Raw genomic sequence first — 72,089 nt, 5'->3', positions numbered from 1 at the left:
AGCGGTGCGTGAGGAGGGGGACGGGGACGAGGCGACGTAGGGGAGGCAGGCCAGCGGGGAGGAGGAAGCAAGCCGGCGGAGGAGCTCCGGGCGCCGGCGTCGACGTACAGGGGCGAGGGGATCGGGAATCCTCCCGATCCAGATCCAATCGAGGGGGAGAGTGGGGGAGCGAATGGGGCGACATGGGGAAACGGCTAGGGTTTCGGGGGTTATGGGGAGTGCGGGGGTGGCCAGCTGGGCTCTTGCCCAGTTGGGCTGGTGGCCTGCTTGGCCGAAGCCCGGGGGTTGTTTGCTTTCTCTTTTTTGTGTTTTGTTTTTTTTGCAAGTTTCTTTTCTTTTATTTATTTTCCTTTTCTGTTTTATTTCACTTAAATGTATTTAGGCATTTTCTAAAAAGGTGTTTGCTGCACTATAATTACCTATGCCAATTTTGGCACTGCCCGAACATTTTTGTTTCCATGTTTGAAGACATTTGTTTGGTTGTCATATTTTTAATGGATTTTTTGAATCGGTTTGAACTAACGAAAGATTAGCAACAGTAATCACAGATGACATGGCATCATTAGCATAGGTTCACTGTAGCATAATTATCCGGGCGTTACAGATGATGATGCCCATGACAAGGAGGATCGTCTCTCACAACTTGCTCTTGTCGTGGAGGATTTCCAATGTCTTCTTGCTCTTGTTGAACTTGAGGTTCTTGGCGAGGTTGTGGAGGAACTTGTCGAGCTTGACGATGCATGCGAATTTGATATATTCGTTCGTGAACTTCATCACGGAGCGCTTCTTGATGCTCACGAGCTTGTCGGCCTCGGTTGGCTATGGCTCGACTTGAATCTCGGAGGGCTCGTTGCGCCTCAAGTGCTTGAGGTTCTCGCAATTGTTGCTCTTGACGTTGTGCTTCGGCATCTTGTGCATCTTGGTGTAGGCGCGCTCGCTCTTCCTCTTCGTGTTGGCATTGGTGTTGCCGTTCTCGTGCTTGCGCAAAGGTAGCTTGGTTTTGATGATGTCATTGTTCTTGAGAGTTGTTGTCATGTAGAGGATTGCGGTTTGCTTGATGATCTTGGCATGCGACACGTCGAAGGAATATTCGATGTCGGTGTACTTGAGCCGGAGATGGTGTAGTCGGAGTGTTGAATTGAGCGACTCCGTCTTGATGAGGACGAAGTGGAAGAAGAGCGATTGAGCAACAAAGCACGAATCTCGTCCACCAAATGAGGACGTAGTCTTGGAACTCAAGGGATGCCATCGCGATCTTCTTCTCTTCTTCATAGTTGTGCAAGCGGAAGATTTTGTCGACCTTCAATGCCCATGAAAGGTACTCCTCGGGATAATTGCTTCCATTGAACTTGGGCATGGTGAACTTTAGCTTGCCGTAGCATTGCTCTTCATTGTGCTGGGGTCGGGGATGATGTGACGCCCCCTATTCAATCGTACACTAATCATACACGCAAATGTGTACGATCAAGATCAGGCTGGGCTCTTGCCCAGTTGGGCTGGCAGCCTGCTGGGCCGAAGTCCGGGGGGGTTGTTTCCTTTCTCTTTTCTGTGTTTTGTTTTCTTTGCAAGTTTCTTTTCTTTTATTTATTTTCCTTTTTTTCACTTAAATGTATTTAGGCATTTTCTAAAAAGGTGTTTGCTGCACTATAATTACCTATGCCAATTTTGGCACTGCCCGAACATTTTTGTTTCCATGTTTGAAGACATTTGTTTGGTTGTCATATTTTTAATGGATGTTTTTAATCGGTTTGAACTAACGAAAGATTAGCAACAGTAATCGCACATGACATGGCATCATTAGCATAGGTTCACTATAGCAAAACTATCCGGGCGTTACAAATCTCCTCCACTACAAGAAATCTCGTCCCGAGATTTAAGAGGTAGTGAAAGGGGGAAGGTTTAGTTACGAAATTCCAACGGATCTTCTCGGCCTTGGTTACTCTTCTCGAAGAGGTCGATCCATTAAGTTGATGCCTTCATTCCTCTTCTCCAGGTCATCATGCTGAAGTTGTCGTCCTTCCTTCAGGATCTTCACCGTACTTACGAAAGGTTAAGAGGGGAAAACTCTATAAGGATGGATTCTAACAGGATTGAGCATCAGACGGTTAACTCGGGGGAAGAAGCATAAGTATCTCTCGAATTGAAACTTAAGAAGATATCGAGAGCAAAGTAAGAAGGTACCATGAGAAGTTTCAAATGGATAGGCAATGGTTCGATGTCTGAAACCAAGTGCGAAAGGGGTCCAGAGCAACGAGATTAAGTATTGCGTCTGTTACGAAAATAGATCACTAGGAAGGTGGCCCGTGAATTACATACGAGGCCACGCGCGAGGAAAAACCTTGGGAACAAGGAGTGTACAGGAGAGTCGGGTTTCGATCCTGTGGAACTGTGGGTTATGGGCCCACCATGTGGTTAAAAGTAGGAAGGTCGGTGATATCTTGCATGGTCATGATAGCAAGGCATGTCAGAGGATAGCTTGTCGATTATGTCGGCAACAACGTCGATACCAAGGGCGAGGGACGAAGAGAACCATTTTCCTGCGCGTTGAACGAGGCAGACCAGTAGGCAAAGTTCTCGTCCATCGGTGGTTACCGGAATGTCATCAACAAAAGTAACAGGGTCTTTCTGACAGAATGGTACAACGAGGTGTTTACATAAGCAGGGACTATATTACTGCCTGTAGGAATATATTACTGCTTATATAACAGAGATCACAAGAAGGTTTAAGAAAACCATTGGAAAGGAAAAGTGATTATCAGGTTTAAACAGAACAACGGAAAGGAAAATGTGTTTAAACACATATCTCAAAGGTATATCCTTCCCAAGGACAAGCAGAGCATGATATCCATGAAAGGATATAATGTAGAAAACTCTTTAGGTAAGGTGAGAGAAATTTCATGACATTACCCATACAATGGTGTTTGGATAATTGAGTGAGAAACATTTAGCATTGGGTTTCAAATGTTCTTTGTCGAAAATTTGGTGTACCACAGACATGCTTCGAGATAGCGTTGGCGTGGTATTCAAGCAAAGGTCAGACTTTGGATACACAAAGGATCCATCGGGAACAATTTGTAGAATAAGTCTTACAATTTCCTCATGGAAGAATGGATAACCTTGCAGAAAAGGAAACTGACAACAATAGGTCCTCCGGCCAGGTGTGCTAGGCATGACATCACCTTACCGGGTCATATAAAGACAAATGGTATAACTCTTGGAAATATGTTCCAACCATCATATCTGACCGAGATTCAGATCTGATCAGTGTTAGGATACCTAAGACTCAGGATGCCTGAGAAGAAAGGGTGCAACAAAAATTGATGAGATGTCATTGTAAACTTCTCGGGAAATGAACTATGGAAGCGAGTTCCGAACAAGGGTTCATCACTAAATCAAGGAGAGGTGAGGAGGTGACTGATTGACTCAGCGACAATTCATTGAGATTTTCAAAAGCTGGATTTCCACACTTATGTGAACAAGGGGATAATGTAGAAAACTCTTTAGGTAAGGTGAGAGAAATTTCATGACATTACCCATACAATGGTGTTTGGATAACTGAGTGAGAAACATTTAGCATTGGGCTTCAAATGTTCTTTGTTGAAAATTTGGTGTACCACAGACATGCTTCGAGATAGCGTTGGCGTGGTATTCAAGCAAACGTCAGACTTTGGATACACAAAGGATCCATCGGGAACAATTTGTAGAATAAGTCTTAAAATTTCCTCATGGAAGAATGGATAACCTTGCAGAAAAGGAAACTGACAACAATAGGTCCTCCGCCCAGGTGTGCTAGGCATGACATCACCTTACCGGGTCATATAAAGACAAATGGTATAACTCTTGGAAATATGTTCCAACCATCATATCTGACCGAGATTCAGATCTGATCAGTGTTAGGATACCTAAGACTCGGGATGCCTGAGAAGAAAGGGTGCAACAAAAATTGACGAGATGTCATTGTAAACTTCTCGGGAAATGAACTATGGAAGCGAGTTCCGAACAAGGGTTCATCACTAAATCAAGGAGAGGTGAGGAGGTGACTGATTGACTCAGCGACAATTCATTGAGATTTTCAAAAGCTGGATTTCCACACTTATGTGAACAAGGGGATAACATTTGTCGGATCAAATGATATAATGATGTATGCTCGAAGAAAACATACACAATTAAACATTGGCTGAAAAGTGCACCCGAAAATATGGACTAGGTAGCACGATCAATGTTTGAATGATGATTCAATAAGCAATAGACTTAGAATGAGGCTATCGACCATTAAGGTCAAAGCAATAGGATTGCTAGAATTTTTGAATTTTACACATCACAGACCATTTGGGGGTATTCTGGTTAGAAACAACACGAGAAAGAATGGCGATGGTGGGAAGTATCACTGTACCAAGAATTCTTAGGAGGTGGGGCAATCCTCACAACATTCTTGGCATAAAAGATAGTAATACCCCAAGGTAAAGAAGAACAAATGCTGGTTAGCAAGGGACTCAAGATTCAATCCAAAACATGAACACATTTGTGTTGAGGGAAGACAAGGATGTTGTCGATGATAACACAAATCATCAAGGGGCAAGGATGGTATTTCTCACCATGAATTAGATTGATATCCTGGAAAAGCTCAGAATGTTGATGAGGATCACGACACATTTGTCGAGAGAGTTCGTGAAGATGTAATCGATCGGTGATGACATCAAGTCAAAGGAATGATGAAGCAAAAGGTAATTGGAACCAAGGGTACGATAAAAACTCGAAATCAAGTTTGTTGTTCAAGAAGAAATGATAAGATGAGGAAGGTCGACGTAAGATTAGCTCACCGTTGAAATTTGTGCTCCGGGAAGGACCAGGTAGCACAGTTAAAATCGGCATGACAAGGATATAGCCAAGCAGGCTAGGAATGACGTGATCGAGTTCAAACTCGTAAGTAATGCAGGTTACCAAGAGCTGATTAATCACGGTGAGGACTTGAGTCAGTTATTGGTGTCTTTGAGTGTTTAAAAAAACTCAGAGCCCATGAAAAATTGGAATCAATGAGAATGTGGTTCCATGATACCATGATAATCTCGAGATACCATGGGGTAATACTCGACAACAGATCAAAGCAGAGGTTGGACTAGGGAAATGCTCTGTAGAAGACAAGTGCTCAAACTTGCATGAGAAATGGAATCAAGGAGAAACATGGTCAGAACCACGTCCACAGATACAAGATGAACTTATAACAAGGGGATAATTATTTTAAGAGAAGCTTCCATGATAAGGTATACATTGGGTCCATGGGCATGAACACAGGGTTCAAGGTCGACTCCCACTTGTTCAACGTATAAACTTTCATTTTACTTCTCGCTTTTGATGAGGTTGTAGTGTAGAAATTTTATCTGGTGAAACAACAGAAGAGTATGACTCACGAAAACTTTCGGGTTCGTACGGTTTGGGGAAGGCATAGGTTCAACCCATCGAGGCATCTTAGGAGCATATACCACAATTTCAGGAATAAATAACACAAGCTCGATAGTAGAGCATGCTAGAGAAAATAGAGGATAGATTTACCAAAGGCATTAAGTATCCGAGGAAAGGCTCACAAGCTTATAGAATATGGAGGACGTTGTTAGATAAAATCCAACAAAGGATCTGGTGGTCCACAGGGGATCTGATGTGAGCATCGGTACTCAACCAGAGGAAGAAGGAATGCAAGGAGATCAGTTTATGGAAACAACTGACTAACGCAAAGTTCAAATGCAAAGGAATTATCAATTTGAATACAAGGGATCAGAAGCAATGCTCTGATTAGGGATCGATAAGTTGAATATCCTTAGGGGTACAATCGATGGCAGAATTTAATTGGTCGGGATCCAGCTCATGTTTAAAATGACGTCTGAGCCAGAAGGATGAATTCTAGGATCTGATTGAGGATTGCGTGCATTCGCAACACATTGTATCAATGGAACCAAATGATAAAGACAGGAATGCCAATAAGATTACGAGACATATGGGATTAACCATAATGCAAGCAAGCAAGAATTTCAAGAGCAATAGGCTACTCAGGATATTCGGAAGACCGAATGGTATTTCGAAGACTTTTGCGAAACACATGAACAACTGGGAATGTGCAGATGCTCGATAAGTGCAAGGAATTATCCGTCGGGGTATTTCTGCGGCAAGGAACTACAAGGTAGAGGCACAAAGTATTCTCGGGGTATCTTGTAATAACAAGATCGACTAGGAATAAAGGCAAGAACGATAGGTGTAAGTATTTATTCATAGGGATATTTCGGTGGTAAGGAATTGCAAAAGCAACAGGCACAAGGTTCGGGGAAACATCGAAGAGTATCTTCAAAATTTTCTGGTGCAGCAGGCGGACATCTGGACTGAAGGGGCTCTCCGGGAGAAGTATTTTCGAGAACCTAAAGTTAGAGTTAGTAAAATCGTTTATCCCGAGTAGAAGAGAGTTCAGAGTCCTAGAGTAAGACCGAGGAGTAAAATATCCTAATACCACCCAAATGGCGACATGGGCCCGTAAGCCACACAGCTATGTTAGTAAAAAGTTTTGTAATGTCTAGACTCGACTTTGGCCAAGGAGTGTGGAAGGGGGATTCCTACAGGCAGTCGGCTCTGATACCAACTTGTGACGCCCCCGATTCAATCGTACACTAATCATACACGCAAATGTGTACGATCAAGATCAGGGACTCACGGGAAGATATCACAACACAACTCTACAAATAAAATAAGTCATACAAGCATCATATTACAAGCCAGGGGCCTCGAGGGCTCGAATACAAGAGCTCGATCATAGACAAGTCAGCGGAAGCAACAACATCTGAGTATACACATAAGTTAAACAAGTTTGCCTTAAGAAAGCTAGCACAAACTGGGATACAGATCGAAAGAGGCGCAGGCCTCTGCCTGGGATCCTCCTAAACTACTCCCGGTCATCGTCAGCGAGTTGCACGTAGTAGTAGGCACCTCCAGTGTAGTAGGAGTCGTCGTCGACGGTGGCGTCTGGCTCCTGGGCTCCATCGTCTGGTCGCAGCAATCGGGTATAGAAAGGGGGGAAAGAGGGAGCAAAGCAACCGGGAGTACTCATCCAAAGTACTCGCAAGCAAGGAGCTACACTACATATGTATGCATTGGTATCAAATGGAATGAGGGTATCATATGTGGACTGAACTGCAGAATGCCGGAATAAGAGGGGGATAGCTAGTCCTTATCGAAGACTACGCTTCTGGCCACCTCCATCTTGCAGCATGTAGAAGAGAACAGAAGGTAAGTCCACCAAGTACCAACGTGTAGCATAATCCTACCCGGCAATCCTCTCCTCGTCGCCCTGTTAGAGAGCGATCACCGGGTTGTATCTGGCACTTGAAAGGGTGTGTTTAATTAAGAAACCGGTTCTAGTTGTCATAAGGTCAAGGTACAACTCCAAGTCGTCCTATTACCGAAGATCACGGCTATTCGAATAGATTAACTTCCCTGCAGGAGTGCACCACATTCCCAACACGCTCGATCCCCTCTGTCCGGACACACTTTCCTGGGTCATGTCCGGCCTTGGAAGATCAACACGTCGCAGCCCTACCTAGGCACAACAGAGAGGTCAGCACGCCGGTCTAAATCCTATGGCGCAGGGGTCTGGGCCCCTCGCCCATTGCACACCTGCACGTTGCGAGGGCGGCTGGTGAGCAGACCTAGCCTCCCTTATACAAGAGCAGGCGTTCCAGTCCAACCCGCGCACGCCGCTCAGTCGCTGACGTCACGAAGGCTTCGGCTGATACCACGACGTCGAGTGCCCATAACTGTCCCCGCGTAGTTGGTTAGTGCGTATAGGCCAGTGGCCAGACTCAGATAAAATACCAAGATCTCGTTAAACGTGTTATCTTGAAGTAACCGCGAACGCCGACCAAGGCCAGGCCCACCTCTCTCCTAGGTGGTCTCAACCTGCCCTGTCGCTCCGCCTCGAAGTAACAGTCGGGGGCCGTCGGGAACTCAGGCCCACCACTACCTGGATGGAGCCACCTTCCCCTTCAGCCCCCACATCAGAATCACTTGCGGGTACTCAACGAGCTGACCCGACTTTAGTCACCACATGTGACATGTATATAAAGTATATAGTATATACCCGTGATCACCTCCCGAAGTGATCACGGCCTAGTAGTATAGCATGGCAGACGGACAAGAGTGTAGGGCCACTGATGGAACACTAGCATCCTATACTAAGCATTAGGATAGCAGGTAAAGGTATCAACAATTGTAGCAACAATGACAGGCTATGCAGCAGAATAGGATTAACCAAAAGTAGTAACATGCTACACTACTCTAATGCAAGCAGTAGAGAGAGAATAGGTGATATGTGGTGATCAAAGGGGGGGCTTGCCTGGTTGCTCTGGTAAGAAAGAGGGGTCGTCAACAGCGTAGTCGATCAGGGCACCAGCAGCGGCGTCAGTCTCGTAGTCTATCAGAGAGAAGAGGGGGAAGAAACAATGAATATAATGCAAACAGATGCATAGCGATGCATGACATGACAAGTAGCGGTGCTAGGGGTGCCCTAACGTGGTATGAGGTGGTACCGGTGAAGGGGGGGAAACATCCAGGAAATTATCCCCGGTGTTTAGTGTTTTCGGACAGATGAACCAGAGTGGGAAAGTAGCGTGTTCGCTGTGCTAGGGATGCGTGGCGGACAAACGGGCTGCGTATCCGGATTCGTCTCGTCGTTCTGAGCAACTTTCATGTACAAAGTTTTTTCATCCGAGCTATGGTTTATTTTATATTAATTTTAAAAGATTTAAATCATTTTTAGGATTAACAGAATTAACTAAATCAAAAGGCATTTATGATGTCATCATGACATCAGCGTGATGCAAGCGGTCAAAGTTGATCGTTGACCAGTCAACTAATGGGTGGGTCCCGCATGTCATAGGCTGTTATCTAATTAATAGTAGTTAGATTTACCAGCAGGTTAATTAGGTTTAATTAACTAGATTAATTAAGTTAATTAATTACTTAATTAATTAATTGTTGCTGTTGTTGTTATTATTATTATATTTCTTCTTTGTTTTATGAAAACGTTATGGGCGTGTGGCCCATCTGTCATAGGCCCCAGGGGCCTTAGCGGTTGCGGGCAACGGGCGCAACGGGCGACCCGAACGGGCGCACGCCAAGGTGCAGGCTGACCCGGGAGGGCACCGAAACAGGGGAGGCCGGTGGCCACGACCGAAGCGAGGCGAGGCCGCGGTGGTGCGCGCAGCAGCCGGAGGCGGCGCTCGGCCGCGGCCCAGCGGGAGCTGCAGCAGTGGCCGCGGGGAGGCTAGGCCGGAGCCACAGGGGGAGGCGAGCGGTGACCGAAGGTGGCGCAGAGGGGCGAGGACACCATGGCGACGGGGCGCTGCAGCCCGCCTGGTCCCTGGCGCTGGCTGGGGTGGAGGAGGGCGCCGGCCAGGGCAAGGGACAGAGGAGGCGCGGCCGTGGCCGCGAACGGGCAAGGACGGGAGGGCGCAAGCCGGTGCGGTGCGGCCCGGTGCGAGGCACCGCGGCGAGCGGAAGTGGGGGGGCGCGGGGCGCGGCCAGCATGAGCGCGCGTGTCACGCGGGACGCGACCGGCGCGTGCGGTGGAGGGCAAGGCAGGGCTTGGTCGACGCGGGGCACGCCTGCCCGAACACAGCACGGGCGAGGCGAGCGCCGGCGAGAGGGGATGGGGAGAAGGAGGACCGGGGTCCTCACCGAGGGAGCGTAGGGCATGGGGCAGCGGTGCGTGAGGAGGGGGACGGGGATGAGGCGACGTAGGGGAGGTAGGCCGACGGGGGAGCTCCGGGAGCCAGCATCGACGTACAGGGGCGAGGGGATCGGGAATCCTCCCGATCCAGATCCAATCGAGGGGGGAAGTGGGGGAGCGAGTGGGGCGACGTGGGGAAACGGCTAGGGTTTCGGGGGTTATGGGGAGTGCGGGGGTGGCCGACTGGGCCGAAGCCCGGGGGGTTGTTTCCTTTCTCGTTTTTGTGTTTTGTTTTCTTTGCAAGTTTCTTTTCTTTTATTTATTTTCCTTTTCTGTTTTATTTCACTTAAATGTATTTAGGCATTTTCTAAAAAGGTGTTTGCTGCACTATAATTACCTATGCCAATTTTGGCACTGCCCGAACATTTTTGTTTCCATGTTTGAAGACATTTGTTTGGTTGTCATATTTTTAATGGATTTTTTGAATCGGTTTGAACTAACGAAAGATTAGCAACAGTAATCGCAGATGACATGGCATCATTAGCATAGGTTCACTGCAGCATAATTATCCGGGCGTTACAGATGATGATGCCCTTGACGAGGAGGATCGTCTCTCGCAACTTGCTCTTGTTGTGGAGGATTTCCAATGTCTTCTTGCTCTTGTTGAACTTGAGGTTCGTGGCGAGGTTGTGGAGGAACTTGTCAAGCTTGACGATGCATGCGAATTTGATATATTCATTCATGAACTTCATCACAGAGCGCTTCTTGATGCTCACGAGCTTGTCGGCCTCGGTTGGCTATGGCTTGACTTGAATCTCGGAGGGCTCGTTGCGCCTCAAGTGCTTGAGCTTCTCGCAATTGTTGCTCTTGACGTTGTGCTTCGGCATCTTGTGCATCTTGGTGTTGGCGCGCTCGCTCTTCCTCTTCGTGTTGGCGTTGGTGTTGCCGTTCTCGTGCTTGCGCAAAGGTAGCTTGGTTTTGATGATGTCGTTGTTCTTGAGAGTTGTTGTCGTGTAGAGGATTGCGGTTTGCTTGATGATCTTGGCGCACGACACGTCAAAGAGTATTCGATGTCGGTGTACTTGAGCCGAAGATGGTGTAGTCGGAGTGTCGACTTGAGCGACTCCGTCTTGATGAGGACGAAGTGGAAGAAGAGCGGTTGAGCAACAAAGCATGAATCTCGTCCATTCTTGCATCATTCTCTTGCTTGTGGTTGTCGAGCTTGTTGTCGAAATAGTCCCTTGTACGTTGCTCGGAGAGTCGCAAGTCGGTGGCGAGGTTGTCGATGCGTTCTCTCATTGCTTGTTGCTCTTGATGCAAAGCACGTTGTGCACCAAAGAGGTGGCTCTTTGTGACGTAGGAGGTCATGTTGTCGTCTTGCTTGAAGAAGAGTGGGTTGGTAGAAGTACTTGGCCTATCCATCATTCCAAACAAATATGTGAGTGGGAGAAAGAGAAGAACTTATGCCAAATGTACCTTGACCGATGTTGAAGATGGATCAATGATCACTCAATGTGGAACAAGGAAATATCACAATTGGTACCAATTCTTGTCGGTTTCTCACAGGTACACAAGTAAAAGCTTATGGTGGAGCTCGGTTAGGATGGTGGCACAAAATTTGATGCAATTATTAGTGAGCTTCAATAATGTTGGAAAATATTCACAAATTTGCAATGCAACAAGTAGACCAATAGCAAAATATGGTACACAGAAACACACACGCAAAGAGATAAATGGGGTCATGCAAGCAAGGATGAGCCAAAATGTGGAATCCACGAAAATGCTCTTGTTGCACAACACTAGAGTGACACTAGCATGATTGCAATAGGCAGATACGAAGACTTGTGCCCAACCTACTAAGCAAAAATGCAATGACTTCTATCCCAAGTATGCTCTATATATGTATGGTATTCCGATAATATGATCCAAGATGATCTAGTATGACAAACTTAATGTTGTATGATGCTATGGTTCTTGCTTAAAAGCTCTTTGCTTATCTTTCCCTTTTGCTTAAAAGCTTGTTTGGCTCTGTCTCTTTTGAGCTCTTTTCTCATGCAATGCTTTACGAACCAAGATAGCAATTGTGTATGCGATGACAACTTTGTGACACAAGAGATGATACCAAGATATGCACCAATGCTATTGTATGTATGCTATGGGAAGTATGAACACTAATGTGCACAAGTGACGTTGCCGGCAATACTCAAAGGCTAGTCTCGATGGGTAAGCTACGCAAAAAGTAAGGCTATGGGGTTATCAATGCAATGATAAGAATGTAGAATGATATCACGATACCAAGATGATGTTTACCATTGATGTTGGTTGTAAGTAAGCAAGAACGGTTGACGGTGTTGATGACGAGTCTGTGGCGAAGATGAGCGGTGGTAGTGTCGATGTTGAACCGTTCCTAGTTAGCCGAAACACCCTAGGAAACGATGAAACCACACCTCAACTTGTCAAAGACCAAAATGTGTCAAAATCATGTCGAAGAGTGTAGCGGGTCAACGTAAGGTGGTTGCGGAAAGTGGTGGTGGTATGGGAATGCGTATGCGGAAGTGGGGCGGTGGCTGAAAATTTTCGAGGGGAGAAAAATTCAGTTTCATCAGGAAATTACGGACGTCAGGGGAATTGTGGTCGCCCGGTCGTCGGACGTCCGGAAGCTGTCGGACGTCCGGTGCCTGTGCGATTTCGAGCACGGGATGAACTGCTAGGGTTCTTCGAGGAGAGGTCGAAATCCGTCGAATTCGGGCGAGTTTGTGGATGAAAAAGGTGGAGACGAAAGGGAAAAGCTAGATCCATTCAAAGCAAAGCAAATCAATGGATCAAATCCAACAAAATTTCATCACACCAACAAATCACAAAAAAAAATTGGGGCTATTTTTGTGGGGAATTTTCGAATTTAGGACAAAATCAACAAAATGAGGCTAGAAAACACGACGGGGAGGCTCCGAAATCGTGATCAACGTGGCTCATGATACCAAGATGATGTAGAGTGGAACCCTATTCGGCCGATCTTTCACGAAAGAAGCGGATCCCGCGATGAACATGAAGAACACGAGGAGAAACACGAGGAGAAACACGAGGGGAAACACAAGGGGGAACACGAGAGAATCGCTCAAACCAACAAGAATGATCACACATATGCTAGGTCCTCGAACACAAAAGAGATCACATGATCCAAAGTCAACACGGGACGATACATAAGGTAACCGGTCTTCTCCAAAGGAGGTCTTGATGGGGCCACCCAAAAAGGGGGTCTTGAATCCAAGGGGATCTTCTCCGTAGAGGGGTCGCGGTCTCTCTCGAGGAGTTGATCCGTATGGATGATCGAGGCTCTATCTCACAAATGAGCTATCACAACGCTACCCTAGCTAGGAGGAGGGAGAGGTCTATTTATAGTCGTAGTACAAAAGGGGGTAAAGTGAAGGGGTACATGGGCCTCAGCCCGCAACTGGACATAGCCACGGGTCGGACGTGTGGTGGGCGTCGGACGTTCGGAGGCTCGGGACGGTCCGAACGTCCGTAGATCTTTGGACTTTTGTAAATTATGTTCTGTCGCCGTGGCATCGGACGTCCGTAGGAGTCTGGTCGCCGGTCGTCCGGTCTTCCTCGGACTTCCAGTATTTTCGCTCTGTTGGTGTGGCGACGGTCGTCCGGAGAGGCTCGGTTGTCCGAGGCCTGGGAGATGTCGGTCCTCTGGTCCTGGTCGGACGTCCGGCCGCTGTAGCTTTTGTTGGCCTGATTTCCTTGGGCTGGCGTGACCTTCAGGGGCCGGACGTCCGGTCTGGAGCAGACGTCCGGTGGCTGTAGCTTCATTTGCAGCACTTTTCTTGTTCCTCATACTTGGCGTCCTCGTCGTCTTACCCGTTGGATGTAGCTGCTCCTTGGCCTTCTCCCAAGTACATGATCACACATAGTGTTTCCACTTGAGGTAGCAGCCATGTCTCATGCATAGAAAGTGGTAATTCGGAAAGGAGCGAGTTCACCTTATCTTCGATAGCCTTTGCTCATGCTCTTGTCATTGGTCCAAGTGGTGTCGTGGGAGACGTAGGTAGGTCCATGGGGATGACCTTGGGATGCTCCGCATCATTAATCATGTAGGATCGAAGATGGCACGTCACTCTATTAGTATACTTTGGAAATCATGCAAACCAAATAGGCATGTAAGTGTTCAAAACTGAATGTAGGCACTAATACGTTCTCTTCTTTTGTAGATAAGATTAGCCCGGTGGTGGATAATGTGATACAATATAACAATCACATCAAATGCCTTGATCTGCATCTCTCATAAGTAACTTTGAACTCCTACCGAGGTAGCTTACCGGATATTATATTCGCAAGGTTCTTTGTTGTCAGAGCAAGGGTGCTAAAGGTAATGAGGTTTACCCTACATTTACTTTGCAAAAAAGAATGGTTTGTTGATCAGTGCTGGTAGCTGCGGAAGAATGGAAAAGGCTCCGAAGAAGCTGGATTACATTTTGGAACTTCAGTTGACAGAGTAATCGGAAGTCATTATGTCAAGCCCATACATGACTTGTCAATGGTTGATCCGTTTGCAGAAATGATGAGGTTTCGAAACAAGCCTTACAAGTGGTAATATCAGTTTGAACCTCTCTTATGTCCATGTTCAGCTGATCAGCGCGAGCGTCTGCAGCTGCATGAGCTGAATTTCATTTCTAATATGAGTTTGAACCTTGTAATTTTCAAATTTGAGCCATATAACTTTGGAATTTGAACGTTGTAATATTTTTGGATTTTGTGGTACAGTCGTTGAAATGGCATCGTACGAGACTCGTGTATTAGTAGTACTATTTTGACCTTAATATGCAATGCACTTAGATTTTATTTACCATTCGCGAGTGTGTTTCCCTTATCGATCTCATTGCAAATGATCTGTATAGCTTACTCGACTGCAATCTTCAACATTATTGCACACAATTGGTTTCTTCAACTATGTGCCCTGTAAAGCATAGAATTAATTATCGCACTCGAGTGTGCATCATTACCCTTCTATGTAACTTTGACCTCACCACCCACTGTTAAACTTATGCTCGAAGTAGTTCCGCACACTTCATTTTTCCAAAGCTTTTTGCCAATAAACGTCCACGATTTATCCCTCTTCTAGCCGATGTGTGGCCAAACTAGCTGAGCGGGAAGCTTGTGCGGTTGCGCGCGGTAACCTGGGCGGTTGCGCGGGAACAGGCTCACCAACTATACATCTGGCACCTCTTCGAGCCCATGCGTGGTCAAACGAAACGCCTGTGGGGTGCTCAAGCATGCACTGGAATCCTTCGCTGTGAACGCGGTGACAAGACGTGACGATTACAGGCCAATCGACCCCATTTTATTATAGTGGCCATTTAACCCTTGTGTCTCTTCAACCTTTCGATCACGCCCCAGTATTGCAAGAAGCACACCCACCAAGACAAATTCTTGAGGGTATCATGCGCGGCTCCAATGACGCTCCGAGCGGCTGCCGATGACGAGCAGCAATTCACCATGCATGCCGTGGTGGACACCCACAGAAGGTTCACGAAGCTCTCAGTGGTGTACACCAACAACCCGGTCTGGGTGGAACACTCCATCCACACCATGGAGTTGTTGCTTGCTGAGGAGAAGTACAAGATGGTCGGGTTCGACCTCAAGTACACCCGCGCTTGTGCGTAATCACGTCCTCGTCTACCACTACTGCCTGGCCACAAGTCCTTGCGAGCGTTTCACCAGGTTTGCCAACAGTCCCCAATACATGTTCGCTACGATGGACATCACCAATAATGTAAAGGTACTCAAGAATTCGGGCATCGCCTGCCAGAATCTTGTCGACATCCAAGGCCAATACAAGATCTGGGGCAGCAAGAAGTATGAGAAGGACTCACTGGTTCACCTCGCCGAGGCCAACATCGACCCCTACTATAGAGACAAGAAGGATTCCTGCAACAAGGACAAGTGTGCATGGCACTCGGCCTGGATGGAGAAACTCGACAAAGCTCACGTCATGTACGCGGCCAAGGAGGCATACACGAGCTACAAGATATACAAGCAAATCGTTGACATGACGAAGTGCCTCCTTCCCCAAAATGGCCAAGGATCCAGCCAGAAGCAGAGCAATGGCAAGCGTCGTCACAACAAGAAGTAGATGATTAGATGCTCGAGTCTCCTAGTTGAGTATGCATGTAATTGCTTACTTTGATGTGTGCAAATGTTATGTGTCCAGTCACTTATGTGATTATATGCTTAATTTGTTCATGCAATCATGTTCTCATAAGTATATATGTTGATGTTCTGTAGATAGAGCGTATATATTGTGCATACAGAGCAAATCACATCGCACACAGACTACACAGTGGAACCCGTCGGTGATGATTTCACCAATTGCTCACAATTGTATACCAACAAGCGTTTGCCCACAACACACACGTCTTGTGAATAGGAATCATCTGTGTTGTTATCGGTCTTCCCACACATTTTTGATTACTGACCTATTTGTCGTGTATCACACACATCTTGTTAAGTTGACCCGTTTCTGTTGTGTTGCCTAATCGAAAACAGTTCATCCAAGTGAACTGTATGTCGTATATCGCACACACCTTGATCTGGCCGATCGTTTCTATTGTGTTGCCTAATCACAAACATCATCTGAGTGAACTATATGTTGTATATCGCACACACCTTCAGCTGTCTGACCTTTTCTGCTATTATGCTCATCGCAAACAGTTCATTCGAGTGAACTGTATGCCACTCATCGCACACGCATTTATAATCTGAATCTTGTTTGATGTCTCCATCGCAAATGTTTTGTATCTTTTTTGACGGTTTAATTACATCATTGTTTGCAATTAATGCACCACACACAGTTTCGTCGAAGGATCTCTAGTTATATTGTCGCGTTTGGACCATCCTGCAGTAGTGTAAGTAAATAGAAGTGTGATGATCACCATTATTCATTGTTAGTGCATTGTCCCAAGTGAGGAAATAAAAAAAAGGACCAAAGAGAGCCTAGAAAAAAGTGGCCAAAAAGAGCCCATCAAAGAAAAGAAAAGGAAAAAGAAAAAATGAGAAAAATGAGAGAAAAGAGAGAAGCGGCAATGTTACTATCTTTTTTCACACATGTGCTTCAACATAGCACAATGTTTTTCATATGGAGAGTCTCCCATGTAGTCACTTTCAAATAACTAGTGGTAATTTTTCATTATAGAACTTGGCTTGTATATTCCGATAATGGACTTCCTCAAATGCCTGAGGTCTTCTAGAGCAAGCAAATTGGATGCCTACCCACTTAGTTTTCTTTTTGAGCTTTCATACACTTATAACTCTTAGTACATATGTTGCATGGCAATCCCTACTCCTTGCATTGACATCAATTGATGGGCATCTTCATAGCCCGTTGATTAGCCTCGTCGATGTGCGACTTTCTCCTTTTTTTGTCTTCTCCATATAATCTCTACCACCATACTATGTTCCATCCATAGTGTTATATCCAAGGCTTGCGCTTATGTATTGCGTGGGGGTTGAAAAAACTGAAGCGCGTTAAGAAGTATGAACAATTGCTTGGCTGGCACCGGGGTAGTGCATGATTTATACTTTGTGTTAAGAAGTTGGAGCATGACAAGGCTATATGATTTTGTAGGGATAGCGTTCTTTAGCATTGATATTTATAAAGACATGATTGTTTCTTGGTATGCCTGAATATTGATGTCTTTATGTTAAATTATAGACTATTGCTTTGAATCATTCGGATCTAAATGTTCATGCCACAAAAGAAAGATTACATGATCAACATGTCAGGTAGCATTCCACATCGAACATTCTGTTTTTACCATTTTACCTACTCGAGGATGAGCAGGAATGAAGTTTGGGGATGATTGATACATCTCCAACGTATCTATAATTTTTATTGTTCCATGCTATTATAGTATCAATCTTGGATGCTTTATATGCAATTATATATCATTTTTTGGGACTAACCTATTAACCTAGTGTCAAGTGTCAGTTGTTGTTTTTTTGCCCACTTTTGATTTTCCAGAAAATCAGTACCAAACAAAGTCCAAATGTCATGAAACTTTTTAAAGATTTTTCTGGACATAAGAAACCCTGGAGTGCCCTTTTATATTTGTTTGTTGTTTGGATAAAATACCTAGATCTGAAATTTTGATTTGGAGAGTCTTTACATAGCTACTCAATTGTTTAACTACTTGTTGATCTTCACTTATATTTTTTTGAGTAGTTTGTCATTCACTCTCATGCTTCATTTATATCTTAAGAGTGAACTGTTGAATGAATTGACTATCATAAATATGAAATTCTACATGTTACATATGTTTTCACATTAGGTTTATAAAGTAAAATCTATTGAAGTTTGACAATCACAATATTGGTCATACAAGCAATTCATGAATGATTAGTATAAGAGAACTTTCACATACAAATATATTATCTTGGACATCTGTAATTGTGAATACCCATAATTATTTTCAAACTTGACCGAAAATATATTATCTTAGACATCTGTAATTGTGAATACCCATAATTATTTTCAAACTTGATCGAATAAGTTGAAGTTGGACAAGAAAGACAACGTAATGAGTTATGGTTGGGTATATTTGTGTAGAAGTTATATTGTTATGGATCCTCCAATATGTGGTGCTTGTTTATAATCTTGCTAGGGAAAATTTATGTACTAAGCCAGAATATTGTTTGTGCATCCAAAATCCTTGAGCCAAGTTTCTTCCATAAGTTTCTACCATACCTACCTGTATACGGTATTACCCTACCGTTTCAAGTAAATTTGCATGTGGCATCTCTAAAATCTTTAAATAAACATATGTTTTGTGTGTCCGTACCACTCATGGAGCAACAGGGCGGTCAGTATTTTTCATAGTAAATGGGTTATTCTCATGATGAGTGTTTATTCACTTGTCCTTGCATGAGATGGGCTGATAATTGGGATTCCCAATATCTTAAATAGATAAAAATAAAGAAATATATAATAAAATAAACTCCCCCTGGAAACTTGATTGTTTGGAAGGCACCCGTGAATTCGGCTAGCCATGGCTTGTGTTTTTATGCTTGAGGGGGAGTAAACTTTTCATTTCTATATGGGAACTGCCAATAATGTTTTTAGGGGAAGATATTGTGTACCTTATTTGTGACATTGACCAGAAAAGCACACCACTAAAATATATTCATCTTTGTTTTAAGCAACGAGCTCTGCCACATAAGCAAATCCCTGCTCCCCTCTGCATGTGCAGGAGATTCAGGGATCAATTTCTAGCATCTATAAACTGTTCGTGTTGAATTGGATTTTGTACACATGTTTCTACTTGATGGGATATTTTTAATAGCCCAAAAGGCCTTGTGAAGCAATTTGAGGCTAGATGACTCAAAGAGGAGACAGTTGGAGAAATTGTGCGAACAGTATGGGGAAAAGCCAAACTAGCGGGTGTTGGCCCGTCACTTGTTGCATGTACACCGGGCGGTTCAGGCTGATTTACACACTTGGGCCCGAGAGACTCTAAAAGGACCAAAGCAAAGAATTAGTAAATTAAAAAAAAAGAACCAGAAAAATTGAGGCGGGGACGTATGAATGCGGAATCTCGCTCTCGCCAAAAGGAAGTTCTCGTTTTGATTGAGAATTTGTTAGATCAAGAGGAGATTTTTTGGCTACAAAGAGGAAGAGCTAATTGGTTGATGCATGGGGACCGTAATACATCTCTTTTTTTCATAATGCTGCAACGGCGAGAAAGAAAAGGAACAACATTAAAAAAAACTTCTTGATGATTCTAGGGTTTGGCAACAAAGAGCGGAGTTAAAGGATCATATCAAGGGCTATTTCTGAAACCTTTTTACCTCTGAAGTGTTGCAACCGAATATGGATGTTCTATCTCCCGTTAGGAAAAAAGTGTCACATGAGATGAATCATGCCCTTCTGGCGCCTTATACGGCGATGATGTCCGTAAAGCTCTTTTTGATACTGGAGATTTAAAGGCCCCTAGCCCTTGACGGGCTTCATGCTATTTTTTACAAAATATTTTGGCCTATGCTTGGGGATGATCTTGTTCAAGAAGTTTTGCAAGCGGTGAATATATGATACTGCGATAGTGATGACCCTGAAGGTAACTCACCGAATAAGGTAACTCTGTTTAGACCAATTAGCCTTTGTAATGTTGTGTACAAGGTTATTTTCAAAATGGTGGCCGTTCGCTTGAAGGTTTTTCTTCCAGAAATCATCGGCCGACACAGAATGCTTTTGTGCCTGGAAGAATGATTACTGATAATATTTTAGTGGCCTATGAATGTTTTCACAAAATAAAAAATAAGAGGGATGGAAAGGAAGGATCTGTGCTATCAAACTAGATATGCATAAAGCTTATGACTGGGTTGAGTAGGTTTTCCGTTGGTATTAGGCTTCCAAGAGAGTTTGGTCAATTTTATTATGCAGTGTGTTTCCACTGTTGAATACCGGGTTAGGTTTAATACGGAAGAAACTGAGAGTTTTAAGCCATACAAAGGTTTACGACAAGAAGACCCATTATCTCCCTATTTATTTTTGCTATGTACTAAGGGGGTGACCGCTCTTTTGTCACATGCGGAGGAGAATGGAAAAATTGAAGGCGTCAAGGTATGTAGGGAGGCTCCATCTATTACGAACCTTCTTTTTCGGATGACTCATTTATCCTGATGGAGGCAAATGTTCAGAATCCCGAAGCTTTGAAAGTTATTTTGGATTCATATTGTACAACATCTGGGAAGTTGGTCAGTGTTGATATCAAGCATATTTCTCAGTCCCAATATGAAAGTGGAGATTAGGGAGCAACTTTACACCACTCTTAATATTATGACTGAAGCTCTGAACAATAAATATTTGGGGTTACCAGCTAATGTGGGTATGGACAACTCTGACTGTTTTCAGTATTTGATTGACCGTATCGTCATGAAGATAAATGGATGGAAAGAACAACTTTTATCCTCGGGAGGGAAGGAAATCCTCCTGAAATCTGTTGTACAAGCGATCCCCACCTATGTGATGTCCGTCTTTAAAATTCCCAAAAAAATATGCAAGGGAATCACGATGCGATGTCTCATTTTTTGTGGGGGATGAGGACAATCAAAAACGGATACATTGGATGACTTGGTGAAAAATATGTGTACCCAAAAAATCAAGGGGAGTGGCGTATTCTTGAGAATCCAAAATCCTTATGTGCGATCGTAGTGGGAGCTAAATATTTCCCAAACGGTGATTTATTGGATACAAAACTGAAGAAGGATCCTCTTTTACTTCGCAAAGTATTATGGCGGGGTTAATTGTCTAAATCACGATTATATTTGGCGTATTGGAAATGGTCATAATATTGATATTGGAAAGATGCTTGAATCCCAAACTGTGCAAATAGAAAAGCCTAGAGGGAGTAAATTGATCTCAAAGGTATCTGATTTAATTGATCCAGTTACTAGTAATTGGGACGAAAATCTGATCTTGCAATTCCTTTGCCCCAACATGACATGTTGGACTTTGTCGCTTGAAGCTATTCAAAGAATGGAATGTTTTCTGTTCGATCAGCCTATGTAGTCCAATGGGAACACCAACACGGGGAAAAACTGAGAAGAATCGGTGAGATGGGACATATGACTATTAATCCTATTTGGAGCGGGATTTGGAAGTTATCTTGTCCTTCAAACGTAAATTTTTTTCATTTGGCGAACGCTGCATGGCACCCTCCAGTGTAGAGTTACTTTAGCAAATAAACACATAAAAGTTACCCCAGTTCCTACTTGTTCCTTTGGATCAGAAGATACAGATCATATGTTGAGCATGCCACCCTCCCGTGTAGAGTTACTTTAGCAAATAGACACATAAAAGTTACCCCCAGTTCCTGCTTGTCCCTTTGGATCAGAAGATACAAAGCATATGTTATTTCAATGTGAGAAAGCAAAGGAGGTTTGGAGAGTGCTGGGACTGGATCAGGTCATTAAAAGAGCATGCGAGGTTGATTATGCTGGTGAGGCGGTTCTTGAATTTTTTTTTTCTTTCTTTCTATGCATGAACAGGAGCTCTCTATCTTGGGTATTTCGAATGTTCGTGAGATGATTGTGATTACAACTTGGTACTTATAGTGGGAGAGGCAAAAATCGGTCCATAAAAAGAAAACCCAAGATGCTAACTAGATCTCTATGGGGATTTGTGCTATTACGTAAACTATGTGGCTACATACCAAAGGCTACTATAAAAAGAGTGTTGGATCCAACCTCAAGAGGGTTGGTAAAACTTAATGTGGATGCCTCTTTTGATCATGACCTGCTTAGGCGGGTATTGCGTTGAGGGATGATAAAGGGAAATTCATCATAGGGGTGGATTGAAGAATTGATTGGTGCACGGATGTCACTGAAGCTTTGGCGCTTAGATAACTCAGATAACTTGGAGGCCATCGAAACCATGAATAATAGAGGATGGTTGGCAAGTATAGCGGCAGCAGTATTTGACTATTGTTATTTTTTGGCTTGTGATTTTCCCATCACTAGATTCAGGCACTATAATAGGGAAGCCAATAGGGTTGCACATGAACTTGCTAAAGTAGCTAAATTTTCTACAACTTTAAACTGGTTTGAGGAGCCTTTGAGCGAAATTGTACCTCTCCTCATAAACGATGTACTTGTTATTACAAATGAATAAAGATCTGTGTTTTTCAAAAAAAAAAATACATGCGTACCAGTGCTACTATTGCAGAAGGGCAGCAACCTACCAATTGGAACAGATACACCAGACATAGTACCCGAAGCGGAATCAGTCACTTCTATCAAAACTCCTGAACCTGTAACTTGGTTTGTCAAGAAAAGAATGTTCCTGATTGTAGGTCACCGCAAATGTCTCTGTCTTGATATCTGCCTTAGGCCTGCTTCCAGGTCTTCCAATGTGATTGTGATTATGGTCTCAGCGTCATTGCAACTGAAATCAAGACGAAGATCCAAGTTTTCACGTGCATTGACAAGCAGTGTGTCTACCAGACCTCCGTTCATCTGTTTAAGCCACTCCTCAGTGGTCTCCCTGGCAATCAGCTCTCCAACGGCACCTCTGGTGCAGCTCCGGTGCAGCCTGAACCCGTAAAGCAAACTTGTGTCAGTCAGGCTATTCATCTTCAGAAGCAATATCTCCGCTAATTCTGTCGTGGTGAAATCATCAAAATCAAAGAACATCGTGACCCTCCTACAGAAACCGTCGTTCGAGGCAATGACACGCTTCATTTGCTCGCAGTACCCAGCAAATATGACAACTACTTTGCCACTGTCCATTACAGACATTATCTCCTCCAGTGCCTCCAAACCATAATCCTTATCATCCGATTTTTGCGTTGGTATCAACCTGTAAGCTTCATCCACAAACAGAATCCCTCCCTCGGCATCTTTTATCTGTAAGAATGCAGGCACAATTACAATGATAACGTATTAAGCAGAGAGAAAACACCACTAAACATTATAACACTATGGAGGGGAAAAGCCTATTATATTTAATTCACATATAAAACTCATTTCACTGTTAATTAATATACTGAATGTCCTACGAAAACCAAACATAAGAACTGAATACCTAAGCACCAATATTAGGAGAAATAAATACTTAAACTGCTAAAATCACTAGGAATAGCACAGAACAGAATTGAGCTTTCAATACTAATACTTGCAAATCAGCAATAGAATTTTGTGCACGTCAATGTAGGTACAGCAGGGTGTCAAAACTGAAGAGAAAATATCAATAAAACCTTCCGCCTCGTCTTTGGTCCAGTATGCCCCACAAATTCTCCAACAAGATCAGTTCGCTGAACTTCAGTAACTTTGTCAGTAGGGAGAATCCCAATCATATGTAGGAGCTTTCCAAGAATCCGAGCAACCATTGTTTTACCTGCATTAGAGGTTACAATACTATGCAGTGAGTATTGAATATTGATGGCTATGGTGCCTATATCGAAAAGTAAAAGCAACTGCATATCATGTTTTACCTGTGCATTAGAGGTTACAATATTATGCACTGAGTATTGAATATTGATGGCTTTGGTGCCTATATCGAAAAGTAAAAGCAACCGCATATCATGTACTCCCTCAGTCCCAAAATAATGACGTGGTTTTACTTCAAATTTGAACTAAAACCACGGTCACTTATTTTGGGACAGAGGCAGTATATAGCCTTGTGTTCCGTATTGGCAAGTGCCAAATGTAACATGGCAGTAAAGGAATGGTCACACTTTTCAGGCCCATGAGCTTTCAAAGCGTGTTTGTCCAAGATTCGGGACAAGTCCTTTTTTAAATTTGCATAGCTATTCTAAATTTGCCCAACCAACCCAATTTATCAAAACATAACATTATCAACAAGGAATTCTTTTCTGGGAACCCATTCTCAAGGATCTCAAAGTTACACGTGCTTGGCTTTGAGCACTTTGAGAATGGGTGACTGCCCGGGAAGTTAATTCCGGGTGCGCACGAGTGAGCACAAAGTGTGCAGGAAAAACTAGTGTTGGTCCGTGGGGACAGTCTAGATCCCAGGTGGTAGCCAGGGGCATAACACATTATAAGAGCATCTCTAGTAGAATTTTTATCCCTAAAAACTGACAAATCTGTAAAAATTGCACTCTAGCAGATTCCCTATCCCTCTACTTTTTTAAAGTCAACGCGGAAAACACCTTGATCCAAAATATAGGGAAAACTCTTCACTGACCCTATCCTATATTTTTCACTCCCATGGCAGGAGAGAGAATTCCCCCAACCAACGGTTACCGCTTGACCCCGCCGCGGCCACACCGCCCCGACGGCCTCGCCAGCGAGGCCATGGGTCCCACCCATGCCCCCGTGGAAACTTTCCATCCACCCCATGCCGAGTCACCGTGGCCCGCACCACCCCATCATGGCTCTCGAGCCGGCAGCGCAGCCAACAAGGAAGCGTGGTGCTTCCCGCCTACGCGGTACTACGCCAAGCTACTGCCACCCTATAGGTTGCAGCCCCCCAGCCTCGTGTCGCACAATGCCGATCTCCCATTTCAGGGGCTTGCGTGCGGCATTGACGCTGCCACTAAGCCTGAAGCGGCCTTCCCCCGATCATGTCCCCGCAGCGCCTCCTACAGCCCCTCAAAGGCCCTCCTTCGCCGACCATTATCACTGGCGAGCTTGGCATGTGCAACGCCTCCGAGGTGTTCGACCGAATGCCCAAAAGGTGAGTATTTATTCCTTTTTTCCTCGATGTTTCGGTATTGTTGCTAATTGTTTTTTACATTGCTAGTGCCAATTCTTTCATGAGCATGATGGGCATAGACAACATCGAATTCTCAATGCCAAATTATGAAGTAGAAGAACATGATTATGAAGTACTATGATCATATATTCTGTTCGACATACATGACATCTTGCTATCATAATTGCTCATGACTTGTTCGTTGCCATAGGTGGCTGTCATCCAAGGGATGTACAAGCAAATGTTAAAATCGAAAGGGAAGCCCTTTACCTTTCACCATTATTGGGCATTGCTCAAGAAAAGTCAAAAGTGGGGGAATAGGAATGAAGAAGCTCTACCGAAGAGGGCAAGGTCAAGACACTCTTCTCCCAAGAATGATGGAGGTGGAGATGAAGTTGGTGAGGGAGATGATGACGGGTGAACCATACTTGATGAGGCCCAAGAGAAAGAAGCACGAGAAGAACAGGTTAAAGACAAGCACGAAAGTTGGTGCCTTGGGGGAGAAACTTGATGGGATAGTAAGAACAAGGAGATGGCGGAGGAGATGATGAGATCAAGGAAGGAGGAGGCGGAGGAGATGATGGAAGCAAAAGAAGCTAGCAAGGTGGCAAGAGGTCAAGGGAAACGAGGAGAGAAAGGCAAGAGCCGAGGAGAGGATGCTTGCCATGGCGGACGGACAGGCCGCCACAGAGGAGCGAAGGCTTGCTCTCGAGGAGTGTAGGGTGAAGGTGAAGGCCAACAGAGAAATAAGAAAATATCACGTTCATAGATACCAATGGCATGGATGGGGGCATATTGGGAGCTTACTCGTCTACATTATCTTGGCTTCCAAGGTGGTTGGGTGGGCAGTTTCATGGATATTGTGAACTTTGGGGGGGGGGGGGGGGGCAATGAGAGTGTGTGAACTTTGCTTCTCATGTTTGGCAGTGAATGATGATTGATTTATCATGTGCTTTTGGATGATACGTGATCATCGGATGGATTATGTGATATGGTAACGGGTGTGGAGCACCCTATGATCACCACCATGGAGTTGGCTCCGTCAGCAAGGGACGCGCGCACCATGTATACTAAGGTGAATTCTATCCTTTATGTGTGTCCACTTCGTTATCTCTTAGATGGTATACTACTTGAACCCCCCTGCATGTATAGGTTTGAGCGGAGCTTCACGCATATCAAGGAGTGCAAGCACAAGGGTACGCCTAGACCATCCGCGAGGGAAGCATGAAAGCGGTGACAGAAGAGGATGGAGCAACGGAAGAAGGTGTGCAAAAGTTGCACTACCGGACTATCCGGTCAAGCGGACCATATTGTCCGGTCGCCGCTGGAGTCACATACGAGGCTCTCTGGACTGACTAGACTATCCGGTCATGGGGCAGCCTGTCCGGTCCTCCCGACCAGACCGTTCGATAGTGTTGCCTACAAGCAGCATTTGGGCAAGGCCCATGTATATTTCCCTTTTTGCCCCTCACTTGCCCCTTCATGACTTGGACCTATATATACCTCATCCCCTCCTCCATTTTAGAGTTAGCAACACATATGACCAGATCTTGAGAGCCTTGCTCATCTCTATGTCCTCTTGGAGGATCAAGACCTCCATTAGAAGAATCCCAAGGGATTAGCCAAGGTCTCCATCTCTCTAAGATTTGGGGAAGACTATCGCTCAAGACCCTCATATCTCTTAGAGATTGGGGAAGAACTGCCTTAGTTATCTTCACTTTCCTTTGTTGTTGAATGCTTGTGATCCATCACTTTAACTCGAGATTTGGGGATTACTTGTGTGTGGATCTTGTCCAATAGTGTTTTCCTCTTGCGTTTCCCGCAATTCCCTTTTTGGTCTTCGTGTTCGTGATTTCCCCAAATCCACCTCCAATTCATGAAGATCGGGCCACCATAGTTTGGTCCTATATCATTTGGTATCATGAACAAGGATGCCACGATTTGGAGCCCACCCCCCTTACTTTTATAGCCTTTTTTTTTAATTTTCCTTGCCTAATTTGATAATCCCCCAAAAAATTGCCATGCCCGATTTTGAGTGATTTGTGGTTTCTTGCGAGTTTTTGTTGGATTTGATCCATGGATCCGGTGTTTTGCCGGTTGTTATAGCCTCCTTTGCGTTTCCTAGCCCCATTTTTTTTTCTTTCCCCCCACCAATTTCAAGCTTGAAATCATCTATTGCCACCCAAAAAGTCAAACCATGTCAAGGACTGTCAGTCCCCCCCCCCCCCCCGACCAGACTACCCGGTAGTACAAAAAAATGCCTCGGTTGGTTCCATGTTTTGGCCATAACTTCCACATCCAGACTCCGATTTCAGTGTTCTTGGGCTTGCTTTGAAGCTATCAGTGTGCTTTTAATCCTCACATTGGTTTTCACATCTTTTGGCCAAGAAAAATTTGGAGGTACTTCATCGTCAAAGAATATCTCCTCCACCTATCAAGCTTATCTTCGTTGGCTTAGGACCTTGGACGTCTACAACAATACTTGTACCTCTACATCAACTACATCAACAACCAAGCTCGCCTACGACGGCAATCACTCCATACTTTGACACCTTCAATCGGAAGCAAGGCCGGTACCTCCGACTTTGTGAAAGGTAAAGTGTGACGAAGGTATCCATTCCATCACAAACTTTGCCTTCCTTGCCATTACACTTGACAGCCCCACCATTCTTTGCAAATACCTTTCAAACCTATTGAGATTAGGTATCCGAGTGTTGCCGGGCCTTGTGAACTTGAGCACATTAGTGATTGCATAATATCGTGTTATAGTTTACTCCTAGCATCATATTGTGTTACTTGTCTTGCATATTTGGTCGAGGCTCAAGAAAGTGGTGAGACGAAGAGAAGTGCAAAAAAAAACGATACAAAAGAAAGAGAAAGAAAGAGAAAGAGCCACAAAATCTTATAAACAAGATCATTTTGAGCAAAAGATAATTGTGCATAAGGAATTAAGAATACTTGAAACAGGAAACGTTACGCTTACATACATAGGTTGGTGCCAAGTTGCGAATCTTGCCCAATCATGAAACCAAGCTAGCATCTCTCCTTGTGCTTGTGCAACACAAGCTTAGTGTTCATTAGGCAATATTATATTGCTCATCCCTACAGTTGCATTAGCCCCATTTATCTCCACGTGTGATTTTCCTTTTGCTTCTGTATCCATCCTTTCGTGAACACTTCCCTGCCATTTTGAGTTCATTGTGATTCTCTTCCAACTTTTACATATCTTGGACTTCAAACTGCTTGATTTCGTCCACTGATCCCTACTGAGCTCCACTGTAAGTCTTTGCGTGTAGGTGTGAGGTTGGACAAGGGCTCATTACCAAGTGCATATTATCAATTGTGAAGTCGCTTGATCCTTCACCAACATCGGAAAGAGGTAACTTTGGTATTGTTTGTTCCCTTCTCTACTCACACCTTGCTCGAGTGCTACTATGGATAGGGAAGGTAATTCACATTCGGTCTACGCCAACAATGACAAGTTTGATGTTGAGATGGACCTTTGGGATGCCAAGATTGGCGCCAAGGTGAACACACAAGTAGAGCTTCTTCAGCAAATGCTCAAGAACCGCAAGTCTTGTTCTTCTTCAAGATCATCTTCAAGAACGCGTTCAAATGCACATGCGTCCAAGCTACCATCTACTTCCAGATAACACCGACACCATCACTGACAAGAAGCTACGACGCCAACATCAAGGAGACCAACTACAAGCAAAGGGAGATCACTCCATCTTCGGGGTCACCACATGTGAGATGGCCAAGCATGGGATATTCCCTTTTGGTCATCATGGTGGCGAATGATGATGATCCACACCTTATGACCTTCATCCTTAGCGACGGTAATGAGATGGTTGAGCATGACTTTCTCTTCAACCATGGCGGGCATATGGTGATGAGTTGAGACATTTTGGTGCGGAGCACCCTACGGTCATCCGCATGGATACACCACCATCGCCCCAAGCACCAAGTGGACCAATGACGAGAGCATGTAAACAAGCTATCAAGAACGAGTTGTCTTCTCTCATTATTGAGCTTCCCTTCACTTCACGTGAGACATGGATGCTACCTCAAGCGGAGACCTTGTGCATACTTAGGTACCACCAAGATTGTCATGGAGAAGACTTAGCTCCTCCTTCCTCTGAATCAAGTCTTCTTCCTCGGCTCTTTCTTCCTCTCCACGTCTCTGTATCGTGAGTTCGACGATTCCATACCCCAGCCATGGCTAGGGAGTACTACCAGTCGGTAGCAATCTCCATCACAGGATCACCAAGACCTCCGATGGAAGAAGGATCTCTTGAGATCTCCAAGCCTCATCTCCTTAGGATTTGAGATGAACTCTACCCTAGTGCTATTTCCATTGGATTGTTCTTGTATTCTTGTGAATCTCATGTGTGTTATTCTAGTCGATGTGTGATTTGGACTTGTCTGAGTGGTTTTCCCTCTTGTGATTTGGTTGTTCTTCCTTTTCCCCCTCCAAGTGTGAAAAGATTAGCCATCTAGGGTTCCACCCTACATCATCTTCGATCAAAGCAAGGTTGATTCACATCGTGGAGTCACTCCACCCTCTCACTTTCTGCCCTATTTTTGTTTCTTTTCACACAATTTCGAAAATTCCCACCAAAAATAGCCCCACCAATTTTTTCATTTTGTTGGTTCATGCGAGAATTTGTTCATTTGGATCCATGAATTTGTTGTTTGGCAAGTGGATCTGGCCTTCCCCAACCCCCACACCTTTCCCCACCATGAAACCCACCCCCAAAAAATTATCCCCAAAATTTCGAGTTCATCCCGAGCAGTTTTCTCCACGAGTTGACTTGCCCGGATCATCCGGATCCCATCCCGGACGATCCAGCCAACACCCAGACAATCTAAAACCTAGTCCAGCTCATCCGACTTCAGCCTATCGAAACTAAAAATCCAAAAAAAAAACTAAGCCCCACCACCAAGCCTTCCGCATACCTAGCAACCTCTACACCACCATACCTTCCGCAATACCACCCATTTCGCCCACGAGAACCTACCTTCCGCTTCATAACCCAATTTTGACCCATTTTATTTGAGATTTTGAGTTGCGGTTTTCCGTTTCCTAATGTGTTTCGGCTAATTAGGGACGTGACGACATCAACATCACCATCATTCATCATCGCCTACGAACCCGTCATCGACAACGACCACTTCACCCTTTGACACCATGACCGTAAGCAAGGACAGTAACTTCTCCGACCTCGACGAAGGTAGTGTTGACGTAGGTATCAATTCCGTCATCATCTCACCTTCCCTTGCCATTGCATTGTTAGCCCCGAGCCTTTTGTGTCACTTGCTCGTTGAGACTAGCCATTTGAGTATTGTCGGGCCAAGTTACTTCTGCACTGTAGTGATACATACTACGCATAGTTGCAAGTGCGTGCATCAACCTTGTTATCACCTCTTGTGTCATAAGTTACTCCCGTGCATACATAATTGCTACATTGGCTCGTGCATCAAGCATCTTGGCAAGGAAGCATAAAAAAGAGAGAAAAGCTTTTAAGCATACTTGGGATAGAAAACATGTTTCGTTCTTGTAGGTTGGTGCACAAGGACATATCTCGCCCATTTGAGCAATCATGCTAGCATCTCTCTCGCGTTGTGCAACATGAGCTTTTCCGTGGAAACACATTTTGTGCATTCCTTGGTTGCACATCTGTGTGTGTGTGTTCCCATGTACCACTCATGGCTATTGATCAATTTGCTTTACTTGCAATTTGTGAATCCTCTTCAACATTTTGCATATCTTGACTAAAACTTGCTGGAATTTTGTGCCAATTATCCTAACCGAGCTCCTCGAGAAACTTTACTTTGTAGGTGCGAGAAACAAGTCTGGTACCAATTCCACTATCATAGCATTCACATTGAGTGATACTCAATACATTCTCAACCTTGGGAAAGGTAATTTGGTATTGTTCTCTCATTTCCTACTAACCTTTGCTCGAGTCTTGTCATGGATAGGCCAAGCGCATTGAACCCGGTCTTCGACTACAACGAAGACGCGAACAACTCCGTCACCAAAACTGATCACTTCAGCCTCCAATGAGTGATGCATGATTCCATTGGTGTCTTGAACGACCACATCAATGGTCTCGCCAATGTCATCCCAATCCGAAGCACGGACAAGGGAGTACCTCGACGCCAAGATTACAACTCAAATGGATGAACTTCGAGCATTGATGGTCAACTGCAAGTCTTCATCATCTTCATCCTCATCAAGGAGAAGACGCTCAAGTCACCAACCTTTGGAGCCCCCATCCAATGCAAGTTCCATACCGCCTCGTGCTCGTCTTCAAGACCAACGCACGATCAACAAGCTTCACCTCCAACCCGCGGGAATGGATTACAAGACCACATCTTAGAGCGTGAGCGACGCCATCATGAAGAACAAGATGCCCTTGAGCAACAAATGCACCAAGAAGAATAAGACACCCTTCGCCAAGAAAACGAAGCACAATAAGCACTCCGTGACGCTCAATTCTAACACCAAGAGCGCCAAAGAAGAGAACGAGAGGCGCAAGATGATGAACAAGCCCGACGTGAGGAACGACATGAATTGAGGTGAATGGCACATACTCCTCATCCTCGTGGCACACATTATACTGAGCACAATGACGACACTTGTTGGGTGAATCACCACATGAATGATGGCTATTGTGCTCACGCTAACCACCTTTTGTGTTTCAAACTGTTGGTTCCGTTTGCTCATTTGAAGGAATCACAAGGTGGTGTCGCCATGAGACATCTTGCCCACGAGAAGATATACACTATGCTTGCCAACAAGTTCTTCGGGAACCTTCATAAGGTGAATTCTTTCCCTTTTGAGCCATCTTGATATGAGCATGAAGAATGGGCTACACTTTCATTGTTGTTTCCTTCTTGTTGTTTGCATATATACATGTCATGGATTGAGGAGCGACATTCGAGAGTGGCCATATAGACCTTGAAGATGATGAGTACATGGTGTTTGACAAGTTCCACTCTTGCGTCGACTCCGGTCTCTTCTCTTTCCCATAGTGATTTGGACTTTGATCAGAGGTCGGGTCTTTGTGTGTGTGTGTGTGGGGGGGGGGGGGGGGGGGGGGGGGGGGTTGGCTCCATCGCAAAGGGACACATCGCAAAGGGACATCGTAAAGGTTAATTATAACCTTTATGTGTGTCTAATTGGTTCTCTCTTGGATGATATATTTGACCCTCCCTCGTACATGTATAGGTTTGAGCGGAGCTTCACGCGTATCAAGGAGTGGAAGCACAAGGGTACGCCTAAACCATCCGCGAGGGAAGCATGGAAGCGGTGACGGAAGAAGACGGAGCAACGAAAGAAGGTGTGCAAAAGTAGCACTACCTATCCGGCCAGGCGGACCAAACTGTCCGATCACTGCTCGAGTCGCACCCGAGGCTCTTTGGACTGACCATACTGTCCGGTCAAGGGGTCTGATCGACCAAATTGTCCGGTCCTCCCAACCGGACTGTCTAGTGGTGTTGCCTGCGCGCAGAATTTGTGCAAGGCCCATGTACCTTTCCCTTGTTGCCACCACTTACCCCTTCACGCCTTGGACCTATATATACCTCCTTCATTTTAGGGTTAGCAAAGCATATGAATAGATCTTAAGAGAGCTTTGCTCATCTTTATCTCATCTTGGAGGATCAAGACCTCCATTAGGAGAAGAATCCCAAGGGATTAACCAAGGCCTCCATCTCTTTTAGAGATTTGGGGAAGACCATCTCTCTAAGACCCCCCCCCCCCCCCCACACACACACACACACACATCTCTTAGAGATTGGGGAAGAACTACCCTAGTTATCTTTACTTTCCATTATTGTTGAATGCTTGTGATGCACCACTTTGACTTGAGATTTGAGGAGTACTTGTGTGTGGATCTTCGATAGAGTGTTCTCCTCTTGTGTTTTCCCCCAATTTCGCCTTGTGATCTTCGTGTTATTCGTGATCTCCCTCCAAATCCACCTCCAACTCCTTTAGATCGGGACACACCATAGGTTGGTCCTATATCAGTAACGAACTACTTTGGATCATGTCGTGCATCTTGGATGCTATGTTGTGTTTGAGTTTGAATTTGAAAATTTCAAAGTTATGTCATTGCAATGTCGTTGAATTGTGTGGGGTAGAAAATAAGAGTTTGAATATGATGTGAAATTGGAGTTGTAATGGGGTGAATCATAAAGAGAAGAGAAATGGAGGAAAGAAATATAGGGATTGCAGCTTTGGAGAATCTGCTAGACTAGACTGGAGCACCCTGGAATCTCTGAAAACTTTTAGGGATTGACCCAAAAAATGGTTTTAGGGTGTCCCATTTTAGGAATTCTACTAGAGGTGCTCTAACAATGAATTCCATAATGATAAATCATGCTGAGAACTGAAAAGGATTTTTGTAATAGAAAAAGGGTAGCTTCTGTGTGGATCACCACCTGTTCCTGGATTGCCCAGAAATGCCATGTGGGGAGCTCTTCTGGTAGCAATCCCTAAGCCCATAGCCCGGCGTTTTTCATCAAAAAGCATTCCCCTGGCCCATCGACGTAATTGCATTTTCAGCTCTTGCAACCCCACGATTTGTGATATTGCTTCTTCAAACTCCGCCATTGACCGTTGTTCATGACATGTCATGAGGGCTTTTTGTTTTCTTTGTTCTTCCATATGGCGAATGAGGAGCTGGAGCAGCATCTCATTGCCAGCTCCTCCTGGGATATGATTTAAGGGGATTTTGCCTTCCTGGGGGCAACATGTGATAGAACAACGTTTACTATTTCTGATACAGTTGTACAGAAAGCAATTGAACCATCATTAGGGAACCAACTGTACGTACATCATCTTTAGCATTGCAATCTGCATTATAGCTTAGCAACAAATTGATGGTGCTGCAATCTCCAGTTTGAAGTGCATGCCAGACAGCTAAATGCAATGGTGACATGCCATTCTGCAACAATATGAATTACACATATTAAGTGTGTGAATTTAGTCAACTCAGGTGGCCTAAAAGAGAAAATAGAAAGTAAATGGATAGATCTTACATTTGTTTTGGCTCCTGTATGTACACCATGTTCAAGGAGCAATTTTGCTGATTCATAAGAACTATTTTTTACTGCCATATGCAGGGGTGTCTCTCCGTACTAAAGAGCAACAGAATTGGTAGTTTATATGCTAATCTCAAATCATAGAAGGAAAGAAAACTGGGCGGAGGAGCTAATAAGGTACTAGCAAATGTGGTACTTTAGTTACCATGTTCTTTGCCTCCACCTCAACCATATCTGCACCTTGCCCTTGCCAATCAAGAAGGAATTTCACTATCTCAGTATTATTGTATCCAGCTGCGACATGAAGTGGTGTTTGGCACATCTGCATCGTACATAAAAAAAAGTAAGATACGCAGTTTGTGGACAACATTACCCATGGCTAAGTCAAAGGAATAGACAAAGAACGTATAGCCACGGTTGTCTGGGATCTAGTCAAATTCCATGCAATTAAGCTGTCATTCACCCGCTCATATTCACGTTCTCAAAATCAGACTTTCCTTCCTATTCTAGAATGTCACAATTGGGTTATACATGATGTTAGCTCTAGGTATAGGATTATGTCAAGTAAATACTTTTGTAAAAGCGTTCTATTTGGCCACAGTGGGAGATATGTCATTGTAGAAAATGGTCATTGTAAATTTTATCATATGCTCTTTTCTGAAATGCAAGCAGAAAAGGACTGCAATAAGGTTTCCTACCAAGATTTGCACATGACAACATCCTGTTGACCGGCAAGAAGAGCAATAAGGAAATACAAATGACATGAAATAGACAAGCATATCAAGACAATTGGTCGAATTGGGAGATAAAATTATCGCTGAGGTATAGTTTTGACAATGACGTAATAAAATATTTACTCCTATAAAAGAACCAGTTCGTGCTGATGGTTCGTCTGCCTCTTCACCGAGAAGGAATAAAGGAACGTGCAGCGGCAAGAGTCTAAACGCTGCCCTCCCACTCAGGCACGTGAAGGTTTACATGTGCTTTGATCGAAGGGGATATTACCTAACATATTTTACTGCCAAGCGCCTGCTAGCACCGGCCATTCTTCCACAATCATCTCGCGTCGTCCATCCCATTGCCTCCTCATGGCGTCCCCCAATCCCTCTATCCTGCCGCCTCTCTCCTTCAATCCCAATCCCCGGCCAGCTCCAATCCCACTTCAAAATTCAAATTAGAGAAACTGCAACCCCTTGCTGCGCCCGCCCAATTTCTCCCCGGCTTCGTCATCCATTTTCCTCTGTTTCTCCTCCGCTCTCCGCACGCTCAGTTTCCCCTGCCATGCTCGCTCGCTGTCACCAGTGTTGCATGCAGTGAGGCCATACCCACTGCCTGAGTCACTCGCTCGTCGCTGCCGGGATTGCATGGAGGCCACATACCCTGCCGGCACACTTGTTCGCCATCGCCAGACAGCTTGGAGGTCGCATAAACTGCTGGGGAGCTCGCTCAAGAACTTCAGCGCGGCCTCACGAGCACAGTGCAACGCTGCGTCAAGGAGCAAGCAGACCGTTCGTCGCGCTCTGCGCCTCTCCTTTCTCTTCTATCTGAGCACATCGTCGCCTCTTCAGATTTGCGCTCTATTTACGTCTCCACAAGGTACACCATGTCAGTTCTGAATTAGTTGGATTATAGCTTAGTGAACTGCAGTTCATGTTTGAACTTGAATATATGGACGAGACGGAAATCTTGGATTCTAAATTACATCCACCATGTTTGGACTTCCTTGATGTTTTTTCCTAATCACTTCACAAATCCTTAAGTAATAAGATTCAATTATACAACAATGATCTGCTGAAGGTGTTCAGTGATGAATATTTTCCCTTCAGGGATAACAAAGTAAAAAAAGAATCATGTATGTGAATTCTTGCTGTGAAGTGGAGATTCCTGCCCAAAGAGCGCAACAGTCGAACCGTCTATAAACTACTCTTGCAGCCCAATAGAAATCAATTTATATACTAGGGTCAGTCATCTAAAATTGCTTTCCATGGACATGTTTGAAGTTCACACAGACAACTTTCAGAGAAGCAACTTGGATACTTGCTTTAATGTTCATTTTTGGAAATAACAGCAACCTGAATGACCAGGACAGTCCCTTAACGTGAGGTGATCATTGCTTTCACTTGACTGATGTGTTATTTGCTCATTTTTTGTGTTCATACTGAAGTTAGTTGGTGGCTTGTTTGCACGATAGTTCAACTTACGAGAAAGTATAGTCAATGTAATTATTGTCAAAGCCGCTTCATACTTCAGACATTTACATGTTCACAACAATTATGCCTTCTAGACACGAGGTAAAAACTACGAGTAGTTTCATCATATACATGTATGCAGTGATGGTCTCAGATCTTACGCTGGGTGTTTCATATCATCACAAAGAAGCCGACCAAGTTACTCAGTTCCTTGTTGGACTTCAAACTGACTAAATTTCGCATTGTAGGGCTATACTATTTCTGAATTTTAGGGTGGTAGCAACAAGGGCGAGGTCCATGATCATGACACAGAGATGGGAAAGTGTGGGGAATGCAGGCAGCGGGAAGGTGTTGCGTTGTGGTTACCAGCTGTAGGGACGAGTATGTCATTAGCCATTTAAATGTTGGCATAGGTGAGGATGATATAATTTTTCTTTATCAATAGTCATATTTTGACATATTCATATCAACATGTAAATATTCCAGCACCTAGTATCCTACAGAACTATAGCCTAAAGTGTTTGTGCTTGATCTAAGTCAGCTGGTATTTTTCAAGAAGGTGTTTCTCACCAAGGAAGGTAGTTATGATAAGCATCGGCATCAACACAAGAAATAAATTTAAGATAACCGAGATTTGCTAAAAAAACAGCTAGAAGATTCCAATCTTACTAAGCATAGAGTTCCTGGCTGGACAAAAAATATATCAATTTTACAGTTTTGCTGAGTAGAAGGCAGTAGGTGTCTTTGGTTTTAGTCCAAGCTTAATCTAATGTAAGAAGAGGGTGAACGTTTGTTCCATTAAGTAGTAATCTAATGATATATATACAACAAAGGTTGCCTGCCGAGAGCATTGCCTCCAGTGGCTTGCTGTGCGTTGAGTATTTGTTTGCAAGATGTAACATAATCCAAGGCACCTATCTAATAAAGGGGTGAATCGTGTGTATAATCTGTGTACAACAGTATATATGTGTAAATGTTTCAGATTGTATAACATCGCCATTGATTTTCTTTTTAATTAAACAACGCTTGCCGGAGATGACAAATCAAAGAGATCACACCCCAGTGGTAGAGGCGAGTGGAGTGGAGGTGTGCAGTGCACAAAGGGCAAAGCAGAGGCTGAAAGTTTGTCTGATTTCTTGTGCTTGGGTATGAGCTGTTCTGTAGTAAAGGAAGATACTCTGCCTTTTTACATTGGTACTCCAATGTAAAAATTAAAATAGTGAGGGGAGGCACTCTGGCTTTTTATATGGAAGATACTCTGCTTTGTGGCAAGAGGAGATATCGTGTTACCTCTGCCCATTTTTGGGGATTATTTACTTTTTAAAGGTAGGGCTAACGACCTAAATAGCAATAACTTAATTTTCATTCAGAAGTTGCTTATCACACATATCCCTTTACAGTATATCCAAGTTTAATAACAAGATTACAATCTTTGTTAATTTTTTGTGACGTAACTTCGTGATAGCGCGTTTCTCTTGTTGAGACCCATATGCTCCATCAGACGATTGGTTTTAAGAAAGCATAGAAGAACATTGATGTGCAATCTTTCATTGGTTATGCAGTAGACAATAAAGACTTGATTGTGTACCGCCACTCTATTTTGTGCATCATTCTGGTAATGTTCTCCTTGTTTCTTCTTCTTCTTTTTTTTTTGCTCCTTTTCTTTGTTTGTTCAGCAAAGGACATATTAGAAGCTAGACTACGACATGGACGGAAAGTATAAAAGTAAAGAAATAGTGGCAAATAAACGAAAGAAGACATTTGAGTGATGGTTGTTTTCTGAAAATTGTCATGATTATCTGTCCTTGCAGTTGTAGTGCCTCAATTAAAGTTTGTTTATTCATGCTTTCTTACTTCTATCTTGCATGCATCTAACTAGTACTCCCTCCGTCCCAAAATAAGTGACTCAACTTTGTACTAACTTTATACTAAAGCTAGTACAAAGTTGAGTCACTTATTTGGGGACGGAGAGAGTACATGATAAGACCCATTCCTAATTTTTGTTGTAAACTAAACCAGACTCGTGCAAATATCAAGGCTCTTGTACGAGGGCACAGGACAGGATATCCAAACATACTCAGTTTTCTCAGAGAGTAAAATCTAGCCAGTTCACCAAAGCAATGCCATAATTTACATGGGAAAGCGACCCGTCTTAAATGGTAACAGGCCATCTAGAAAAGGGAACGAAGCCAAGACAAATAGACAATTAAAGGAACAAAATAATGAAGAAAATCCAATATTCAATCAAACGAATCAAGGGGGATTTTTTGGAAGGAAGCAGGACAGCACACTCCAAGGAAACAGAAATAGCAACAAGAAAAATCAAACACGGCAGGAATAGAAAATTCAAAATTCGGCACCAGGGAACAAGCAAAATTCAGAACCATCGTAGTTGCGATTTCTTGGTTCCGGAAAGGAACTCGTATCCCTACACAAAAAAAATGGAAGAAATAGACAGCAAAGAAGCACATTAACTACACGAAGAGGAGCAAATAAACACGGTGGCGATGCAGTTCAAGTGCAATGTACAGAGAGTCACGGCCGAAGATTCCGAATAGCCAACGCGGGGATGAAATCCAAGAACGAGCTCAAGAAAATCAAGCCTCTGCCATACAATCTGACTAAAACCACATATTCACACCGACAAACGCTGCTTTTCTATCGAATCTCGTATGCTCAATCCACACTGCATGTGCCAAGAACGCCAGGAACGAGCAAAGATCGTGCGTCTAAAGCTGAAGAAAGGCAAGGAAGGAGGGAACGCAAGTAACAGGAAGCGCACGGACCACAGGATTCTTGTCGTTGAGGAGGGCAGGGTTCTCCTGCAGCTTCCTCTGGACGGCCGCCACGTCGCCAGCGCGCACGAGCCCGTGGATGTTCTCGGACTTGAGCGGCGTCGCCCGTCCGTTCTGGCTACCCGGCCCCGGCATCTGTTGCCGCCTTCGCTCCACTGCCCTATCCTATGGCCCCTCCGCGTGTGTGTGCGAGCGTGCGCGCGCGCTCCCCTAGCTGCGTGTGGTGTGAGGAGAAACCGCCGAGGAAGAATGGGAGGGGAAGGACGGACGGTGACCAATCCATCAGCTGTTCCTGCCCTCCCTTTACATTTTCCCCTTTTTTCTATAGTTTGATTGATTGATTCGATGATTTGGTGTTTTGTGAAACCACCCATCCTCCGTCCAACCTTCTCTTCGTGCCCGATCCCCCTCCCTCCCATATTCTTCCTCCTCAACCGCCTCCTCCCATCTTCCCTCCGCCTTTCTCTGTCGGCGCCGCCAATGTTGAGTATATGTGTTATGCATATCTGTATATTGGGCCCACCTCCTAATTCCTTGTATAGTCGAGGTCGTGGTCCATCTTTTGTACATCATATATACGTACGTTTGCATCTGAGGAATACAACACGTGATTCCCACATCTTACATGGTATCAGTTTCCGGGTTCTAACCCTAGCCTTCCGCCGCCGCCGCCGCGCTTCTTCCGTGTTGCCGCCGCCGCCATCCAGCCGCCGCTGCCCGCGCGTGTCTCGGGCCAGCAGCCCCTCCTCACCTCACCAACTCGGCGGGTCTCCGTATACCCGTTCCAACGATCTGGGCTAGCTAGCTAGACAGAAGATCCATCAAGCTGTGTGCTTGTGTGCTTCTTTGTTACGTGCTCGTTGAATCTTCGTTGAGCGGCGGCTTGAAAGTAATCGATCTACTTGCTCGTTGCTGACTATTGTCACTAGCGCCTGCCGATCGCTAGCCAGCCTGTGCGTGGCTAGCCCGTACGCCCGCCGCATCGCCACACTACACGCCTCTCGCGCCCCGTCGCGGACCAGCGATGGCGTCAACCGGCCCGTCTACCGTCGCCTTTGTCGTCCCGCCGCCGAAGCCCACTGGCGCGGCTCCGCCACCGGTGCCCTCCGGTCAGTCCGTCTTCGCCCTTCCGGCGCGGCCCCCCATGTGCCCGTTCCCACGAACGGGGCGTACGGGGCTCCACCCACGTACGGGTCTTCTGAGTACTGGTGGGGATCATCAGTGGGCCAGCACTCACCCGCTGGGCAGCAACCAGACAACGCCCAGCATCTGCAGCATCTGTCAACGGGTCAGCAGGTTTTTCTGGCGGATCATCCGGCCTACCCGGCACCGCAGTTGCCGCCGGGGTTGCTATCCATACCGTACGGGCCTCCCACCCCTCCTGCGCCTCATGCGTACTATGCGGCTCCGCAGCCGTATGGAGAGTACCCACCGTCGCAGCTGAGCGGCGGTTACGGCTTCCCCATGGCATCTTCGTCCACCTCGTCGACCTTGCCGCCGGCGCCCTGGGACCCGGTGCTCCTCATCGGACTGCATACCGCTCCTACGCCGAACAACTACACTGGAGGTGGTGATTGGTACATGGACACCGGTGCTACGGCTCACATGTTTGCTCATCATGGTAACCTTTCCTCCTTCACTCCTGTCTCCACCGACCGCCGCATCATTGTCGGCGACGGTTCCACACTTCCTATCACACATGTTGGGCACACTTCTTTTCCTTCTACTTCTACGCCTTTATCTTTGTCTAACATACTTGTGTCTCCTCATCTTATTAAGAATCTTATCTCAGTTCGTTATTTCACTCGTGAAAATCCTGTCACTGTTGAATTTGACGAGTTTGGTTTTAGTGTCAAGGACGCTCGAACCAGGATGGTACTTCACCGATGTGACAGCCCCGATGAGCTCTATCCGATGCATTCGCCCTCATCCACCACCACCGCACCGGTCACTCTCTCTGCTGGAGTTGATCTGTGGCACGCTCGCTTGGGTCACCCCAACCCGTCACACTTCGTCATATTCTTAGGAGTTTCAGTTTCAGTTGCAATAAGATCGAGGATCACACTTGTCATGCCTGTCGAGTCGGCAAACACGTTCGCCTGCCATTTCATAATTCCACCATCATTGCTTCTTTTCCTTTTCAGTTGATTCATAGCGATGAGTGGACCTCTCCGGTTCCTAGTAACTCGGGCTATTTATATTATCTGGTCATTCTTGATGATTATTCTCATTATGTGTGGACTTTTCCTTTGCGCAGAAAGTCGGATGCGCTCTCTACCTTGACGGCTTTTTACTCCTATGTCCGCACACAGTTTGGGCGTCCCATCCTTGCACTTCAGACGGACAATGGAAAGGAGTTCGACAACCTTGCTTTCCGCACTTTTTTGGCGCATCACGGCACCGTTTTCCGCCTCACATGCCCGTACACTTCACAGCAGAACGGTCGAGCCAAACACGTCCTTCGCACTCTGAATGACTGCGTTCGCACGCTCCTGTTTCATGCCAATGTGTCGCCTCGTTTCTGGCCGGACGCACTCGCCACTGCATCACTTCTTAACCTTAGACCCTGCCGCCCATGGTGGAACTACGCACTTCACCATCTTCTCTTTGGTACGCCCCCGTCCTATGACGACTTGCGTATTTTTGGGTGCCTTTGCTATCCCAGCACTGCCGACACTGCTTCTCACAAGCTTGCACCTCGATCCGTCGCTTGCATCTTCATCGGCTACCCCTCTAACTCCAAGGGATATCGGTGCTATGATCCCATCTCCCACCGTGTGCTCACCTCCCGGCACGTTTACTTTGATGAGCATGTGTTTCCGTTTCACCAGGTACCCCCAGTTGTTCCTCCCGCCACCGGTGACGGGGGCTCCTCGACGCCTCTCCCAGGTCCCTCGCGCGCTCTCTTGGCCCCCTGGCTTTGAGGCGCACCCCCCGCATGCGGCGCCTCCTACAGTCGCGGCGCTGGCGCCCCCGATGTTGGCACCTCCGGTGCCCGCGGTACCCTCGGCGCCCCCGGTCTCCTCGGCGGCCCCGGCGCCCCCGGCCTCCTCGGCGCCCCCGGCGCCCTCGGCGCCTGTGGCCGGTCCGGTCACCCGCGCTCGTACGGGCGTTTCTCGCCCGAACTCGCGCTACGCCTCGGATGACTACGTCCACGCGACGTCCACCTCTACGCCATCGCCGTTGCCGTCCTCCATTCGAGCCACTCTTCATGACCCGCTCTGGATGGCTGCGATGCAAGAGGAGTTTAACGCCCTACTGCGCAACCGGACGTGGCAGCTTGTTCCCCGTCCCCGGCACGCCAATGTCATTACCGGGAAGTGGGTCTTCAAACACAAGCTCCGTCTTGATGGTACCCTTGATCGCTATAAAGCGTGTTGGGTTGTTCGTGGCTTCCGACAGCGTGCTGGCATCGACTTCACCGACACCTTCGCTCCGGTCGTCAAGCCCGGCACGATACGCACGGTTCTCCACCTTGCGGTCTCCCGTGCTTGGCCGGTGCACCAGATGGACGTCTCCAACGCCTTCCTCCATGGTCACCTCGAGGAGCAGGTCTTCTGCCAGCAGCCCACCGGGTTTGTTGATCCGGCGCTTCCCGACCATGTGTGCCTGCTTTCGCGGTCCTTGTATGGACTCAAGCAGGCTCCGCGCGCTTGGTACCAGCGCATCGTGGCGTTTCTACACCAGCTTGGGTTTCGCTCCACCCGCTCGGACGCATCGCTCTTCGTCTATCGCCAGGGCTCCGACACGGCCTACTTGCTACTCTATGTCGACAACATCATCCTGACGGCTTGTACGGCTGGTCTTCTCAGTCAGCTCACGGCTCGTCTTCGCGCTGAGTTCGCCATTAAGGACTTGAGTCATTTGCACTACTTCCTCGGTATTGAGGTGGTGCGCCGTCCGGATGGCTTCTTTCTTCATCAGCGGAAGTACGCTCATGAGCTCCTGGAGCGCGCTGGCATGCTTAACTGCAAGCCCGCCGCCACGCCTGTTGATACGAAGGCCAAGCTTTCTGCCACGGATGGTTCTCCTACTTCGGATGCTGCTTTCTACCGGTCTATAGTTGGTGCTCTCCAGTACCTCACTCTGACTCGACCAGAGATCCAGTTTGCCGTGCAGCAGGTGTGTCTCCATATGCATGCTCCTCGGGACGTTCACTGGGCCGCTGTCAAGCGGATTCTCCGCTATGTCTGTGGCACTATGGATCTTGGCGTCACGTTTCACGCCTCCGCTGACACCTCCCTCACCGCCTACTCCGATGCAGACTGGGCGGGCTGCCCTGACACTCGTCGCTCCACCTCGGGCTATTGTGTCTACCTTGGACCCTCGCTCATCTCGTGGTCGTCCAAGCGGCAGCCTACGGTCTCTCGTTCCAGTGCTGAGGCTGAGTATCGTGCGGTGGCCAACGCCGTCGCCGAGTGTTCGTGGCTTTGCCAGCTGCTTCAGGAGCTCTCCTGCCCTGTTGACCGTGCCACAGTGGTCTATTGTGACAACGTCTCAGCGGTCTACCTCTCCGCTAATCCGGTGCATCATCGATGGACCAAGCATATTGAGTTGGATATTCATTTTGTTCGGGAACAGGTGGCCCTTGGCCATATTTGTGTTTTACACGTCCCTACTTCCCAACAATTTGCAGATATCATGACCAAGGGCTTGCCTACGGCGTCATTTGAGGAGTTCCGGTCCAGTCTTTGCATCAGCAGCGGTGCCGCTTCGACTGCAGGGGGTGTTGAGTATATGTGTTGTGCATATTTGTGTATTGGGCCCACCTCCTAGTTTGTTGTATAGTCGAGGTCGTGGCCCACCTTTTATACATCACATATACGTGCGTTTGCACCTGAGGATACAACACATGATTCCCACATCTTACAGCCAGGGTCTCATGCCTCCGATGCTAGGGGCCATGCCGCCGCGTAACCCTGCTGCCCCGGCGACCCACCTCCTCGCAGCGCGAGGCAGGCGATTCCTCCACGCCCAATGACCTCCCACTACTGCCAAGTCCCTACCCCGGCAACCTCCCACCGCCCACCGCCGCCAAGTCCCTACCCCAGCGACCTCCCACCGCAGCGGCGCCTCATCCCCGACTCGCCTGCCTTTAATGTCGCCGCACCCGCGATAGGGATCTGAGATCCCCGAAACCCGCAGCCAAGCGGCGACGGATTGGGGTTCCTCCGCCACCCTGCACCCAGCCAGCTACGGAGCCAGGCACCCCCTTCCAGCAGGCAACGGATCCGAACTCCTCCTGCTACACGCCTCCCCCAATCTCTCGTTGTTCATCTCCGTCGAGCCGCAGGATCCGGTGAGACCTCGCCCTGTTCAAGTGATGCGGCTCTGGTGGAGCGACGCCAGGTACAGGGCGGCACGGGCTGGCTCCCCACAGCAGACCTCCTATGCAGCTACCGCCCCGCTCCCTCCCCTACTCGAGTACTCCGGCGAGTACCCAGTAGCTCCACCAGTGGCGCTCCCCCAATTAGCATCGATATGGTGCCCCTGCCTCGATGAGCTCCTCCCTCCCCCTCCTCTATGGTGTGTGTCCACTGCTTGTAGTCTGCAAACGACGGTGGCAGCCAAACAACAAAGCCGCTCTCATCGAACGGCGCGTGCAGCTCACAGGAGCTCGTGATGAGGACATCAATACCATTGTTACAACCACAACCCCTACTGCTACATATACTGGACCAATTACTAGAGATCGCGTACGCCAATTAAAGTATCAGGTACTTTCGTTTCTTGGTAATGATTCTAATGTTCATGAGAATATAATGCTGCCTAAATTGGATACATTTGTTTTGCTTACAAATGAAGGGCCTGGTATGGATAAGAGGGATGAACACTGGAGTAAGACCAAGCATGGAGATGATGGCATGCGCAAGGGGAACAAGAACGGAGTTACAAGTGATGATTTCAGGACTTTGAAGCCACCATAAGGAGTGCATGAAGCCTTGGACAAAATACACAAGATACCACTTCATAAATTTCGTCCAGAGGCTATTCTAGGTGCTGCGTCGCCTTATTATTGGGCCAGGCCCATGTAGTTTCGAAATACTTAAGTATAGGTTGTTTTTAGAGTCTGTATGTGTGGGGAAATAAGAATTATGGTTGATTTCGGACCCCTCCTCCAAGGGCCACGAAATTCCCCCCTCTTCCTCCATATATACAGCCCTTAGGGCGTCGTTTAGACTTTGGGTTTTGTTTAGATTAAAAGTTTGCCATAGCTGCAACTTCGCATACTTCGTTTGTGTTCAACGACCAGACCAATACGTCACATAACCCCACTTTCATTAATAAAGCTTTCCTCTTATATTCGCAATATCCAGATTGCAATTTCAGTTTCTTACTTGTTCTTCGTTTGCTTGCAGGAAAGAGACCTTCGTGGTCAGGTTGATCGTGCTCCGGCGTGGTCAATAACCCCTCGGAGTTGGTTTAGCGATTGCTAAGGCGCGACGTCCTCGCACGTTCGTAGTCGCATGGTCAAAGTCTACTCCACCAAAAACGATAGCCACCATCTCATCGAAAGATCAGGCCCTTCGCCTCTATCAAGTGGTATCAGATTTCCAGGTTGCTCGGTGAGATTTTATAATTTTTCGTAGTTTAGATCGAGTCTGTTCTTCATACATACAGTCCACGAAAAGTCACAAAAAAGGTTAGGGTTAGTTCATTATATCCGAACCAGTTTGAGACTTTGCATAGTCTTTTCAGTATTTTGCTTTGTTGAATTTGCAGTTGCATCATCGTGTCTAGTTGCTGGTCTTAGAGTCTAGTCTTTTAGAGTTTCGAGTTCTGGTCATAAGTTGTCACGACGCCGCTGCACCATCATCATCGCCCCTGCCATCTACCACCATCGCTTATCCGCCACCGATCTGTATCCATATACCATCACCAATCTGTATCCATATACCACCACCAATACGTATCCATATACCACCACCAATCTGTATCCATATACCATCACCAATCTGTATCCATATACCACCACCGCTACCATATACCACCACCGCTGCCATATCTTACCATCATATGTCCACCACCAATCCGAATTCTTTTCATATTAGGTTTGTTTTCGAAACCCATCTATTTTCTGATTTGTGTTTCCTTGCGTGAGTAGGTTTTCGAAAAAAAGTGTCTCGAGACCCCGAGCAGTTTTTAGGCCAAAATTTCGGCGATTAAAAATATTTTTTCACTATCTTGTTTTTAGGCTTTTGAGTCTTTTGAGACACTCACCATCATAGTAATTTCTTGTCGCACTTTTTCGTCGTCGTTACTCTAACTTCTGAAAAAAATGTTAACAAAATTTCGTGCCTATCCTGTTAGTTTGATTTGGGAAAAGTTTTGAGACACTCGCCATTATAGTGATTTTTCGCAAAAAAAAGAGCAAAAAAATTCAGAGTGTGCTCCCTTGTTTACGTGTTGCGTCGTGTTTTTGTTTGTGCTCTAGGCTCGCGTCACTAGTACGGTCTAGCCTAGGACCAGCACAGTACCGTCGTTAAACGTTTATTCAACTTTGCATATCTGAATTTATTATTGCTGACCCTTTTTGCTACCATATTATAAGCCTTCCTAGCTCCACATACATCTACGTCATACGTTTGACTCTCCCTGGTAATTGCTCTATCCAAGCTTTGAGAGTTTTGACTACAACGGTTGCCGATCACCGCCTGCTGCTGGGTAAGAATTGGTAAGAATTTGAGATTCGCTTGACGGATTTGTGACACCCACCACCACCACCACTTGTTAGTAGTCTGTGGGATCATATTCTTGTGTATTTCTATTGCTGCTAACCATGGCAGGATCACAAGTCGACGAGATTGACCGGGACAACTTCATGAACAAGGAGCTCCATGATAAGTTTCAGCAAATGATGAGTGGACAAGTGGACGATGTGCTCAACAGATTTGAAGAGGCCATGGAGAAGATGGATGGCATTGAGAAGGCGTTCGAAACAAAGCTCGACAACAAGTTTAATGAATTGCCCGCACGTCTTCCACAACCACCGCCCGCTGCACCTGTCGCACCTCTACAGCAACTACAACAACAACATCGCCTTCCAAATCAAGTGGGACGAGCATTGCGCGTTCCCCTTGAGCCTGGTCAAACTTCTGGTGCTGTTGTACCTATTGTTGATGCTTCTGTAGCTCCAGCTGCTACTGCAGAGGTGGAGGACCATTACGAGGACGAGGTTGATCAAAATCAAAACTACATGCAACCACCAGCACCACCACCAGGTCGTCCTCATGCATATCATCGCAACGGTAGGGCTGCACCACCACCTGAGGTACGAGATCATGACCATCTTCCTAAACTAAAATTGAATATTCCACCATTTGAGGGTAGATATGTTCCCGATATATATATATATATATATATATATATATATATATATATATATATATATTACTTGGGAGTTAGAAACCGAGCAACGTTTTACATGTTTACAATATCCTGAGGAGAGACATGTTCCTGCTGCTGTTTATGCTTTCACTAGTTTTGCATGTGTTTGGTGGTCTGAACATTGTAGATTATATCCTATTCCAGCTACTTGAGCTCCTTTGAAAAATGCTATGTGTACTCGTTGGGTTCCACCATATTTATCAATGTGAATTGCGTCAAAATTTGCAGCATTTAAGACAAGGAAAAAATTATGTAGAAGAATATTACCAAGAATTACAAACTGGTATGATTATATGTGGTATTGTTGAGGCTAATTAAGCTATGCTTGCATGTTTTATGGGTGGATTAAATAAAGAGATTCAGACCATTCTAGAGTATGAGAAATATAATAATATCACTCGTTTATTCCATCTTACTTGGAAAGCCGAACGTGAAGTGCATGATCGACAGGCATTGGCGCGAACTAACTTTTCTGCAGGTTGTCCTTCATCATGGACACCGCGTGCATCCTCTACTTCCACACGTTCTGCTGCACCGGCACCTTCATCAGTTGCCACCTCCAATCGTGATACAAGAAAGGAGGCAAAACCACCGCTATCTGCCAAGAGCACACCTTCTGGGCCTACACATAGCTCTTCTTCATCCATGGCATCAAGAGGGCAAACACATGATATTATTTGTCGTCATTGCAAGGGTGAGGTCATTATGTGAGAGAATGCCCATCTAATCATGTGATGATTGTTACTAAGGATGGTGGGTATGAGTCCGCTAGTGACTATGATGAGGAGACTTTGGCTCTTATTACAAGTGAAGAACACGGTGGAGATGATTCTGATCATGAGACACAATACATGGCTGCTGAAGATTGATACGTCTCCAACGTATCTATAATTTTTTATTGTTCCATGCTATTATATTATCCATCTAGGATATTTATATGCATTTATATGACATTTTATATGATTTTTTGGGACTAACCTATTAACCTAGAGCCCAGTGCCAGTTTCTGTTTTTCCTTGTTTTTGAGTTTTACAGAAAAGGAATACCAAATAGAGTCCAATTGACGTGCCAATTTTTGATGATTTTTTATGGACCAAAAGAAGCCCCCAGAGTAAAAGAGTTGGGCCAGAAGAGTCCCGAGCCGTCCACGAGGGTGGGGGCGCGCCCTACCCCCCCGGGCGTGCCGCCCTATCTCGTGGACGACTCGGGGACCCCCTGACTTGTTCCGACGCCAAAAATTCCTATAAATACAGAAACCTCCAGAAAATAACCTAGTTTGGGAGTTCCGCCGCCGCAAGCCTCTGTAGCCACCAAAAACCAATCGGGGCCCTGTTCCGGCACCCTGCCGGAGGGGGGATCCCTCACCGGTGGCCGTCTTCATCATCTCGGTGCTCTCCATGATGAGGAGGGAGTAGTTCGCCCTCGGGGCTGAGGGTATGTACCAGTAGCTATGTGTTTGATCTCTCTCTCTCTCTCTCTCTCTCTCTCGTGTTCTTGATTTGGTACGATCTTGATATATCACGAGCTTTGCTATTATAGTTGGATCTTATGATGTTTCTCTCTGTGTACTCTCTTGTAATGGATTGAGTTTTCCCTTTGAAGTTATCTTATCGGATTGAGTCTTTAAGGATTTGAGAACACTTGATGTATGTCTTGCATGTGCTTATTTGTGGTGACAATGGGATATTCACGTGATCTACTTGATGTATGTTTTGGTGATCAACTTGCGGGTTCAGTGACCTTATGAACTTATGCATAGGGGTTGGCACACGTTTTCGTCTTGACTCTCCGGTAGAAACTTTGGGGCACTCTTTGAAGTTCTTTGTGTTGGTTGAATAGATAAATCTGAGATTGTGTGATGCATATCGTATAATCATACCCGAGGATACTTGAGGTGACATTGGAGTATCTAGGTGGCATTAGGATTTTGGTTGATTTGTGTCTTAAGGTGTTATTCTAGTACGAACTCTATAATAGATCGAACGGAAAGAATAGCTTCGTGTTATTTTACTACGGACTTTTGAATAGATCGATCAGAAAGGATAACTTTGAGGTGGTTTCGTACCCTGCAATAATCTCTTCGTTTGTTCTCCGCTATTAGTGACTTTGGAGTGTCTCTTTTTTGCATGTTGAGGGATTTTTATATGATCCAATTATGTTATTATTGTTGAGAGAACTTGCACTAGTGAAAGTATGAACCTTAGGCCTTGTTTCCTAGCATTGCAATACCGTTTAAGCTCACTTTTATCGCTTGCTACCTTGCTGTTTTTATAATTTCAGATTACAAAAACCTATATCTACCATCGATATTGCACTTGTATCACCATCTCTTCGCCGAACTAGTGCACCTATGCAATTTACCATTGTATTGGGTGTTTTGGGGACACAAGAGACTCTTTGTTGTTTGGTTGCAGGGTTGTTTGAGAGAGACCATCTTCATCCTACGCCTCCCACGGATTGATAAACCTTAGGTCATCCACTTGAAGGAAATTTGCTACTGTCCTACAAACCTCTGCACTTGGAGGCCCAACAACGTCTACATGAAGAAGGTTGTGTAGTAGACATCAGGCCCTTTTCTGGCGCCGTTGCCGGGGAGGTTAGCGCTTGAAGGTATATCTTTAGATCTTGCAATTGAATCTTTTAGTTTCTTGTTTTATCACTACTTTAGTCTATAAAAGAAAACTACAAAAAATGGAAGTAAGGTTGCCCCATATGCTTCATCTTTTTAATGTCTTTCGTGAAAATAAGGATTCTGATAATTGTGCCAAAGTGTTAGAAGAAGAATGTATTAAAATGTTTGGCACTAAATCTTTTGATGATGAGCATGATTGCAATGTTGTTAGTATGAATTCCTTGAATATGCATGATGCTAATGATATGCAAAGCCACAAGCTTGGGGATGCTATGTTTGATGAAGATGATATTTTTAGTCCCCCAAGTTTTGATGAGCAAATTTATTATGATGATAGCATGCCTCCTATTTATGATGATTATGTTGATGAAAGTGGTTTCGTAGAGGTCATGACTTTATTTAGTGATGAATCCACTATTTCGGAAGAGGTTCCAATTGATTATGAGAACAAAGTTGCTATCTATGATCATTATTGTGATGACATGTATGCTATAAAGAAGAATGATAACCATGAAACTTGTCATCATGATTTTAATTTTCAATTGGATTATGCCTCATATGATAGTTATTTTGTTGAGTTTGCTCCCACTATTCCGAATGAGAAGAATTTTGCTTATGTGGAGAGTAGTAAAATTTCTATGATTGTAGATCATGAAAAGAATGCTTTATGTGATAGTTATATTGTTGAATTCATTCATGATGCTACTGAAAATTATTATGAGGGAGGAATATGTGCTTGTAGGAATTGTAATAATATCAAGTTTCCTCTCTATGTGTTGAAAATCTTGAAGTTATCCTTGTTTTACCTTCCTATGCAAGTTGATTCTTGTTCCCACAAGTTGTTTGCTCACAAATCCCTATGCATAGGAAGTGGGTTAGACTTAAATGTGCTTGTCATATGCATGATTCTCCCGTTATGTTTCAATTCTTATATTTTATGTGAGCATCATTGAAATCATCATGCCTAGCTAGGGGCGTTAAACGATAGCGCTTGTTGGGAGGCAACCCAATTTTATTTTTGTTCCTTGCTTTTTGTTCCTGTTTAGTAACAAATAATTCATCTAGCTTCTGTTATGATTGTGTTTTTTATGTTTTAGTTAGTGTTTGTGCCAAGTAGGATCTTTTGGGTGATTGTTGCTTGATCTTGCTGAAAAAATAGAAAGTATGCGCTCTCGAGAATAATTTTCATTTTTTACCAGAGAGTGATAAAATACCAATTCTAACTGCGGTAGATCAATATACAAATTATTTAGGTCGTCCTAATTTTTCAGAAGTTTTTGAGTTACAGAAGTATTCGAAACCTCCAGATTGCTACAGACTGTTCTATTTTTGACAAATTCTGTTTTCTATGTATTGTTTGCTTATTTTGATGAATCTATGAGTAGTATCAGAGGGTATGAACCATAGATAAGTTGGAATATAGTAGATATTACACCAATATGAATTTAGAATGAGTTCACAATAGTACCTAAGTGGTGATTTATTTTCTTATACTAACGGAGCTTACGAGTTTTCTGTTAAGTTTTGTGTTGTGAAGTTTTCAAGTTTTGGGTAAAGATTCGATGGACTATGGAATAAGGAGTGGCAAGAGCCTAAGTTTGGGGGATAACCAAGGCACCTAAGATAATATTCAAGGACAACCAAGAGACTAAGCTTGGGGATGCCCCGGATGGCATCCCCTCTTTCGTCTTCGTTCATCGGTAACTTTACTTGAGGCTATATTTTTATTCACCACATGATATGTGTTTTGCTTGAAGCGTCATTTTATTTTATTTTGTTTTGCTTGCTGTTTGAATAATATACCAAGATCTAAAATTCTTAAATATTAAAGAGTCTTCACATAGTTTCATAATTATTCAACTACTCATTGATCTTCACTTGTAACTTTCGAAGTAGTTTGCCGTTTGCTCTAGTGTTTCACTTATATCTTTTAGAGAACGACAGTGGTTTTATTTTGAAGAAATAGATGAACTCTCATGCCTCACTTATATTATTTTGAGAGTCCTTTAGAACAGCATGGTAATTTGCTTTGGTCATTAATTTAGTCCTAGTATGATGGGCATCCAAGATGGGTATAATAAAAACTTTCATATAGAGTGCATTGAATACTATGAGAAGTTTGATACTTGATAATTGTTTTGAGATATAAAGATGATGATATTAGAGTCGTGCTAGTTGAGTAATTGTGAAATTGAGAAATACTTGTGTTGAGGTTTGCAAGTCCCGTAGCATGCACGTATGGTAACCGTTGTGTGACAAATTTGAAGCATGGGGTGTTTCTTTGATTGCCTTCCTTATGAGTGGCGGTCGGGGACGAGCGATGGTATTTTCCTACCAATCTATCCCCCTAGGAGCATGCGTGTAGTGCTTGTTTTTGATGACTTGTAGATTTTTGCAATAAGTATGTGAGTTCTTTATGACTAATGTTGAGTCCATGGATTATACGCACTCTCACCCTTCCATCATTGCTTGCCTCTTCGGTACCGTGCATTGCCCTTTCTCACCTTGAGAGTCGGTGCAAACTTCGCGGTGCATCCAAACCCCATGATATGATACGCTCTATCACACATAAGCCTCCTTATATCTTCCTCAAAACAGACACCATACCTACCTATTATGGCATTTCCATAGCCATTCCGAGATATATTGTCATGCTACTTTCCACCGTTCTGTTTATTATGACACGCTCCATCATTGCCATATTGCCTTGCATGATCATGTAGTTGACATTGTATTGTGGCAAAGCCATCGCTCATAATTTTTTATACATGTCACTCTTGATTCATTGCCCATCCCGGTACACCGCCGGAGGCACCCATATAGAGTCATATTTTGTTCTAGTATCGAGTTGTAATCCTTGAGTTGTAAATAAATAGAAGTGTGATGATCATCATTATTAGAGCATTGTCCCATGTGAGGAAAAAAAAGAGAAAGGCAAAAAGAGAAGGCCCAAAAAAAGAGAAAGGTAAAAAAAGAGAAGGCCCGAAAAATGAGAGAAAAAGAGAGAAGGGGCAATGCTACTATCCTTTTTCCACACTTGTGCTTCAAAGTAGCACCATGATCTTCATGATAGAGAGTCTCCTATTTTGTCACTTTCATATACTAGTGGGAATTTTCATTATAGAACTTGGCTTGTATATTCCAACAATGGGCTTCCTCAAATGCCCTAGGTCTTCGTGAGCAAGCAAGTTGGATGCACACCCACTTAGTTTCTTTTGTTGAGCTTTCATACATTTATAGCTCTAGTGCATCCGTTGCATGGAAATCCCTACTCCTTGCATTGACATCAATTGATGGGCATCTCCATAGCCCATTGATTAGCCACGTCAATGTGAGACTTTCTCCTTTTTTGTCTTCTCCACACAACCTCCATCATCATATTCTATTCCACCCATAGTGCTATGTCGATGGCTCGCACTCATATACTGTGTGAAAGTTGAAAAAGTTTGAGAATACTAAAGTATGAAACAATTGCTTGGCTTGTCATCGGGGTTGTGCATGATGGGGGCATTTTGTGTGACGAAAATGAAGCATGGCCAAACTATATGATTTTGTAGGGATGAGCTTTCTTTGGCTATGTTATTTTGAGAAGACATAATTGCTTGGTTAGTATGCTTGAAGTATTATTGTTTTTATGTCAATATTAAACATTTGCCTTGAATCTTATGCATCTGAATATTCATGCCACAATAAAGAGAATTACATTGGAAATTATGTTAGGTAGCATTCCACATTAAAAATTCTGTTTTTCTTTATCATTTACCTACTCGAGGACGAGAAGGAATTAATCTTGGGGATGCTTGATACGTCTCCAACGTATCTATAATTTTTTATTTTTCCATGCCATTATATTATCCATCTAGGATGTTTTATATGTATTTGTATGGTATTTTATATGATTTTTGGGACTAACCTATTAACCTAGAGCCCAGTGCCAGTTTCTGTTCTTTCCTTATTTTTGAGTTCTACAGAAAAGGAATACCAAACGGAGTCCAATTGATGTGCCAATTTTTGATGATTTTTTATGGACCAAAAGAAGCCCCGGGAGTAAAAGAGTTGGGTCAGAAGAGTTCTGGTCCGTCCACGAGGGTGGGGGGGCGCCCTACCCCCCCCCCCCCCAGCGCGCCGCCCTATCTCGTGGACGACTCGAGGAACCCCCTGACTTGTTCCCGACGCCAAAAATTCCTAGAAATACAGAAACCTCCAGAAAATAACCTAGATTGGGAGTTCCGCCGCCGCAAGCCTCTGTAGCCACCAAAAACCAATCGGGGCCCTGTTCCGGCACCCTACCGGAGGGGGGATCCCTCACCGGTGGCCATCTTCATCATCCCGACACTCTCCATGACGAGGAGGGAGTACTTCACCCTCGGGGCTGAGGGTATGTACCAGTAGCTATGTGTTTTATCTCTCTCTCTCATGTTCTTGATTTGGTACGATCTTGATATATCGCGTGCTTTGCTATTATAGTTGGATCTTATGATGTTTCTCTCCGTCTACTCTCTTTTAATGGATTGAGTTTTCCCTTTGAAGTTATCTTATCGGATTGAGTCTTTAAGGATTTGAGAACACTTGATGTATGTCTTGCATGTGCTTATCTGTGGTGACAATGGGATATTCACGTGATCTACTTGATGTATGTTTTGGTGATCAACTTGCGGGTTCAGTGACCTTGTGAACTTATGCATAGGGGTTGGCACACGTTTTCGTCTTGACTCTCCGGTAGAAACTTTGGGGAACTCTTTGAAGTTCTTTGTGTTGGTTGAATAGATTAATATGAGATTGTGTGATGCATGCATATCATATAATCATACCCGCGAATACTTGAGGTGACATTGGAGTATCTAGGTGACATTAGGGTTTTGGTTGATTTGTATCTTAAGGTGTTATTCTAGTACGAACTCTAGGATAGATCGAACGGAAAGAATAGCTTCGTGTTATTTTAATACGGACTCTTGAATAGATCGATCAGAAAGGATAACTTTGAGGTGGTTTCGTACCCTACAATAATCTCTTCGTTTGTTCTCCGCTATTAGTGACTTTGGAGTGACTCTTTATTGCATGTTGAGGGATTGTTATATGATCCAATTATGTTATTACTTTTGAGAGAACTTGCACTAGTGAAAGTATGAACCTCAGGCCTTGTTTCCTAGAATTGCAATACCGTTTATGCTCACTTTTATCGCTTGCCACCTTGTTGTTTTTATAATTTCAGATTACAAAAACCTATATCTACCATCGATATTGCACTTGTATCACCATCTCTTCGCCGAACTAGTGCACCTATACAATTTACCATTGTATTGGGTGTGTTGGGGACACAAGAGACTCTTTGTTATTTGGTTGCAGGGTTGTTTGAGAGAGACCATCTTCATCCCACGCCTCCCACGGATTGATAAACCTTAGGTCATCCACTTGAGGGGAATTTGTTACTGTCCTACAAACATATGCACTTGGAGGGCCAACAACGTCTACAAGAAGAAGGTTGTGTAGTAGACATCAAATATGCTGACATGTATGAATGTTCAGTTGCTCAACGTGTTTTGAGTGTGCAGGTTACACAAGCAGAGCAAATCAGAGGCATAATTTGTTACATACAAAGGGAGTTGTGAAGGAACATTTTGTTCGCGTCATCATAGATGGAGGGAGTTGTAACAACTTGGCTAGCATGGAGATGGTGGTTGTCGGTGTCAAAACCGGCGGATCTCGGGTAGGGGGTCCCGAACTATGCGTCTAGGTCGGATGGTAACAGGAGGCAGGGGACACGATGTTTTACCCAGGTTCGGGCCCTCTTGATGGAGGTAAAACCCTACGTCCTGCTTGATTAATATTGATGATATGGGTAGTACAAAAGTAGATCTACCACGAGATCAGAGAGGCTAAACCCTAAAAGCTAGCCTATGGTATGATTGTTGTTCGTCCTACGGACTAAAACTCTCCGGTTTATATAGACATCGGAGAGGGCTAGGGTTACACAGAGTCGGTTACAATGGTAGGAGATCTACATATCCGTATCGCCAAGCTTGCCTTCCACGCCAAGGAAAGTCCCTTCCAGACACGGGACGAAGTCTTCAATCTTGTATCTTCATAGTCCAGGAGTCCGGCCGAAGGTATAGTCCGGCCATCCGGACACCCCCTAATCCAGGACTCCCTCAGTGGTGAAGCTATCTCTGACCACAAGACCACATCCACATCCTTACTACATCTAATGGTTCAACAACAGCGGCAAGGTTAAGGTAACACGTACTGTTCGTGTGCATTTTAGTATCTCTACATATGCTAATTATGTTGATTACGATGTGGAACGATGCAAGCATGTTCCTTATTACTTGGTAGACCATGGCAATTTGATAAAAAAATTATGTACACCATGGTAGAAATGATCAGTATACTCTTGTTCATAAGGATAAACATATTACTTTGCTTCCTATGTCTCCTGATTCCATTTTGAAAGATGATATTAATAGAGCTAATAAAACAAAACAGGAGAAATATTATTAATGCCTCTACAATCAACACACATACACGATGTACCATCCTTTTTCGTCACTAGAATAATTCGCTTGGTCATCTGGAGCAGATCGAAAGCTACGCCCCTGGCCATCAGGTCAGATTTGGAAGTTTGAACTATACGCCCGACATCCACGGAGACTTGATCTTCGACGGATTCGAGCCACAGCCGAGCGCGAAAAAGACTTGGTCACTACAATCTATGTCCTTGTGTTGCTCCTATTATTCTAGTGACGAAAAAGGATGGTACATCGTGTATGTGTGTTGATTGTAGAGGCATTAATAATATTACTATTCGTTATCGTCATCCTATTCCTAGGCTAGATGATATGCTTGATGAATTGAGTGGCTCTATAATATTCTCCAAAGTTGATTTGCGTAGTGGATACCATCAAATTCGTATGAAATTGGGGGATGAATGGAAAACAACATTTAAAACTAAGTTTGGATTATATGAGTGGTTAGTCATGACTTTTGGGTTAATTAATGCACCTAGTACTTTCATGAGATTAATGAATGAAGTTTTACGTGCTTTTGTTGGATGATTTGTGGTAGTCTATTTTGATGATATACTGATTTATAGCAGATCTTTGGAGGAACATGTGGAACATTTACGTGCTGTTTTTATTGCTTTACATGATGCACGTTTGTTTGGTAGCCTTGGGAAGTGCACCTTTTGCACCGACCGAGTATCTTTTCTTGGCTATGTTGTTACTCCACAGGGAATTGAAGTTGATAAAGCCGAGATTGAAGCTATTGAGAGTTGGCCGCAGCCCAAAATGGTCACACAAGTGAGGAGTTTTCTTGGACTCGCTGGTTTCTATAGGCATTTTATGAGAGATTTCAGCACCATTGTTGCACCTCTCAATGAGCTTACAAAGAAGGATGTGCCTTTTGTTTGGGGTACCGCACATGAAGAAGCCTTCATGGCATTGAAAGATAAGTTGACACATGCTCCTTTACTCAAACTTCCTGATTTTAATAAGACTTTTGAGCTTGAATGTGATGCTAGTGGAATTGGATTAGGAGGTGTGTTATTACAAGATGGCAAACCTGTTGCATACTTTCCTGAAAAATTGAGTGGGCCTGGTTTGAGCTATTCTACTTATGACAAAGAATTATATGCTCTTGTTCGGACCTTAGAAACATGGCAACATTATTTATGGCCCAAAGAATTTGTTATACATTCTGATCATGAATCTTTGAAACACATTAAAACTCAAGCAAAACTGAACCATAGACATGCTAAATGGGTTGAATTCATTGAGACTTTCCCTTATGTCATTAAACACAAGAAGGGTAAAGAAAATGTTATTGCTGATGCATTGTCTCGTCGTTATACTATGCTTTCACAACTTGACTTTGAAATATTGGGTTTGGAGACCATCAAAGATCAATATGTGCATGATGCTGAATTTAAAGATGTATTGCAGAATTGTAAGGAAGGGAGAACATGGAACAAGTTCGTCGTTAACGATGGATTTGTGTTTCGTGCTAACTAGCTATGCATTCTAGCTAGCTCCGTTCGTCTTTTGTTGTTGCCGGAGGCGCATGGAGGAGGATTAATGGGACACTTTGGCATGAAGAAGACGGAGGATATACTTGCTACACATTTCTTTTGGCAGAAGATGAGACGGGACGTTGAGCGTTTTGTTGCTCACTGCACTATGATAACCCACAAGTATAGGAGATCGCAATAGTTTTCGAGGGTAGAGTATTCAACCCAAATTTATTGATTCGACACAAGGGGAGCCAAAGAATATTCTCAAGTATTAGCAGCTGAGTTGTCAATTCAACCACACCTGGAAACTTAATATTTACAGCAAGGTATTTAGTAGCAAATTAATATGATAGTAGTGGTAATGGTAGCAAAAGGTAATGATAACAAAAGTAATGTTTTTGGTATTTTGTAGTGATTGTAACAATAGCAGCGGAAAAGTAAATAAGCGAAGAACAATATATGGAAAGCTCATAGGCAATGGATCGGTGATAGAGAATTATGCCGGATGCGATCGATCATGTAACAGTCATAACCTAGGGTGACACAGAACTAGCTCCAATTCGTCAATGTAATGTAGGCATGTATTTCGAATATAGTCATACGTGCTTATGGAAAAGAACTTGCATGGCATCTTTTGTCCTACCCTCCCGTGGCAGCGGGGTCCTATTGGAAACTAAGGGATATTAAGGCCTCCTTTTAATAGAGTACCAGACCAAAGCATTAACACATAGTGAATACATTAACTCCTCAAACTACGATCATCACCGGGAGTGGTCCTGATTATTGTCACTTCGGGGTTGCCGGATCATAACACATAGTAGGCGACTATAGACTTGCAAGATAGGATCAAGAACTCTCATATATTGATGAAAACATAATAGGTTCAGATCTGAAATCATGGCACTCGGGCCCTAGTGACAAGCATTAAGCATAGCAAAGTCATAGCAACATCAATCTTAGAACATAGTGGATACTAGGGATCAAACCCTAACAAAACTAACTCGATTACATGATAAATCTCATCCAACCCATCATCGTCCAGCAAGCCTACGATGGAATTACTCACGCACGGCGGTGAGCATCATGAAATTGGTGATGGAGGATGGTTGATGATGACGATGGTGATGGATTCCCCTCTCTGGAGCCCCGAAAGGACTCCAGGTCAGCCCTCCCGAGAGGTTTTAGCGCTTGGCGGCGGCTCTGTATTGTAAAACGCGATGAATCCTTCTCCTTGAGTTTTTTCTCCCCGAAAGTGAATATATAGAGTTGGAGTTGGGGTCGGAGGAGCACCAGGGGGCCCACGAGGTAGGGGGGCATGCCCTGGGGGGCAGGCGCGCCCCACCCTCGTGGCTAGGGTGTGGGCCCCCTGGTCTTGATCTTTTGCCAGTATTTTTTATTATTTCCAAAAAGACGCTCCGTGGAGTTTCAGGTCATTCCGAGAACTTTTGTTTCTGCACATAAATAACACCATGGCAATTCTGCTAAAAACAGCGTCAGTCCGGGTTAGTTCCATTCAAATCATGCAAGTTAGAGTCCAAAACAAGGGCAAAAGTGTTTGGAAAAGTAGATACGATGGGGACATATCAACTCCCCCAAGCTTAAACCTTTGCTTGTCCTCAAGCAATTCAGTTGACAAACTAAAAGTAATAAAGAAAAACTTTTACAAACTCTGTTTGCTCTTGTTGTTGTAAATATGTAAAGCCAGCATTCAAGTTTTCAGCAAAGATTATGAACTAACCATATTCGCCATAACGCTTAGGTCTCATGTTTACTCATATCAATGGCATAATCAACTAGCGAGCAATAATAATAAATCTCGGATGACAACACTTTCTCAAAACAATCATAATATGATATAACAGGATGATATCTCGCTAGCCCTTTCTGAGACCGCAAAAGATAAATGCAGAGCACCTTTAAAGATCAAGGACTGACTAGACATTGTAATTCATGGTAAAAGAGATCTAGTCAAGTCATACTCAATGTAAACTAACAGTAATGAATGCAAATGACAGCGGTTCTCTCCAACTGGTGCTTTTTAATAAGAGGATGATGACTCAACATAAAAGTAAATAGATAGGCCCTTTGCAGAGGGAAGCAGGGATTTGTAGAGGTGCCAGAGCTCGGTTTTGAAATAGAGGTGAATAATATTTTGAGCGGTATACTTTCATTGTCAACATAACAACCAAGTGATGGCGATATCTTCCATGCTACACACATTATAGGAGGTTCCCAAACAGAATGGTAAAGTTTATACCCCCCCCCTCCACTAACAAGCATCAATCCATGGCTTGCTCGAAACAACGAGTGCCTCCAACTAACAACTCTGATTGCCACTGGTTGGCAACCATCTCCGGATCCCACTGGTAATTAGACTGTCGTGGAGGATCAACTTGTGGTTCCGACTCTGGCTCTGTGGCTGATGTAGGGTTCCGGTAAGCGTGAATGTCCTCCGGTGAGACGAGGTACTGGCCTGTAGATAAATCAAACAAGGAAGGAGCAGGCAAGGTGATAGTCTCAGGATGACGTTTATCAAAGAACAATTTGTATTTAAGCTCCCCTTCCCTATTCTTTATAATAAAATCATGCGCTACCATACTCTTATATGTTATAATATGCAGCAAGGCGTGAAGCATAGATACCACCAAAGATGGGGCCCTTTGTATGGTTCAGACTTAACCGTTTAGCAATAATACCGCCCATACTAACAGAGTCGTCACGGAATAAACCATGGAACAAAATAAAAATATCAGGAACACTAAGGTTTCCACAGTTTCCGCGACCAATTAAGCAATGACTAGCAAATATTGCAAAGTAGCGTAAAACAGGAAAATGTATGCTAGTGATTCTTGCATCGGAAACCTTCCTAGTTCCCCTACAGTGATAGTGTCAATAAACCCATCCATGTCTTTACGATGTGGTTCCTCTAAGCTACCCTCGAAAGGTATTTTGCAAACCCTGCAAAATTCATATAGTGACATCTTCTTAACCACATCATATAAATGAAACTCTACTGAAGGAGGTGATTCCCTAGGATAATAGTAGAAGTTTTGCACAAAAGTATTGGTGAGTAAGAGATACTGTTTGCGTTGGTCGTGGAGGAAGTCGGTGAGGCCTGCATTCTTAGCCAATTCATAAAAATCCTCATAAATCCCGGTTGCTCTTAAGAAATCATCGGAGGACCATTCACACGGCCTAACCTCCGCGGTGCGAAGCAGATTATATTTGGGCTTCTTTGCTTCTTCATTTTGCTTTTCCTTCGAGCTTCGACTTGATGAGCCCCTCAAAAATCTCTTCATTATTTTCTGAAAAATTCTGAAATTTTTAGTAACTTCAAAATAAAAGTGAACCAAACTCAACAAAATTGATAGCAACTACTCCTACAAGTGCCTAGAGCCCATATCATGCATTAGAACTACTTGGAACCATATAAATTTGACATGCAAGCTCAAGAACAGGGTCACCTAAGCAGCAAAAATATGCAATGAATAAAGCACTAGAACAAAAACGAATTAGACTAATGGAGGAGTCACATACCAAGGAACAATCCCCCAAGCAGTTCTGTGAGAGGTGCTTTGAGCAAGGAGATCGAAAATGGCAGCAAAATGAGCTTGGACTCGGGTTTGAGCTGGATAATGGTGTTTGTGGGAGGAAGAAGGAGTGTGTGGGTGCAGGAATAAGTGGAGGAGGGCCACCATGGGCCCACGAGGCAGGGGGGCGCGCCCAGGGGGGTAGGGCGTGCCCTCCACCCTCGTGGCCAGGTGGATGCCCCCTGCTGTGTTCTCAGTGCCAAATATTCTCAAATATTCCAGAAAAAATCATATTAAAATTTCAGGGCATTTGGAGAACTTTTATTTTCGGGGTATTTTTATATTGCATGGATAATTCAGATAACAAACAAAAAATACTGTTTTTATTTTATTTAATATAAATAACAAAAAGTAAAAGGAGGGTACAGAGAGTTGTGTTTTCTAAATTCATCCATCGCATGATCAACAAAAGGAATCCATTAACAAGGTTGATCAAGTCTTGTTAACAAACTCATTCCAAATAACATGGAACCGGAGAATTTTTGAATAACACTAGGTTACCTCAACGGGGATATGCACATCCCCAACAATAAGAATATCATATTTCTTCTTGACAGTAGGAAGAGGAAATTCAAAACCTCCAAAAATAATCGATGGAATTTTTCCAATTGAATTGATACTGTGGACTTGACGTTGTTTCCTCGGAAAGTGTACCATTTGCTCATTACCATTAACATGAAAAGTGACATTGCCTTTGTTGCAATCAATAACAGCCCCTGCAGTATTCAAAAAGGGTCTTCCAAGAATAATGGACATACTATCATGCACGGGAATATCAAGAATAACAAAGTCCGTTAAAATAGTAACGTTTGCAACCACAACAGGCACATCCTCACAAATACCGACAGGTATAGAAGTTAATTTATCAGCCATTTGCAAAGATATTTCAGTAGGTGTCAACCTATTCAAATCAAGTCTACGATATAAAGAGAGAGGCATAACACTAACACCGGCTCCAAGATCACATAAAGTAGTTTTAACATAGTTTCTTTTAATGGAGCATGGTATAGTGGGTACTCCTGGATCTCCAAGTTTCTTTGGTATTCCACCCTTAAAAGTATAATTAGCAAGCATGGTGGAAATTTCAGCTTCCGGTATCTTTCTTTTATTAGTAACAATTTCTTTCATGTACTTAGCATAAGGATTCATTTTAAGCATATCAGTTAATCGCATACGCAAAAAGATAGGTCTAATCATTTCAGCAAAGCGCTCAAAATCCTCATCATCCGTTTTCTTGGATGGCTTAGGAGGAAAAGGCATGGGTTTCTAAACCCATGGTTCTCTTTCTTTACCATGTTTCCTAGCAACAAAGCCTCTCTTATCATAACGTTGATTCTTTGATTGTGGGTTATCAAGATCAACAACAGGTTCAATTTCTATATCATTATCATTGCTAGGTTGAGCATCAACATGAACATTATCATTAACATTATCACTAGTTTCAGGTTCATTACCAGATTGTGTTTCAGCATTAGAAATAGAAATATCATTTGGATTCTCAGGTGTTTCAGTAATAGGTTCACTAGAAGCATGCAAAGTCCTATCATTTTTCTTTTTCTTCCTTTTAGGAGGAGTAGGTGCATCTATATTATTTCTCTGAGAATCTTGCTCAATTCTCTTAGGATGGCCTTTAGGATACAAAGGTTCCTGAGTCATCTTACCAGTTCTAGTAGCCACTCTAACAGCAAAATCATTATTCTTACTATTCGATTCATTGAGCAAATCATTTTGAGCTTTAAGTACTTGTTCTACTTGAGTGGTAACCATAGAAGCATGTTTACTAATAAGTTTAAGTTCACCTTTGACATTAGCCATATAATCACCCAAGTGTTCAAGCATATCAGCACTACGTTTTAATTCTCTACCAAAATAAGCATTGAAGTCTTCTTGCTTAACCATAAATTTATCAAACTCATCTAAGCATGGGCTAGCAAACTTAGTAAATGGGATTTCAGCTTTATCATATCTATAGAGAGAATTTACCTTTACTACCTGTGTCGGGTTATCAAGACCATGTGTTTCTTCAATAGGAGATGGATTAAAATTATGCATTTCTTTGACATGCGGTAAATTAAGACCATGTATTTCTTCAATAGGAGGTGGATTAAAATTATGCATTTCTTCGACAGGCGGTAAATTAAGACCATGTATTTCTTCAATAGGAGGTAAATTCTTAACATCTTCAGCTTTAATACCCTTTTCTTTCATGGACTTCTTTGCCTCTTGCATATCTTCAGGACTGAGAAATAGAACAACTCTCTTCTTCGGAGTTGCTTTAGGAATAGGCTCAGGAAGTGTCCAATTATTTTCATTAGTCAACATATTATTTAATAGAATTTCAGCTTCATCCGGTGTTCTTTCCCTGAAAACAGAACCAACACAACTATCCAGGTAATCTCTGGAAACATCGGTTAGTTCATTATAAAAGATATCAAGTATTTCATTTTTCTTAAGAGGGTGATCAGGCAAAGAATTAAGTAATTGGAGAAGCCTGCCCCAAGCTTGTGGGAGACTCTCTTATTCAATTTGCACAAAATTATATATATATCCCTTAAAGCAGCTTGTTTCTTATGAGCAGGGAAATATTTACCAGAGAAGTAGTAAATCATATCCTAGGGACTACGCACACAACTAGGATCAAGAGAATTAAATCATGTCTTAGCATCACCCTTTAATGAGAACAGAAATATTTTAAGGATATAAAAGTAGCAAGTTCTCTCATCATTAGTGAATAGGGTGGCTATATCATTTAATTTAGTAAGATGTGCCACAACAGTTTCAGATTCATAGCCATAAAAAGGATCAGATTCAACCAAAGTAATTATATCAAGATCAACAGAGAATTCATAATCCTTATCAGTAACACAGATAGGTGAAGTAGCAAAAGTAGGGTCAGGTTTCATTCTAGCATTAAGGGATTGCTGCTTCCATTTAGCTAATAACCTCTTTAGATCATATCTATCATTGCAAGCAAGAATAGCTCTAGCAGATTCTTCATCCAGAACATAACCCTCAGGAATAACAGGCAATTCATATTTATTAGGGGGAGAGTCCTCATCATCACTTTCATCAATATTATCAGTTTCAATAATTTCATTCTCTCTAACCCTAGCAAGTTGTTCATCAAGAAATTCACAAAGTGGCATAGTAGTATCAAGCATAGAAGTAGTTTCATCATAAGTATCATGCATAGCAGAAGTGGCATCATCAATAACAAGTGAGATATCAGAATGAATAGCAGAAGCAGGTTTAGGTGTCGCAAGCTTACTCAAAACAGAAGGTGAATCAAGTGCAAAGCTAGATGGCAGTTCCTTACCCCCCTCGTAGTTGAGGGATAAATCTTGGTTCTTGGATCTTTCAAGTTCTTCATAATGATAAGCAGATATAAATCCCAAGTGACTCAAAGAATAGAGCTATGCTCCCCGGCAACAGTGCCAGAAAATAGTCTTGATAACCCACAAGTATAGGGGATCGCAACAGTTTTCGAGGGTAGAGTATTCAACACAAATTTATTGATTCGACACTAGGGGAGCCAAAGAATATTCTCAAGTATTAGCACCTGAGTTTTCAATTCAACCACACCTGGAAACTTAATATCTGCAGCAAGGTATTTAGTAGCAAAGTAATATGATAGTAGTGGTAACGGTAGCAAAAGGTAATGATAACAAAAGTAATGTTTTTGGTATTTTTTAGTGATTGTAACAATAGCAGCGGAAAAGTAAATAAGCGAAGAACAATATATGGAAAGCTCGTAGGCAATGGATCAGTGATAGAGAATTATGCCGGATGCGATCGATCATGTAACAGTCATAACCTAGGGTGACACAGAACTAGCTCCAATTCGTCAATGTAATGTAGGCATATATTCCGAATATAGTCATACGTGCTTATTGAAAAGAACTTCCATGACATCTTTTGTCCTACCCTCCCGTGGCAGGGGGGTCCTATTGGAAACTAAGGGATATTAAGGCCTCCTTTTAATAGAGTACCAGACCAAAGCATTAACACATAGTGAATACATGAACTCCTCAAACTACGGTCATCACCGGGAGTGGTCCTGATTATTGTCACCTCGGGGTTGCCGGATCATAACACATAGTAGGCGACTATAGACTTGCAAGATAGGATCAAGAACTCTCATATATTGATGAAAACATAATAGGTTCAGATCTGAAATCATGGCACTCGGGCCCTAGTGACAAGCATTAAGCATAGCAAAGTCATATCAACATCAATCTCAGAACATAGTGGACACTAGGGATCAAACCCTAACAAAACTAACTTGATTACATGATAAATCTCATCCAACCCATCACCGTCCAGCAAGCCTACGATGGAATTACTCACGCACGGCGGTGAGCATCATGAAATTGGTGATGGAGGATGGTTGATGATGACGATGGCGACGGATTCCCCTCTCCGGAGCCCCGAACGGACTCCAGATCAGCCCTCCCGAGAGGTTTTAGGGCTTGGCGGCGGCTCTGTATCGTAAAACGCGATGAATCCTTCTCCTTGATTTTTTTCTCCCTGAAAGTGAATATATAGAGTTGGAGTTGAGGTCGGAGGAGCTCTAGGGGGCCCACGAGGTAGGGGGCGCGCCCTGGGGGGGGGGCAGGCGCGCCCCCACCCTCATGGCTAGGGTGTGGGCCCCGTGGTCTTGATCTTTTGCCAGTATTTTTTATTATTTCCAAAAAGATGCTCCGTGGAGTTTCAGGTCATTCCGAGAACTTTTGTTTCTGCACATAAATAAAACCATGGCAATTTTGCTGAAACAACGTCAGTCCGGGTTAGTTCCATTCAAATCATGCAAGTTAGAGTCCAAAACAAGGGCAAATGTGTTTGGAAAAGTAGATATGACGGAGACGTATCACACTACATGTGAAAAAGATAAGTCACGACTCAATCCTCATGGTTTATGTATGCCTTTGCGTGTACCTAGTGTTCCTTGGGAGGATATATCTATGGACTTTGTTTTAGGTTTACCTCGAACAAAGAAGGGGAGGGATAGCATATTTATTGTTGTGGATAGGTTCTCAAAAATGGCACACTTTATGCCATGTCATAAAAGCAATGATGCTGCTAATGTTGCCGATTTGTTCTTTCGTGAAATTATTCGCTTGCATGGTGTGCCAAATACAATTGTTTCAGATCGTGATACTAAATTTCTTAGCCACTTTTGGAGATGTTTATGGGCTATGTTGGGGACTAAACTATTTTTTAGTACTACATGTCACCCCCAAAGTGATGGACAAACTAAAGTAGTCAATAGAACATCGTCTACTTTGCTTAGGGCTGTTTTGAAGAATAACAAGAAAATGTGGGAAGAATGCTTGCCTCATATTGAATATGCTTATAATCGTTCATTGCATTCTACTACTAAGATGTGCCCTTTTGAATTTGTGTATGGTTTCCTTCCTCATGCACGTATTGATTTGTTGCCTCTTCCATCTTCGTAGAAGGTTATTTTTGATGCTAAACAACACACTGGTTGATCTTTAAAAATGCATGAGCTAACTAAGGAGAACATTGAGTTTATGAATGCTAAATATAAACTTGCTAGAGATAAGGGTAGAAAATGTGTTGTCTTTGAACTCGGAGATCTTGTTTGGTTACATTTGCGTAAGGATAGATTTCCTGATTTGCGCAAATCAAAACTAATGCCACGTGCTGATGGTCCATTTAAGGTGTTGGAGAAAATAAATGATAATGCATATAAACTTGAGCTGCCTGCAGATTTTGGGGTTAGTCCCACTTTTAACATTGCAGATTTGAAGCCTTATTTGGGTGAGGAAGATGAGCTTCCGTCGAGGACGACTTTATTTCAAGAAGGGGAGGATGATGAGGACATCAATACCATTGTTACACCCACAGCCCTACTGCTACATATACTAGACCAATTACTAGAGCTCGCGCATGCCAATTAAACTATCAGGTACTTTCGTTTCTTGGTAATGATTCTAATGTTCATGAGAATATGATGCTGCCTAAATTGGATATGTTTGTTTTGCTTACAAATGAAGGGCCTGGCATGGATAAGAGGGATGAACACTGGAGCAAGACCAAGCATGGAGATGATAGCATGCACAAGGGGAACAAGAATAGAGTTACAAGTGATGATTTCAAGACTTTGAAGCCACCATAAGGAGTGCATGAAGCCTTGGACGAAATACACAAGATGCCACTTCATAAATTTTGTCCAGAGGCTATTCTAGGTGCTGCGTGATACGCCCATTTTGCATCAAGTTTTCTTACTGTTATTTATAATGTTTTTACCAATAATAATGCTTTTTGGAGTAATTCTAATGCCTTTTCTCTCATAATATGCAAGGTATACACAAAGACGGAGAATTCTGGCAACTGGAAATCTAGACCTGGAAAAGCTACATCAGGCCACCTATTCTGCACAACTCTAAATGAGCCGAAACTTCATGGAGAATTTTTATGGAATATTTGAGGAATATTGGAGAAAATAACTACCAGAGGGGCCCCACCAGGTGGGCACAACCCACCTGGGCGCGCCAGGGAGCCCAGGCACGCCCTGGTGGGTTGTGCTCACCCAGGCCCACCTCTGGTGCCCATATTATGGTATATAAGTCATTTTGACCTAGAAAAAAATAAGGAGAGGACTTTCGGGATGGAGCGCCGCCGCGTCGAGGCGGAACTTGCGCACGAGCACTTTTGCCCTCCGGCGGAGCGATTCGGCCGGGGAACTCCCCTCCCAGAGGGGGAAATCATCATCATCATCATCACCAACAACTCTCCCATCTTGGGGAGGTCAATCTCCATCAACATCTTCAACAACTCCATCTCCTCTCGAACCCTAGTTCATCTCTTGTGTTCAGTCTTGTTACCGGAACTATAGATTGGTGCTTGTGGGTGACTAGTAGTGTTAATTACATCTTGTAGTTGATTACTATATGTTTTATTTGGTGGAAGATTATATGTTCAGATCCAATATGCTATTTAAAACCCCTTTGATCTTGGGCATGATTATCGTTTATGAGTAGTTACTTTTGTTCTTGAGGTCATGGGAGAAATCATGTTCCAAGTAATCATGTGAACTTGATATGTGTTTGATATTTTGATAGTATGTATGTTGTGATTCCCTTAGTGGTGTCATGTGAACGTCGACTACCTGACACTTCACCATATTTGGGACTAAGGGAATTCATTGTGGAGTAGCAATTAGACGGTGGGTTGCGAGAGTGATAGAAGTTAAACCCCAGTTTATGCACTATTCCGTAAGGGACCGATTGGATCCAAAAGTTTAATGCCATGGTTAGAATTTATTCTTAATACTTTTCTCGTAGTCGCGGATGCTTGCAGGAGGGTTAATCATAAGTAGGAGGTTTGTTCAAGTAAGAACAACACCTAAGCACCGGTCCACCCACATATCAAATTATCAAAGTACCGAACACGAATTAAGCCAACATGATGAAAGTGACTAGATGAAATTCCCGTGTACCCTCAAGAACGCTTTGCTTATCATAAGAGACTGTTTTGGACTATCCTTTGCCTCCAAAGGATTGGGCTACCTTGCTGCACTTTTGTTACTACTATCGTTACTTTCTCGTTACAAATTACCTTGCTATCAAACTACTCTGCTACTTACAATTTCAGCACTTGCAGACATTACCTTACTGAAAACCACTTGTCATTTCCTTCTGCTCCTCATTGGGTTCGTCACTCTTACTTATCAAAAAGAGCTGCAATTGATCCCCTATACTTGTGGGTCATCAAGGCTATTTTCTGGCGCCGTTGTCGGGGAGTGAAGCACCTTTGGTAAGGAAACATTTATATATTGTGCTGAAATTTATTGTCACTTGTTACTATGGAAAACAATCCTTTGAGGGGTTTGTTCGGGGTATCTTCACCTCGACCGGAACCACAATTAGCTACCCCTCAACCTAATGCACCTACTAAAAATATTGAATATGAAATTCCTTCGGGTATGATAGAACAACTGCTAGCTAATCCTTATGCAGGAGATGGAACCGAACATCCTGATATGCACTTGATATATGTAGAACGAATTTGTGGATTGTTCAAGCTTGCAGGTTTACCCGGAGATGAAGTTATGAAGAAGGTTTTTCCTTTATATTTGAAGGTAAAAGCATTGGCATGGTATAGGCTATGCGATGATATTGGATCTTGGAATTGGAATCGTTTGAAATTGGAGTTCCACCAAAAAATTTATCCTATGCATCTAGTTCATCGTGATCGAAATTGTATATATCATTTTTGGCCTCGTGAAGGAGAAAGTATCACTCTAGCTTGGGGGAGGTTTAAGTCAATGTTATATTCATGCCCCAATCGTGAGCTCTCAAGAGAAATTATTATCCGGAACTTTTATGCTCGGCTTTCTCGTAATGATCAAACTATGCTTGATACTTCTCGTGCTGGTTCTTTTATAAAGAAGACTATTGAATTCCGGTAGGATCTTTTGGAAAGAATTAAGCGCAACTTTGAATATTGGGAACTCGACAAAGGTAAAGAGTTAGGTATGAAACTTAAGTATGTCTGTGTTAAGTATTTCATGGATACCGATGCTTTTCAAAAGTTTAGCACTAAATATGGACTTGACTCTGGGATAGTAGCCTCCTTTTGTGAATCATTTGCTACTCATGTTGATCTCCCTAAAGAGAAGTGGTTTACATACCACCCACCTATTAAAGAAGAAATCAAAGAACTGGTACCAGTTAAAGAAGAAACTATACTTTATAATGTTGATCCAGTTGTTCCTTCTACTTATATTGAGAAACCACCTTTCCCTGTTATGATAACGGAACATGCTAAAGTTTCAACTGTGGTTAACAAAAGCTATATTAGAACACCTAAACCCGATGAACAAATTAAAGTAGAGCCTAGTATTGCTATGGTTAAAGATCTCTTGGAAGAAGATATGGATGGGCATGTTATTTACTTTTGTGAAGAAGCTGCTAGAATTGCCAAACCCGATAAAAAGGATTAACATAAACCTGTTGTTCGCATGCCTGTCATCCCAGTTAAAATAGGAGATCATTGTTATCATGGTTTATGTGACATAGGTGCTAGTGTGAGTGCTATTCCTTACACCTTATACCAAGAAATTATGAATGACATAGCACCCACAGAGATAGAAGACATAGATGTTACTATTAAACTTGCTAAAAGAGACACTATTTCACCAATTGGGGTTGTTAGAGATGTTGAAGTTTTGTGTGGGAAAATAAAATACCCTACTGATTTTCTTGTTTTTGGTTCCCCACAAGATGATTTTTGTCCCATTATATTTGGTAGACCTTTCTTGAACACCGTTAATGCTAAGATAGATTGTGAGAAACAAACTGTCGGTGTTAGTTTTGGTGATGAGTCTCATGAGTTTATTTTTTCCAAGTTTAGTAGAAAGCTTCATGAAAAAGAATTACCTAGTAAGGATGAATTAATTGGTCTTGCTTCTATTGTTGTACCACCTACTGATCATTTAGAACAATATTTGCTAGACCACAAAAATGATTTTCATATGCATGAAATAAATGAAATAGATAAGATTTTGTTTGAACAACGTCCTCTACTTAAACACAATTTGCCTATTGAAACCCTAGGAGGTCCTCCTCCACCTAAAGGTGATCCTGTGTTTGAATTAAAATAATTGCCAGACACTTCGAAATATGCTTATCTTGATGAAAAGAAGATATATCCTATTATTATTAGTGCTGACCTTTCAGAACATGAAGAAGAAAGATTATTGAAAGTTCTAAGGAAGCACTGACCTACTATTGGATATACTCTTGATGATTTAAAGGGCATTAGTCCCACTCTATGTTAGCACAAAATTAATATGGAACCTGATGCTAAACCCGTTGTTGATGACCAACGTCGGTTAAACCCGAAGATGAAAGAAGTGGTAAGAACGTAAATATTAAAACTTCTAGAAGCAGGTATAATCTATCCTATAGCTGATAGTAGATGGGTAAGTCCTGTTTATTGTGTTCCTAAGAAAGGAGGTATAACTGTTGTTCCTAATGACAAGAATGAACTTATTCCACAAAGAATTGTTACAGGTTATAGAATGGTTATTGATTTTAGAAAATTAAACAAAGCAATTAGAAAAGATCATTACCCTCTGCCTTTTATTGATCAAATGCTTGAAAGATTATCTAAGCACACACACTTTTGCTTCCTTGATGGATATTCTGTTTTTTCACAAATACCTAGTTCTCAACCTTATCAAGAAAAGACCACTTTTACTTGTCCCTTTAGAACCTATGCTTATAGACGTATGCCTTTCGATTTATGCAATGCACCTGCTACCTTTCAAAGATGTATGACTGCTATATTCTTTGATTTTTGTGAAAAGATTGTTGAGGTTTGCATGGATGACTTCTCTGTTTATGGGAAGTCTTTTGATGATTGTTTAAGCAATCTTGATCGAGTTTTGTAGAGATGTGAACAAACAAATCTTGTCTTGAATTGGGAGAAGTTCCACTTTATGGTTAATGAAGGCATTGTCTTGGGTCATAAAATTTCTGAAAGA

The 72,089-nt window shown here is 43.6% G+C and overlaps 2 protein-coding genes across 2 annotated transcripts; one reads left to right on the top strand and one right to left on the bottom strand.

The window, feature by feature from the left end:
* Nucleotides 1-22,315: 22,315 nt before the first annotated feature.
* Nucleotides 22,316-39,343, bottom strand: LOC125529571 (AAA-type ATPase family protein / ankyrin repeat family protein). The gene is made up of 7 exons (XM_087527792.1): nt 38,947-39,343; nt 34,177-34,293; nt 33,969-34,067; nt 33,764-33,874; nt 33,369-33,669; nt 23,458-23,597; nt 22,316-23,107 (listed from the first exon to the last, which is right to left on the bottom strand). Exons 1-7 carry the CDS (start codon nt 39,088-39,090, stop codon nt 22,556-22,558), a joined length of 1,464 nt encoding a protein of 487 aa, XP_087383918.1. The 5' UTR covers nt 39,091-39,343; the 3' UTR covers nt 22,316-22,555.
* Nucleotides 39,344-39,979: 636 nt separating this feature from the next.
* LOC147964950 (uncharacterized) lies at nt 39,980-43,045 on the top strand. The gene is made up of 5 exons (XM_087530223.1): nt 39,980-40,064; nt 40,178-40,830; nt 41,268-41,377; nt 41,787-42,945; nt 43,019-43,045. Exons 1-5 carry the CDS (start codon nt 39,980-39,982, stop codon nt 43,043-43,045), a joined length of 2,034 nt encoding a protein of 677 aa, XP_087386349.1.
* The last annotated feature ends 29,044 nt before the right edge of the window (nt 43,046-72,089 follow it).

The sequence above is a fragment of the Triticum urartu genome, chromosome 6A (genome assembly GCF_056163025.1).
Source record: "Triticum urartu cultivar PI428250 chromosome 6A, HENAU_Tu73, whole genome shotgun sequence".
Taxonomy (NCBI): Eukaryota; Viridiplantae; Streptophyta; class Magnoliopsida; order Poales; family Poaceae; genus Triticum; species Triticum urartu.
The sequence above is the reverse complement of the archived record's forward strand: the minus strand, read 5'-3'. Positions and strand labels throughout refer to the sequence as shown.

Coding starts and splice junctions, on each gene's coding strand:
- LOC125529571 (XM_087527792.1), bottom strand. CDS start 39,090: ATGCCGGGGCCGGGTAGCCAGAACGGACGGGCGACGCCGCTCAAGTCC. Junction 34,068..34,176: donor AGGTGGAGGCAAAGAACATG/GTAACTAAAGTA, acceptor GTTGCTCTTTAG/TACGGAGAGACACCCCTGCA. Junction 33,875..33,968: donor ATACAGGAGCCAAAACAAAT/GTAAGATCTATC, acceptor ATATTGTTGCAG/AATGGCATGTCACCATTGCA.
- LOC147964950 (XM_087530223.1), top strand. CDS start 39,980: ATGGCGTCAACCGGCCCGTCTACCGTCGCCTTTGTCGTCCCGCCGCCG. Junction 41,378..41,786: donor GTTTTCCGCCTCACATGCCC/GTACACTTCACA, acceptor CCGTTTCACCAG/GTACCCCCAGTTGTTCCTCC. Junction 42,946..43,018: donor GCAAGCCCGCCGCCACGCCT/GTTGATACGAAG, acceptor ACCGGTCTATAG/TTGGTGCTCTCCAGTACCTC.